Genomic DNA, 70,175 nt, shown 5'->3' with positions numbered 1-70,175 from the left:
TCTGAAAAAGCACAGCTATCCTCCACCGGGATAGTGGTACGCTTAGCTAAAGTAGAAACTGCTCCCTCCACCTTAGGGACCGTTTGCCATAAGTCCCGAGTGGTGGCGTCTATTGGAAACATCTTTCTAAATATTGGAGGGGGTGAGAACGGCACACCGGGTCTATCCCACTCCTTAGTAACAATTTCAGTTAGTCTCTTAGGTATAGGAAAAACGTCAGTACTCGCCGGTACCGCAAAGTATTTATCCAACCTACACAGTTTCTCTGGTATTGCAACGGTGTTGCAATCATTGAGAGCTGCTAAAACCTCCCCTAGTAATACACGGAGGTTCTCCAATTTAAATTTAAAATTTGAAATATCTGAATCCAATCTGTTTGGATCAGAACCGTCACCCACAGAATGAAGCTCTCCGTCCTCATGCTCTGCAAGCTGTGACGCAGTATCAGACATGGCCCTAGTATTGTCAGCGCACTCTGTTCTCACCCCAGAGTGATCACGCTTGCCTCTTAGTTCTGGTAATTTAGACAAAACTTCAGTCATAACAGTAGCCATATCTTGTAATGTTATCTGTAATGGCCGCCCAGATGTACTAGGCGCCATAATATCACGCACCTCCCGGGCGGGAGATGCAGGTACTGCCGCGTGAGGCGAGTTAGTCGGCATAACTCTCCCCTCGCTGTTTGGTGAAATTTGTTCAAATTGTACAGTTTGACTTTTATTTAAAGTAGCATCAATACAGTTAGTACATAAATTTCTATTGGGCTCCACCTTGGCATTGGAACAAATGACACAGATATCTTCCTCTGAGTCAGACATGTTTAACACACTAGCAATAAACTTGCAACTTGGTTATAATCTTTTTTAGCAAAAACGTACTGTGCCTCAAAGAGGTACTAAACGATTAAATGACAGTTGAAATAATGAACTGAAAAACAGTTATAGCATCAAACTTTAAAACAACACAACTTTTAGCAAAGGTTTGTTCCCATTAGTAAAATAACAATAATTAAATTTGACATAAAAATTACAGAGCAACGGAGGGGCGGAGCCTGGCCAAGCAGGGTAATGGCCGCACTCTAATTAGGCTCCGTAGCAGACTTTCTACCTAGGGGACTATAACAGCCAGTTCCCGGTAATTTTTTTACAACTTTCAAGCCAGCCTAACAATCCCTGACCATTCTGGACTGCTCCATGCTAATACCGGACAGGACGGAGTGAGTTTTTCAAAGAGGAAGCCTCTGTGGCGGCCCAGATCAGACCGCGTACTCGCAACACTCAAAGGCACCGCTGACCTCACTGCTTACACAGTGCTATCGATTCTCTGCGATACAGTCTGCTTAGCAACCGGGTGACTCCGGAGGTCATCAAACAACAGCCGGACCTAATACACACGGCAGAGATCACCCGGTGTAACGAAACGCACGACACGGCACAAGTCACAGGTATGGGAAAGAGACCATCTCCCCTGGTGGAGCTAGCCCATAATTAGTGACATTTGCTAAAATATACAGGGTGGAATACACACAGAACGGCTATTCAAGTTTTTGCTCTTTACACTTTTATAACAGTTCCGATCACATCACGAGATATGCTGAAGAGCAGGAGAGTGGCCTAGTAATAGTATTAAGCCTGTTGCGCACTTTGATTATTTACAAGCATAGACTGCAGGCATTGTAGATAACGCTCCCACAGTGCATTGGAAACACTGGCAACTCTACCTATATTATTTTCACCAGGAACCTTGGTTTAAAATAAGGGTGCTTTGGAATGCCCTGCAAAAAAGCAACTAAAATGGAAAAACCATTAAGAAATGCCACTCTCAACCAATACCTTAAGGCTGCAGAGCCTCAGACAGATAATGGGTCTGACCCTGATGGGAGCCATTCTCCTGTTTTACTAAATGACGCTGCACCAGAAACTAGCCCCTACATAACAAGAGAAGACTTAAAGAACTTATCATCTAAAGATGACATTAAGGAGGTTCTCAGAGAGGTCAAGGACTTATTTGGAGAACTGCGGAAAGACATTTCCCAGGTCAAACAAAAAGTGGCCAAACTAGAAAACATACAGACCATGCTGTGTGATGATGTACAGCATTCTACTAAACAATTACATGCTCACGAAGAAACTATTAACTTTTTAATGGACAAAGTCGAAGACCTCGACAACCGCAACAGACGAAATAACTTGAGGATCAGGGGGATCCCCGAATCTATTATACCATCTGCGTTACTAGGCTGCTTGCAAGATATGTTTAGATCAATTAAAGGCACTCCAACGGCACCAGAGGTGATATTGGAGAGAGCTCACAGGGCCCTCAGGCCGAAACCAGCTATGAAAGCACCCCCACGGGACGTAATTGTTCGTTTCCTGAATTTTCTAGACAAAGAAGAAGTGCTAAAAAATGCAAGAGCAAAGTCACCTATCACTCATGCTGGCGTCAACATCCAAATCTTTTCGGATATAAGCCCAGCCACCCTTCAAAAGCGGCGAGAGTTAAGATTTATTACTGAAGCGCTCCGAAATGCAGGGATCCAATACCGCTGGGGATTTCCAGTAAGTATAATTACTACAAAGAATGGAGAAGCAGTGGTGTACCGCAGCCCTGATGATCTCCATAAATTCAACGAGAAGCTGGGCCTAAAAATTGCCTTCCCAGACACAGAGTCAGAAAACATGAGACCTCCCTTTCCATCACAGCCGGATAGCAATCAACACCTAAGTTCCACGCCAAGATGAGGTATCGTATAATAATTAATTGACTGTGTTGTCGCCCGGGGCCACCCTTGGGTGATATATCCTAGCTATATGTGTCATATGAGATGCCACAGATATTGAGACTAAACTACTGAATACTGGGCTGATCCCAGGGACAAATAACATATGTTTATGATGCACCAAGAACTGTATCTATCCGCCATATATAAGAGAATCACTGCAGACAAAGGGTGAAGAACCTTATGCTACATAAAGAGCGATAAAACTTTACTGATTAAAATCAGCCAATTATAAAATTATGTTTACAAGGTTAGAATAAACTGTAATGTTCTTCATGTTATGTTGTGGCACCTTGGAGTTTGCCACAGTTACGTTTGCTAATAATTGACTGTTATAATGTTACGTTAACATGTTTGTTTTGAAGTTATATTTAAAAGAATGCTCAGTTGTTATATATGTACATGGCATCATAGAGCTTATCTCCTCCTTCGTGGACCGAAGGACCACTCATATTCATCAGGGACCTGAGACACATTAGGATGTAGGCAGGACTCTCTTTGATAACATTTAGCTTGTGACATGGACATACATTATAACAATGGAATTAGCGGGACATGCAATAATCCGCAGGTTTTATTTCCACATTCAGGGGTGGTAGTTTTAATCTTAATGCTGTTACATCATTACGCAGAGTTACCACAGGTCATAACCCTAACCATATAGTTTATATATACCGGGATCAAAAACTTTATATAGAAAGTGAAGTACACACTTAAATGACCCTTAGGAGAAAGGGCTCTTTCCTCTTTCTCTTAGACAGTAACTGTATACCCTCAGTAGCCGATAGGTTACGAAACCTTTAACTGACTGCTGAACACTCACTATTCCTATTCCCCTTTCTTGTCTCTTCAATTTACAACTCCTTTCTTCTACTCTGATTACATCTATTCTTCCCCACTCTTCTTACTACTCCCTCTAACTCTACGCCTTTTTTTTTTTTTTTTTTTTTTTTTTTCTTTCACCTCACCCCCCTCAACCTTAGATATGCCTATGGCAAGTAAAACACTCACATGTATAACTATTAATGTTAAGGGCTTGAATAGCCCTATGAAACGCAAAATTGTTATGAAAGATCTTATCAGGATGGGAGGAGATATTGTCCTTATCCAAGAATCCCATTTTAAAAAAGGGCATGAACCAAAGTGGTACAACAGAGAATACCCCACTGCCTTCTTTGCCTCAGGACCAAATAAAAAGAACGGAGTAGGAATCTTATTCAAACACTCAATCCCATTCCAAGTGACCCAAACAGATAAAGACCAAGAGGGTAGATTTCTCATTGTCCATGGGTTACTGTATGGGCGCCCTCTCACTATTGTTAACACCTACTTTCCTAACACAGGCCAGAAAACATTCTTGAGACACCTCTCTAACCACATTATAGACCACATGAAAGGCCCTCTTATTATAGGAGGAGACTTTAACATCCCCATGGACCCCAGATTAGACACATCGGGGGGCACTTCCACGCTACCAAAAAGAGACATTAAAAGCATCAACCATCTCCTTAGAGATTTAGCTGTTCACGATGTCTGGAGAGTGTCAAACCCGACCAAGAGAGATTACACCTTTTTTTCCCACCCTCATAAAATCTACTCTCGCTTGGACTACTTTTTTGTAGATCCCCTAATCCTATCTATAATAAAAACGTCTAAAATACTACCTATCACTTGGTCAGACCATGCACCAGTACTGTGCACACTAGACTGGCCAGAGACACCCCTTGCCCCATTCCAGTGGCGACTGGATGACCATTTATTAGATGACCCCCTGGTTAGGGCAGAGCTGGATAGAGCCATCCCAGAATACTTTCAAATTAACACAGTAAAAGAGACTTCAGAAATGACAAGATGGGAAGCACACAAGTGCGTGATTAGGGGAATTCTGATCAAACATAAGGCTAGACTACGCACACTACACAGGAGAAAGTATAACGACCTACTACAAACATTGACTGAGGCAGAAAAAGCTCATAAACAACAACCGGATGACACAACCCTCTCAGATCTATTAACACAAGCACGTACAAAAGTAAGGGACTTCCTTCATTTAGATCAACAAAAACAGACACTAGCACTTAAACAATATTACTATACCCATGGGAATAAAGCAGGCCGTTTACTGGCCCGATCAATCAAGCGTAAACATTTAAAATCATACATTCTTACAATGAAAGATAAAGAGGGGCATATTAAAACGGATAGCGTCCATATTGCAGAAACGTTTAGAAAATACTACGATACCCTTTATAACATCAAACAATCAACTGACGATACTAACCCAAGACAGAGCCCTCCAACTTTGGCCGACATACACAAATATACCTCCAGCCTTGACCTCCCCCACTTAGATGCAACAGACTCAACCACACTTGATCGCCCCATCTCTTGTGAGGAGGTCTCACTAGCTATCAAACATACACCCCTGGGAAAGAGCCCGGGCCCAGACGGCTTTGGAAGCAAATATTACAGACTGTTTTCTTCTGCTCTGACTCTCCACCTTACACAACTCTTTAATGTAGTGGAAGAGGTAGGTGGCTTCTCCAAGCAAATGTTAGAGGCATATATCACGGTTCTCCCCAAGCCAGGTAAACCCCCTACAAAACCCGAAAATTTCAGGCCCATATCATTACTCAATGTGGACGTGAAAATATATGCCAAAATCCTTTCGGATAGACTTAATAAAATTTTACTTAAATTGGTGAACCCAGACCAGGTGGGATTTATGCCAGGAAGAGAGGCAAAGGACAATACGCTTCGAATACTCCAACTAATTTCCTATACCCGTAATAACCAAATACCTATGATATTGGTCTCCACAGACGCCGAGAAGGCCTTTGACAGGGTCAATTGGGGCTTTCTCGGCTCTGTTTTAAAACAGATGAACATCAGTAGCTCCTTTATTTCCAAAATTTTTGCCTTATACTCTACTCCATCCGCTAAAGTTAGGGTTAACGATATCTTGTCAGAACCGTTTAATATCACCAATGGTACGAGACAGGGATGTCCCCTATCCCCAATCTTATTCGCCTTATCGGTAGAGGCACTGGCTCATAAAATAAGGCAGAATCCCCTGGTCTGTGGCATCAAAATTAATAACTCAGAACATAAATTGGCATTATATGCCGATGACATCTTGTTTACATTAACTAACCCAGAGAATTCTTTAACAACACTATTAGACGAATTCGAAGAATACGGTAGATTCTCTTATTTTCACCTGAACGCATCTAAATCGGAAATCCTAAATATTACGACACCCCCTGACACTATGCTTAGAATAAAATCCACAAGTCCTTTAATTGTCCAACCTCACAAAATGAAATATTTGGGTATTTTCCTAACGACAGACCCCAAAGACCTGTTCTTGACTAACTATAAACACCTACAAGACCAAATCATGGCTGACCTCTCGAGCTGGAGTAACAAACAGATTTCATGGCTAGGTAGAGTCCAAGTTATAAAGATGAATATACTACCACGTATCTTATATATACTACAAACGTTACCTATCCCTTTACCTAGACAGTACATTGCGAACCTTCAAAATACCATAGGACAGTATATTTGGCAAAAAATTAGACCACGCATCCCAAAATCCACAATGTTCCTTCCTAGATTTAGGGGAGGACTGGGAGTACCAAATATAGAAGTATACAGACACGCAGTCTTTTTACAACGCCTTGTGGAGTGGTGTCACAACTCAGCAGATAAAAAGTGGATCCAGCTTGATAGGGCAATCTTAAATTCAGACAATATGGGAATTTGGGCCTGGATTTCTCCAAAATCGAGGCCTAATGAGATCTCCCGCTACCCGTTGTGGAACGAATTGTTTATAATATGGGATAAAATCCTTAAAACTTCTACTCACCTCTCCTCCATGCTCTCCCCAATGACACCATACAAATGCAACCCTGACCTACCGACTGTAAACTTCCCCTCATTGACTTGTACCTCCCCACACATACAGGAATTCACCTTGAAAAACGTACTAGAGGGGGGCAGACTGAAACAGAGAGAGACCATGGCTGGGGGCGACGGAGGGCTTCCGCCTCCGTGGTTCGCATATACACAATTAGCGCACTTTGTCCAGACACACAAGAAAAGGGATGAATTTAACCGCCCAATGACCAGATTTGAAGTCCTATGTACACAACAATCCCATCCTAGGCACCTCATATCCAAAATCTACAACATATTACTGACTAATAGTGGTACAGAATATCCCTCTTATACTCTCAAATGGGCTAAAGACTTAGAAAGGGAGATCAGTCAGGAAGAATGGGACCGGGCCCTCGCGAGCCATAGGGAGGCCACGGTTTCTTCCAGCATTATGGAAATGAACTTTAAGCTACTGGCGAGGTGGTACCTCACGCCAACCAGACTACGTTACATCTATAGGAAAAGTAGTGGAAAATGCTGGAGGGGATGTGGGGAAGAAGCAGATCTGATACATATATGGTGGTCATGTAGAGACATGGACAATTTTTGGTCAGAGGTGATCTCTGAAATGAATACCAAACTTAACATACACATACAAAAAGACCCAAGTATCCTTCTCTTTTTGGACTTACCTAAAATCCGAAACAAACCTAATAGACTCTTGTTGTATATCATGTTAAACAGCGCCAAACTTCTTATACCGCAAAGATGGAAATCATGTGAGATCCCCACATTAGCTACATGGCAAAGGCAGGTTACTTCACTGCTCCAAATAGAAAGATACCAATACATGAAAAATGGCAACATGGAAATATATGAGGCGATGTTAGAGTTGTGGAACCCTTCCGAGGCCAATATAGGTTAACTAAATGATACCCTTAATATATATATATATCTATAATACATAGAAGTTCACATGCCACATTAATTGGACATATCTACTCACCTCCTACCCCCCCCTTTTTTTTTTTTTTTTTTTCTCTCCTCTTTCTTTCTTTTCCCTTCTCTTATTCTCTTTCCTCCTAGTCTTTCCCCTTCTACCTTCCTGACTATGCTATTATATATATCTAAAACTGACACTGACAGAAGTACATTGTAGGCTTGGTAAGTAGACTAATCCTACGTACTGAATTACACAAATAGACCTTTATATGTTTGCTAGGTTATTGTTTATTGTTTTATTAATGTTTGCAACAGAAAAATTAAAAAACAGAGCCATAACAGTTTGAAAAAGAGAAAAGAATATGGACTCCTAGGCTCCCGGCCTGGGAGTTCGGGGATTATACTCTACCTCCAGATTATCAAAGGACTCTAGTTTGTTGTTTTTTTTGCATGGAAATCTGATCTACGCTACATTTATGTATGTTCTCTTATCTTTTTGCTTATTGTAATTTCTTTATGCTCAATAAAAAATTTCTTTAAAAAAAAAAAAAAATTACAGAGCAACGTTTTTATTCACAGTCAATATAAAATTCTCACAGCTCTGCTAAGAGAATCTACCTCCCTCTAAAGAAGTTTGAAGACCCCTGAGATCTGTCGGAGATAAACCGGATCATGCAGGAAATATAAGAGTAACTGACTGGAAATTTTTGATGCGTAGCAAAGAGCGCCAAAACGGCCCCTCCCCCTCACACACAGCAGTGAAGAGAAACGAAACTGTCACAATTAAAACCAAACAACTGCCAAGTGGAAAATAATGCCCAAATATTTATTCACTCAGTACCTCAGAAATGTAAACGATTCTACATTCCAGCAAAAACGTTTAACATGAAAATACTTATTAAAAGGATTAGTGACTTTTAACAGAGTAGTTCCGGTGAAATACCATCCCCAGAATACTGAAGTGTATACATACATGTCATTATAACGGTATGGCAGGATTTTCTCATCAATTCCATTCAGAAAATAAAAACTGCTACATACCTCAATGCAGATTCATCTGCCCGCTGTCCCCTAATCTGAAGCTTTTACCTCCCTCAGATGGCCGAGAACAGCAATATGATCTTAACTACTCCGGTTAAAATCATAGTAAAAAACTCTGGTAGATTCTTCCTCAAACTCTGCCAGAGAAGTAATAACACGCTCCGGTGCTATTGTAAAATAACAAACTTTTGATTGAAGTCATAAAAACTAAGTATAATCACCATAGTCCTCTCACACATCCTATCTAGTCGTTGGGTGCAAGAGAATGACTGGGACTGACGTAGAGGGGAGGAGCTATATGCAGCTCTGCTGGGTGAATCCTCTTGCATTTCCTGTTGGGGAGGAGTTATATCCCAGAAGTAATGATGACCCGTGGACTGATCACACATAACAGAAGAAAAACTAGGCCCCAATACGTTTTATCACCAAATACATATAAAAACGATTAAACATGCCAGCAAACGTTTTATATTACATTTTTATAAGAGTATGCATCTCTATTAATAAGCCTGATACCAGTAGCTATCACTGCATTTAAGGCTTTACTTACATTAGTTCGGTATCAGCAGCATTTTCTAGCAAATTCCATCCCTAGAAAAATATTAACTGCACATACCTTATTGCAGGAAAACCTGCACGCCATTCCCTCTCTGAAGTTACCTCACTCCTCAGAATATGTGAGAACAGCCATGGATCTTAGTTACTTCTGCTAAGATCATAGAAAACGCAGGCAGATTCTTCTTCTAAATACTGCCTGAGATAAACAGTACACTCCGGCACTATTTAAAAATAACAAACTTTTGATTGAAGAATAAACTAAGTATAAAACACCACACTCCTCTTACGACCTCCATCTTGGTTGAGGCTTGCAAGAGAATGACTGGATATGACAGTTAGGGGAGGAGCTATATAGCAGCTCTGCTGTGGGTGATCCTCTTGCAACTTCCTGTTGGGAAGGAGAATATCCCATAAGTAATGGATGATCCATGGACTGGATACACTTAACAAGAGAAAAATGCTTTTGTACTTATCTTAATTATTAAATTCCTTAGCCTACTGGAAATTTCTATCATATCATCTCTCTCCCTTCTCTCTTCACAACTATACATATTAATTACATTTTTTTCTTGTAAGTTTTATTTTTTTAGACTATCATTTAGCATCTCACCTTTGAAATGTTTGTATAACTCTGGACAAAGTCTATAGAACTGTACATAGTAATCAAACTGAAGCCTAATTAATAATCGAAAAAGAGGTATAGAAACCTGACATTTTCAGCCGATGTTTCCTCTTCCTATACAACCCAGCATCAATGTGGCTTTGTGTGTTTTTTTTCCTTGCTATGTTCGCTAACCTTTAGGTCATCTGAAATAAATACTAAATCCTGTTCTTCATTTGCTTCTATCAGTAAAGTACTGTAGAGTGAGAGTCTATAATTAAACTATGTTTTTGCATTCTAATTGCATATTTTAGCACTTTGTGGTGTTGAATTTTAGATTTAACTAATTTGTTCAGTCCAACAGTTTTTCAATATCTCTTGTGAGTGGGTACAATTAAGTATCTGCCTTTCCACGTTAAGAAGAAAGATCTCGTCCCCATTTGGTGGTTTGCTACACAAGCCATGTACACCTGTTTTTCCCCACAGCAGCATACCAACCATGTATTCCTTACAGCGTGTATCTCATGCTGTTGCTGGGAGCCTGCATGTAAGGCTATCCAGCAACAGCAGAGTAGTCAAAAATTACAGCCATTTGTATACTGTGTATTTAATCAATTTGACAGCCAGTTGTGAAAGTCAAAATTAAAGTTTCATGATTCAGATAAAACAAGTGATTTAAAAAACAACAAAACAACTTTCCAATATATTTCCCCTATCAAAATGTCCACATTCTTTTTATATGCACACTTTCTGAGGCCCCAGCTCCTACTGAGCATGTGCAAAAGTGAACAGTGCCAGAGAATAAGCTACTGAACTGTTCTTTCCTGGAAGAATTCTTCTGTTTCTGTATGTATATACGTATATACATTCTGTGATTGGCTGATGGCTGTCAGATGACACAATTGGAGGGAAAATTGGATTAACTTTAAAATTTGCTATAAAATAGTCTACTGCTCATGTCAAATTCAATGTAAGTGCTATTGCATTGTCTTTTTATTGTGTATTTGTCAATTATTCAATTATACTGTATTAATTGGTCCTTTAAAGTGGAGCCTAGTTTCAGGCTCACTGAGCAATCATTGGATGCTTGAGAAGAGGGTATGTCAAGTAATGCCAAATAACTGCCCCATGGTCATATGATCAATGTGATGGCCAGTCATGTCAAACATGTTTTGGACCCTCCCCTTCTCTCACAGTAAACACATACAATAAAAGTGTTAAATGTATTTTAACAAAGTTTTTTAATACATTTTATTTGAATAAAGTGTATTGTTTTATAATTTTATTTTAATAAAGGGTTGTTTTTTGGTGATAAAAGGGTTAAAAATAAGTGTCAAAATACCTCTAGATAAATTCCCTTGGGTGTTAAAATTCTACAAATATATACTTTTATGTAGCAGTTTTGGATTGGGCAACGGCTATTTAGCTTACAGTCCAAGGATTTTATTGTGGTCAAACAAAGACACATTATCAAGCTCTATTATGAGGATTAAAACGCTCTTTTTGGAACTTTACTGCTATTTAGACAGAAAGATGTACCGTCAAACACGTTGGGCAATTAAAATACAGATAGAGCTTTTATTCTTCATAACACAGCTTGATCCTGTGTTTTTTTTCAACCACAATAAAATCCTCTCACTTCACATGTTCCCTAAATTGGAAGAGGTGAAGAACATAGTGGGACCACTGAAGAACTGGCCCCCTCAACATTCAATTATTCTTTATAACTATTTCTACAAAAAAGATTAATTATGTTACCCTGATGTGATCCTGTGCCTAGTTTTAAATAATGTTAACGGTCACAACACAGAAATAAGACAGAATGTTATTTAAAGAAGGCCAGTGACCCAATATAATTTTAAAACAGTAACCCTTAAAAAGGGATGTCAATGTTTAAAAACTATTTTACATCTTCCTACAGGTATTTATTGAATGTGCTGAAATTTTACCTGAAACTGCTCTTAATCCCTTAGTTAATTCCTATTTGACAATTTTTTTAGCTGATATCTTAAATGCATTTTTTCTAATTGTTGTCATTGTTAAACTGCTTGATATGAAAAAGCTTTCTAGACACGTAATAACACTAGAGTAATTTGTAAAAAATAAGCAGATTCTAGAAAAAACAACATTTTGTACACACTTCACTGAACTTCTCTTTTACATTTCTACAATGAAAGTTTTAAGCCTCAAATGTAACCCCCCCCCCACCGCCAAAACATATAAACCTTTTGCACAAAAACAAAATAAGAAGAGGTATATAAAGTCCTGCAAATGCTTATGAAAACATGAAGCTCCACCCAACCTTAAATGACAAATTGTTTCCAGATAATTTGGAATATGGAAATTTGACTGACATTATATGGTGGGGATATTTCTATTTCCACTTGAACTATGAGAAACAACAAGCATGTTCAGTAACTCAAATTTTAGGACATTTTTTGGCGTTGATTACTCACCAATATTTAACACTATGAACACAACAGTAAAAAACAAAAAATAACACAAATATACACGATAACACATTTGGCTATATTATAGAAGTGTTAAGAGAGAATCCGGATTACCTGCACAGAGTTTAATCTGCAATAACCATTTAGTGGAAATCTAATGACGTGGGTTGGGTCTTGGTTCCAGCCAGCATTAACTGAGTTGCACATAACATCTCCAGTTTCTGGGAAAATCTCTTCTATCAAAGCTTTCTCTCCACTGAGAGCAATTCTCTCTCCCAAGTCTGGGGTAACTCGCACAACCAGACAGTCACATGGCTGGAAATGTTTCCGGTGCTCTTTATCCTGCTTCCATCGCTCAAGTTCTTTAACCATGGGATGTAGCTGATAGTATTTTGCTTCTTCATATAACAAATTGAACTCCTAAAATAAATCAAATAAATTAATAAAACAGATGTAAGATACTAAATTTAAGTAACACAAGGTAAGAAATACTGATTTTTATTTGCATTGGGATTCTGAATAACTTTACCTTTGCATGAGAAAAATAAACGTTTTTGTTTTCACAGTGAGATTTATCTAAAATAATATTGAAATTTAAGTGGCTGTCAACCCCAACCGTTCTGTTCAAGCAGCTAGATTAAAGGGACAGCATACTCCAAAATGTTTGTTTTAAAAGATAGATAACACCTTTACTACCCATTACCCAGCTTTGCACAACTAACATTGTTATATTAATATACTTTATAATCTTTTAAACCTCTATATTTCTGCCTGTTTATCTCATGTTTTTTTATTAGCTTTTCACATAACAGACTGCTAATTCATGTGTGCCATATAGATAACATTGTGCTCATTCCCGTGGAGTTGTGCAGCAACCAACACTAATTGGCTAAAATGCAAATCTGTAAAAAGCACTGAGATAAGGGTGAAATCTGCAGAGGCTTAGATACAAGTTAATCACAGAGGTAAAAGTATATTAATATAACTGTGTTGGTTATGCAAACTGAGGAATGGGTAATAAAGGGATTATCTGTATTTTTTAAAAAAATGCTAATTTTGGAGTAAACTGTCCCTTTTTAAAGGACAAACGTGCAAAAACCAAAATGTTCTGATATATTAAAGCATTTTATGTTTGCACTATTGCTTGCATATAACCAACTCTTTTGCAGAAGTTAAACAAATAAACACATAATGCACTACTGGAGATTAAACACATCTGATGAGCCAATGACAAGAGGCATATGTCTGTAGCCACCAATCACCAGCTAGTTACCAGTAGTGCACTGCTGCTCCTGAGCCTATCTAGGTATGTTTTTCAAACAAAGGATGCCATGAGAGTGAGGAAAATTTCATAACAGAAGTAAAAGTGAAGGCTCTTAAAATTGCATGTCCCTTTATTTGTACTGCTCTATATCAGAACAAAATCCACTACATGCAACATAAGCTTACATTCTCCTGCTAACCTTGTGTTATGTGCCATTTCATCATTCCTCACATTTCCCAATGCTGTATTAAAATAAAATAACTAAAATAAAGATTACATTGCCTCGAGAAAAACAGAAGACTCGTGTGTAACTAGGGCAAAATTAGGGCTGTACATATACAATTTAGGATCAGTTCAGGATATGATCAGTCTTTTCTTTATAGGTGTGGATAGCTGTTAAATATTCTGAGATTTCCTATAAATTCAAACCCTTAATTATATGAGTCATTATATCAGTAACCAAAGTTTAAAAGATATTACTTCAGCATGGTCCTATAAATTATTACACAACTGGCAGCAGGTCAGAAATACATAAATCATAGCATTATTTGAAAATAACTGAAAATAAATAAGTCAAACATCTGTATTAACTACACTGAAATGTGGCCATATGGAAACTGAAACTACATACACACACAAAAAAAGCGCAATTTAAAGAAATTAGACATGGTAGAGATGGGGAATGAACTTTAAATTGTAATTTTCCATTTTCCAAGGCTCCCAAGGCTAATTAGCCAACTGCAAAGCACTGCCTCTAGAAAACGTAATCACAGATCCCCAGAAGCAAAACTAGCTCCTTGTCTGCTTTCAGAAGACAGGCTGAGTATTAATTACCACAGTGATCAATAAGTGTCTTTTGCGGTTTCTGTTGATTAAACAGGTGATGAGTGGTAATCATTAAAGGGGCATTCTAGTGTAAAAAAAACAGAACAAAGCTTTTTTTTTTTTTAAACTAATATGTCTGTGTAACCCCCACAATGGTGTTACATAGAAGGCCAAAGTTGTGCCATTGTGCCACTCCAGATGAGGCTATAGCTGTTGATCAAATGAAAAGCAGGCTTACATACTGTAAGTATTCACCAATAAGGATGGGCGAATGTTTCTTAAAATGTAAAATTTAAAACAAATTTTGATACATTTGTTCGAATTGAATGTTTATATAACATTCTAATATTCTATTTTTGAAATTTCATTTTTGAATTTTTCAATAAAATTCGAAAATATTTGTTCGAATAATAGAATGTTTAGCTATGTATTCATTCAATTTTAAAATGTGACATTCGAATTCAAATGTAACATTCAAAATCGAAATAGTATGTCTAGTCTACAACTGTGTTTAATAAATGTAATATTCGAATTCAAATGCTTCATTCGAGTGTCACATTTGAATTCAAAATAGTATTTCTAGTCTATTACTGTTTTTTAAATGTAATATTCGAATTCGAAATAGTATTTCTAGTCGACAACTGTGTTTAATAAATGTAATATTCCAATACTACATTCAAATTCAAAATAGTATTTCTAGTCTAATACTGTGTTTTATAAATGTAATATTCAAATTCGAATGTGACATTCGAATTCAAATGGAACATTCAAATTCAAAATAGTATTTCTAGTCTAATACTGTGTTTTATAAATGTGACATTCGAATTTGAATATGACGTTCAAATTCAAAATAGTATTTCTAGCCCACAACTGTGTGTTATAAATGTAATATTCAAATTTGAATGTCACATTCGAAAACTGTAAGTAACATTTGATAATAGAATTTTTAAGAATATTCGTTTTTATTAACATTCTATTATGTAAATCAAATTTCTACAATAACATTCGTTAAACACATTCGCCCATCCCTACTTATCCTCAACGGTTCTAGAAGTGTAACTTTGACTAAGTGTTTAAACACTTTGAAACAGTTAAGCACATACTAAATAAGGAAATGTGTTTAAAAATAAAACAAAATAAAGTATTTTATTTTTACACCAGCTATTTGGTCCTTAGGTTCAAGATGAATGGCATGATTCATTTCCCAAGTTTACCATATAGCAGAAATGAAAGAGTAAGTAAAAAAAACATGCTTTTCTTTTAGAATTCTATTTAGAAATAAAATAGAGACGTTCTCAAAACACCTGTTACACTAACGTTAAATAATACTAAGAATAATACAAGTATTATCCTCTCTTAAACTTCTCCTTTCAGTATGTGAATATACCCATGTAGATCTTCATTAAATTACCAGCCCTTAGGTGCCATTTTGAAGGCAGACAATTTCAGGAGGTGTCTTTCTGCCAGTCCTCCTATATGTGACACATCAAAGGTTAAGAAAAGCCCAGGGTTATTATCAGAGATCATAGGAAAATCCTGCTATAATACAGACTCTTGGGCGTGAAAGGGATGAACAGAGTCAAAAGTGGAGGCTAACTATAAGAGCAATCTGCAGCCAGATGTAAGAGGCTATGCAATGAGTTGTACAGAGTTGTCTGTGAAAGGATGGTCTATAGTTAGGGTGACCATATTGCCGCTTTAAAAAGGGACACATATGAAAAATACATATGTCAGGATTCTTATAAAAAAACATTTATTTGAATAGCCCTGAAAACAGCCCTGGCATATGTATTTTTCATATGTATCCCTTTTTAAAGGGGCAATATGGTCACCCTATGGATGTTATGAGCTGCATTACATTACATCATAGACTAAACAGTCACCATTTACAACAAGTGAGGCATAAAAGCATTACACAGAAGAATATATAGTGACACAATAACTGGCTTTAATATATGCATTTTGTAATTTAGGCGATTCTGTTCTCTGTCTTCCAATACCACATTGAGGCCTAGATTTAGAGTTCGGCGGTAGCCGTCAAAACCAGCGTTAGAGGCTCCTAACGCTGGTTTTGGGCGCCCGCTGGTATTTGGAGTCAGTGATTAAAGGGTCTAACGCTCACTTTACAGCCGCGACTTTTCCATACCGCAGATCCCCCTACGCCATTTGCGTAGCCTATCTTTTCAATGGGATCTTCCTAACGCCGGTATTTAGAGTCGTTTCTGCAGTGAGCGTTAGAGCTCTAACGACAAGATTCCAGCCGCCTGAAAATAGCAGGAGTTAAGAGCTTTCTGGCTAACGCCGGTTTATAAAGCTCTTAACTACTGTACCCTAAAGTACACTAACACCCATAAACTACCTATGTACCCCTAAACCGAGCTCCCCCCACATCGCCGCCACTCGATTAAAATTTTTAACCCCTAATCTGCCGACCGCCACCTACGTTATACTTATGTACCCCTAATCTGCTGCCCCTAACACCGCCGACCCCTGTATTATATCTATTAACCCCTAACTTGCCCCCCACAACGTCGCCGCAAGCTACTTAAAATAATTAACCCCTAATCTTCCGACCGCAAATCGCCGCCACCTACGTTATCCCTATGTACCCCTAATCTGCTACCCCTAACATCGCCGACCCCTATGTTATATTTATTAACCCCTAATCTGCCCCCCACAACGTCGCCGACACCTACCTACACTTATTAACCCCTAATCTGCCGACCGGAGCTCACCGCTATTCTAATAAATGGATTAACCCCTAAAGCTAAGTCTAACCCTAACACTAACACCCCCCTAAGTTAAATATAATTTTTATCTAACGAAATAAATTAACTCTTATTAAATAAATGATTCCTATTTAAAGCTAAATACTTACCTGTAAAATAAATCCTAATATAGCTACAATATAAATTATAATTATATTATAGCTATTTTAGGATTAATATTTATTTTACAGGCAACTTTGTAATTATTTTAACCAGGTACAATAGCTATTAAATAGTTAAGAACTATTTAATAGTTACCTAGTTAAAATAATTACAAATTTACCTGTAAAATAAATCATAACCTAAGATATAATTAAACCTAACACTACCCTATCAATAAAATAATTAAATAAACTACCTACAATTACCTACAATTAACCTAACACTACACTATCAATAAATTAATTAAACACAATTGCTACAAATAAATAAAATTAAATAAACTATCTAAAGTACAAAAAATAAAAAAGAACTAAGTTACAGAAAATAATAAAATATTTACAAACATAATAAAAATATTACAACAATTTTAAACTAATTACACCTACTCTAAGCCCCCTAATAAAATAACAAAGCCCCCCAAAATAAAAAATTCCCTACCCTATTCTAAAATACAAATATTACAAGCTCTTTTACCTTACCAGCCCTGAACAGGGCCCTTTGCGGGGCATGCCCCAAGAATTTCAGCTCTTTTGCCTGTAAAAAAAAACATACAATACCCCCCCCCAACATTACAACCCACCACCCACATACCCCTAATCTAACCCAAACCCCCCTTAAATAAACCTAACACTACCCCCCTGATGATCTTCCTACCTTGTCTTCACCATGCCAGGTTCACCGATCCGTCCTGGCTCCAAGATCTTCATCCAACCCAAGCGTGGGCTAGACATCCACTGAAGAAGTCCAGAAGAGGGTCCAAAGTCTTCCTCCTATCCGGCAAGAAGAGGACATCCGGACCGGCAAACATCTTCTCCAAGCGGCATCTTCTATCTTCTTCCATCCGATGACGACCGGCTCCATCTTGAAGACCTCCAGCGCGGATCCATCCTCTTCTTCCGACGACTAGACGACGAATGACGGTTCCTTTAAGGGACGTCATCCAAGATGGCGTCCCTCGAATTCCGATTGGCTGATAGGATTCTATCAGCCAATCGGAATTAAGGTAGGAATTTTCTGATTGGCTGATGGAATCAGCCAATCAGAATATAGTTCAATCCGATTGGCTGATCCAATCAGCCAATCAGATTGAGCTCGCATTCTATTGGCTGTTCCGATCAGCCAATAGAATGCGAGCTCAATCTGATTGGCTGATTGGATCAGCCAATCGGATTGAACTATATTCTGATTGGCTGATTCCATCAGCCAATCAGAAAATTCCTACCTTAATTCCGATTGGCTGATAGAATCCTATCAGCCAATCGGAATTCGAGGGACGCCATCTTGGATGACGTCCCTTAAAGGAACCGTCATTCGTCGTCTAGTCGTCGGAAGAAGAGGATGGATCCGCGCTGGAGGTCTTCAAGATGGAGCCGGTCGTCATCGGATGGAAGAAGATAGAAGATGCCGCTTGGAGAAGATGTTTGCCGGTCCGGATGTCCTCTTGTTGCCGGATAGGAGGAAGACTTTGGACCCTCTTCTGGACTTCTTCAGTGGATGTCTAGCCCACGCTTGGGTTGGATGAAGATCTTGGAGCCAGGACGGATCGGTGAACCTGGCATGGTGAAGACAAGGTAGGAAGATCATCAGGGGGGTAGTGTTAGGTTTATTTAAGGGGGGTTTGGGTTAGATTAGGGGTATGTGGGTGGTGGGTTGTAATGTTGGGGGGGGGGTATTGTATGTTTTTTTTTACAGGCAAAAGAGCTGAAATTCTTGGGGCATGCCCCGCAAAGGGCCCTGTTCAGGGCTGGTAAGGTAAAAGAGCTTGTAATATTTGTATTTTAGAATAGGGTAGGGAATTTTTTATTTTGGGGGGCTTTGTTATTTTATTAGGGGGCTTAGAGTAGGTGTAATTAGTTTAAAATTGTTGTAATATTTTTATTATGTTTGTAAATATTTTATTATTTTCTGTAACTTAGTTCTTTTTTATTTTTTGTACTTTAGATAGTTTATTTAATTTTATTTATTTGTAGCAATTGTGTTTAATTAATTTATTGATAGTGTAGTGTTAGGTTAATTGTAGGTAATTGTAGGTAGTTTATTTAATTATTTTATTGATAGGGTAGTGTTAGGTTTAATTATATCTTAGGTTATGATTTATTTTACAGGTAAATTTGTAATTATTTTAACTAGGTAACTATTAAATAGTTCTTAACTATTTAATAGCTATTGTACCTGGTTAAAATAATTACAAAGTTGCCTGTAAAATAAATATTAATCCTAAAATAGCTATAATATAATTATAATTTATATTGTAGCTATATTAGGATTTATTTTACAGGTAAGTATTTAGCTTTAAATAGGAATCATTTATTTAATAAGAGTTAATTTATTTTGTTAGATAAAAATTATATTTAACTTAGGGGGGTGTTAGTGTTAGGGTTAGACTTAGCTTTAGGGGTTAATCCATTTATTAGAATAGCGGTGAGCTCCGGTCGGCAGATTAGGGGTTAATAATTGAAGGTAGGTGTCGGCGATGTTAGGGAGGGCAGATTAGGGGTTAATACTATTTATGATAGGGTTAGTGAGGCGGATTAGGGGTTAATAACTTTATTATAGTAGCGGTGCGGTCCGCTCGGCAGATTAGGGGTTAATAAGTGTAGGCAGGTGTCGGCGACGATGTGGGGGGCAGATTAGGGGTTAATAAATATAACATAGGGGTCGGCGATGTTAGGGCAGCAGATTAGGGGTACATAGGGATAACGTAGGTGGCGGCGGTTTACGGAGCGGCAGATTAGGGGTTAAAAGTGTAATGCAGGGGTCAGCGATAGCGGGGGCGGCAGATTAGGAGTTAATAAGTGTAAGGTTAGGGGTGTTTAGACTCGGGGTACATGTTAGGGTGTTAGGTGCAGACTTAGGAGGTGTTTCCCCATAGGAAACAATGGGGCTGCGTTAGGAGCTGAACGCTGCTTTTTTGCAGGTGTTAGGTTTTTTTTCAGCTCAAACAGCCCCATTGTTTCCTATGGGAGAATCGTGCACGAGCACGTTTTTGATGCCGGCCGCGTCCGTAAGCAACTCTGGTATCGAGAGTTGCATTTGCGGTATAAATGCTCTACGCTCCTTTTTTGGAGCCTAACGCAGCATTTGTTTGAACTCTCGATACCAGAGTTAAATTTATGGTGCGGCCAGAAAAAAACCCGCGGAGCGTTAACAGCCCTTTTACCGCCGAACTCTAAATCTAGGCCTGAGTGTTTTTACTCCTTCACTCAGTGCACCACCTTCTCACCCTAATCATGATACTAATCATACTATGGAATTACATTAATACAATGGTATTATTTACAACTATAAGACATATTAAAAGAGGAATGGGATAGTCCTAAGGCAAATTGCGCTTGCAGCCTAAATGTTATTTTAAAAAACACTTCATTTATACATAAGGGAACAGATTATGCAATAAGACTAACAATGTAGGAGCAGCCACAGAAGTCAGTCATTTTTCAAATTAGATAGCAACTACCATATTACTAAATATGAGGAGTCTGCCAAAAATGTAACTGAGGCTAAAACATTGACAGCAAAATTAAAATCTGACCTCTCACTGAGAACGTGCTAAATGCAGTGAATCAGAATGTGCATTCCCTGACTTGGGGAAAAAAAAAAGAGGAGAGATAAAAAGGTGCCACACTGCCCCGGCCGCAGGCAGCTGACATAATGTGATTAAGAGACAAAAAAGTATAACAAACATTAAAGTGATAGTAAATCCTAGCATTTTTTAAAAGCTAAGATTTAGCAGTGCAACAAATAAAGGGGACTTTCAGTCATGAAGTATAAAATACTTCATGCTGAAAGTTCCTTTGCTGGTTGAGTGCCTCAGGCAGCCCACGGAAGAACGTTATTTTATCACTGAGGTGATTTTAGGCAATAGCGTGCTAGCTATACGGCATAATGCCAGGTGGTCACCTCACTGAAAAATAGCGCTCTGCCGTGGGCTGCCTAAGGAGCACAGCACGGCGAACGCTTCAGACAAACAATGGAACTTTCAGCATGAAGTATTTTATACGTCATGACTGAAAGTCCCTTTTATTTGTTCCAGTGGTAAATCCTAGCATTTCAAAAACACTAGGATTTACTATCACTTTAAGTAACATGAAAATGTTTCTACTACAAATTGAATATTTGTTGTACAAAAACTGTAAAATTACTGTTTTATTAGCACTTTTTAATGTGCCGATAAAGGCATTAAATTATACAACATATAAATGTTTTAGAGGCCAGAAGAAAATATTTAGGATGACCAAATAATGCAATGATTTATTCTTGCTGTATGATTTATTAGCACCTAGTAACAAATCCAGTAATGCTTGATAACAAACACCTTTGTAAAATGATCAACAAAGAACCATTGATACAGTGGCAAGAAAAAGTATTGAAACCCTTAAGAAACGACTGCATTTATGTATACATTTTTCTTAAAAACATAAATTATGCTTACCTGATAATTTAATTTCCATCTGTGAGAGGAGAGTCAACTGCTTCATTCATTACTTGTGGGAATTAAGAGCCTAGTCACCAGGAGGAGGCAAATACACCCCAGCCAAAGACTTAAATACCTCCCCCACCCCCAGTCATTCTGCCAAGGGAACAAGGAACAGTAGGAGAAATATCATGGTATAAAAAGGTGCTAGAAGAATAAAATGAAATATAGGTCCGCCCACCGGAGAAACGGGCGGGAGCAGTGGACTCTCCTCCCACAGATGGAAATGAAATGATCAGGTGGGCATAATTTATGTTTTCCATCTTAATGGGAGGAGAGTCCACTGCTTCTCATTCATTACTTGTGAGAACAAAATACCCAAGCTCTAGAGGACACAATGAAAACAACAGCAGGGTAAAAGGAGGCAGAACCTGTCTCCCAAAAGCTGCTTCCGCCGAAGCAAAAACATTGAATTTGTAAAATTTTGCAAAAGTATATAAATCTGCTCCATAGAAGCCTCGTTCTTAAAGGCCCAAGAAGAGGCCACAGCGCTAGTTGAGTGAGCCGTTATCCTCTGAGGAGGCTTATGTCCCGCTGTCTCATAGGCCAGACGGATAATGCTCCTTAACCAAAAAGACAGTGAAGTGGAAGAGGCCCTCTGCCCCCTGCACTTCCCTGAATACACAACAAAGAAAGACGAAGTCTGTCCGAATTCCTTCATGGCCTGAAGATAAAACTTCAATGCCCAAACCACGTCCAAATTATGAAGCAACTTTTCCTTTGACGAAGAAGGGTTAGGACACAAGGAAGGAACTACTATTTCCTGATTGATGTTACGATTCAACACTACCTTGGGAAGAAATCCCAATCCAGTGCAAAGAACAGCCTTATCAGCGTGAAAAAACAGGCAAGGAGGCTCACATTGCAAGGCCGCTAACTCAGAGACTCTGCGAGCTGATGCAATAGCCTGTAGGAATAGGTCTTTCCAGGAAAGAAGTTTAATGTCAAGCTCATGCATAGGCTTAAATGGAGCCCTCTTCAAAATCTTAAGAACCAAATTTAAGCTCCAAAGTGGAGCAGAATTTCTAAAGACAGGTCTGATCCTAGACAGAGCTTGAACAAAGGACTGAATATCAGGAAGCTCAGCTAGCTTCTTGTGTAAAACTACAGATAAAGCCGAAATCTGACCCTTTAAAGGAACTGTCAGCAAGACCCTTATCCAGTCCATCCTGGAGAAAGGCCAGAATCCTGGATACCCTAAGCTTGTGCCAGGGATATCCACGTTCCTCACACCAGGTGAAGTAGGTCCTCCACACCTGGCCTGAATAAGAGTATCAATCACTCTCTCCGAAAATCCTCTCTTGGCTAAGAATAGGCGTTTAATCTCCACGCAGTCAGCCTCAGGGAATCGAGATTTTGGCGTAGAAATGGACCCTGAACCAGCAGATCTCTGTGACAGGGTAATCTCCATGGAGGAGATGACGTCCCCACCAGATCCTCAAACCACATCCTCCACAGCCACGACGGATAAATTAGAATAACCGAAGCTTGCTCCTGCTTGATGCAGGCCACTACACGAGGTATAAGTGGCAATGGTGAAAAAATGTAAAGTGGTTTGTACTCCCAGGGCACCACTAAAGCATCTATCAGCTCTGCCTGTGGATCCCTGGACCGCGACCCATATCCGAGTAGCTTGGAGTTGAGTCTTAAGGCCATGAGGTCTATCGCTGGCGTCCCCCATGTGTTGCAGATCTCTGCGAACACTTGAAACTATTGTCTGCTGAGAAAATCCACTTCCCAGTTGTCCACACCCGGAATGTGGATCGCTGAGAGCGAACAATTGTGGTTCTCTGCCCATTCCAGAATCCGAGGTACTTCCCTCATAGCTAGGGAGCTTCTCGTTCCCCCCCTGATAGTTTATGTAAGCCACGATTTAATGTTGTCCGACTGGAACCTGAAAAATCGGGACGACCCCAGGGGGGCCAAGCCCTCAGAGCATTGAATATCGGAGTTCCAGAATATTTAATCGGTAGACTCGACTCCTCTCGAGTCCACCTGCCCTGTGCCTTTCTGGCACCCCAAACACCTCCCCATCCTGATAGACTTGTGTCCGTGGTCACAATCTCCCAGGATGGTCTCAGGAAGGATGTCCCCTGGGACAGTTGTCCCGGACAGATCCACCAAGAGAGCAATTCCCTCGATCGGATGTCCAGAGATATCTGTTGGGCTAGATCTGAGTGATCACCGTTACATTGTCTCCACATGCACAAATGAAGAGGCTCGAGATGGATCCTGGTGAATGGAATGACATCTATGCTGGATACCATGAGCCCAATCACCTCAATACACCTGGCCACAGATGTCCCTGAGGTCTGAAGGGCAAGACAGCTGGTCGCAATCTTGCAACGTCTCTGATCTGTCAAGAATAACTTCATGGATAAGGAATCTATTATCGTACCCAGGAATTCCACCCTGTTGCTGGGAACCAGAGTACTCTTTCCTTTGTTTATCTTCCATCCGTGGGATCGAAGGAGAAGAGCCCTTGAGTGTTCCTCCGGTGAGACTGCAGGACGGAGCCTGAACCAGCAGTGCTCCCAGAACCTTTGTAAAGACTCTTGGAGCCGTTGCCAGACCGAACGGTAGGGCCACAAACTGGAAGTGTTGGTCCAGAAATGCGAATCTAAGGAACCTGAAGTGATCACTGTGTATTGGAACGTGAAGGTATCCTTCAAATCTATTGTCGTTATGAATTGTCCCTCTTGAACTAGGGGCAGAATCGACCCAATTGTCTCCATTTTGAACAATGGGACTGACAGAAACTAGTTTAGACACTTTAGGTCCATGGGTGAAACGTGTCCTCCTTCTTTGGGACCACGAAAAGGTTTAAATAATATCCCAGACTTTCTGCTAGAGGGACTGGGACGATTACTCAGGGAGAGGAGAGATCCCTCACGCATCCTAGGAAGGCGTCTCTTTTCACTGGATTTGAGGATAGGTTTGACAGGAGGAATATACCTCTGGGCGGATGACTACTGAATCATATCCTGTAACCCAGGGCTATGACCTCCAGAACCCAAGGGTCCTGAACATCTCTTATCTAGGCCTCAACAAAAAGATAGTCTGCCCCCTACGCAATCCAGAAACGGATCGGTGGCTGCCCCTTCATGACAATTTTTTAACTACTGGCTTCCTGCTCTGCTTGGATTTGTTCCAAGAGTGAGCTGATTTCCAAGATCCCTTGAACTGCTCTGTTTTCGCAGCAGGCTGCTGGCGTTGAGACTTGTCCGAACTAAAAGAAGACCCCTTAGTCTTATTCTTCTTATCCTGCGGTAGGAAAGCACCCTTGCCACCCGTGACCGTGGATATGATAGAGTCCAGGCCTGGACCAAAAATAAAACAATCCCTTTAAAACGGGAGGTAAAGTAATCTAGACTTGGAAGTCATATCCGCGGACCATGACTTTAACCACAGAGCCCTACGGGCTAGAACAGAAAAACCTGATGTCTTGGCATTCAGGCGAATAATCTGCATATTTGCATCACAGATTAACGAATGAGCTACCCTTAAGGCCTTAATTCGTTCCTGTATCTCCTCGAGGGGAGTCTCCACCTCAACCATAGCAGACAGAGCGTCGCACCAATAGGTAGCCTCTCCAGCCACCTCAGCGACTGCCGCTGCTGGTTGAAAAATGAACCCCATGAGCTGGAACATCTTTTTCAACATGGACTTCGGAATTTTTTATCCATGGACTTCTTGAACAAAGAGCTATCTTCGAGCAGGATATTCGTTCTCTTAGCAAGCGGGGAGATAGCGCCATCCACCTTAGGAACGGCCCCCCACAGCTTTATAAAAGAAGAAGAGGGGGGCCATCTTAAATTTAAAAACTGGCTCCTCCGCAGACGGAGGTCTAGAAGTCGTCGATTCCGACCCAGAAAAAATGTCCTCCGAAGAGTCGAAGTCTTCATCAGCGGATAATCTGTCAGAGACATCCAACGGAGTAGATGACCCCTGGGACAGATAGTTATGTTTCAGCTTTTGCTTGCGCTTAGCAGGTCATGGTAAGGCATTAAAGGTCGCAGAAACCTCCGTTTGTAACTGATGAGCGAAATCTCGTCAATGCCGATTGCTTATGGAGCTGTTAATCTGAGACGAGATGGGTTTGCAGAAAGACTCTCCCCTGCATCACCGGACTCTAAAATTCATCCATGCTCTCACTGAGAGGCTGACAGAACTACTTAAAACTCCAGTCCCATTTCGAAGAGTACTACTCTCCATAACAGACTACTCTGAATCTTCTGACACTTTTCTGCCAACCTCCTGTGACAAAGGCAAAGAATGACTGGGGGATGAGGAAAGTGGGGGAGGTATTTAAGCCTTTGGCTGGGGTGTCTTTGCCTCCTCCTGGTGGCCAAGTTCTTAATTCCCATAAATAATGAAGCAGTGGACTCTCCTTTCCTTAAGATGGAAATCTGGTTACAGTAATCAACAAACACAATATGTTTAAACAGATAATATATCATTCAAACATTTACAGTATAGGTTCGAAAAAGTATGTGAAAACTTTGTCTAATGACTTCAACAAAATCAAATTTGATTTGGAAATTGGCAAATTGAAGGTGTGGGTTAGAGCTACTTTGACTTATAAAAATCACTCAAACATTTTGCTATTCACAAAATGCATCTGTTGATGTAAACCATGTCTCACAAAAATCTGCCTTTTGGAGCGGCCCAGTCAGTCAGAGCCCAGACCTTAACCCCATAGAAATGCTGTGGAAAGACCTCAGGAGAGCAGTTAACACCAGACATCCTAAAGATATTGCTGAGCTGAAGCATTTCTGTAAGGAAGAGTGGTTCAAAAATCGTCCTGAATGTTGTGCAGGTCTAAAAAGCAGCTAACGGAAATGCTTGTTTGAGGTTATTGCTGCCGAAAGAGGATCAACTACCTATTAAATCCAAGTGTTCACTTACTTTTTCCACAGTACTGTGAATGTTTAATGGGATGTGTTCAATAAAGACATGAAAGATTATAAATGTGTGTGTGTGTGTTGTTCGTTTAAGGACTTGAGATGAGATGACATTTTATGACTAATTCATGCAGAAAACCAACTAATTCTAAAATGGTTCACTTTCTCGTGCCACTGTATGTGATTGTGCCTTTCACATGACTATGCTGGCAAATGTCCAGTAATTAAAGGGAATAGGAGGGAAAGGAATGACATAAGGAGTAGTAAGCATGCTACTGTAGTTGTACCCAGCAGTTTAATGTCCCTTTAAGAGAAAACAAATTCCTTTAAATGGTTGTACAAGAAATGTGTTTAGTAATGTATGTGTTAAAGGGACACTAAAGTAAACATTACATTTTCATGATTCATATAGAGCATGCAATGTTAAGTAACTTTCAAATATACTCATATAATCAATTTTTCTTCCTTATTATTATTATTATCGGTTATTTGTAGAGCGCCAACAGATTCCGCAGCGCTAACCTTCTCTTGGTATCTTTATTTGAAAGGCAGGAATGTATACTTAAGAGCCGGTCCATTTTTGGTTCAGAACCTGGGTTGCACTAAATGTAGCCACCAATCAACAAGCGCTAGCCAGTGTTCTGAACCAAAAATGGGGCGGATCCTTAGCTTACATTCCCACTTTTTCAAATAAAGATACCAAGATAAAAAAAAATTGATAATAGGAGTAAATTAGAAAGTTGCTTAAAACTGAATGCTCTGCCTGAATCACAAAATAAAAAATTGGGGTTACTATCCCTTTAAATACAACTGTTCACTTTCTACTATATAATAAACATGTTACATAATTAATTAGCATTCCAAGGCAACAAATACAGTTGATTATGACTAAATATTAGTATTGGACCAGAGACCTCAACATATTTCAATCAGACTGCATTTGATCTCCATGTCCTTATTGAGAATTTAATTTAAATTTATTTTCATTGTTAAATATAATATAAAGCAAAATGTATAGCATTGTATAAGATATTTATTTCCTGATTTCATTATAGTATACAGATGATTCTTTAGTATTAATTAGTGAACAAACAAGAATTTTCTTTTACATTGAATAAGTATATAAACCACTTTATTAGTCTTTTCATAAACAAATTACACACAAGTTCATTGGACCATTTAATGCTAAACATTGTTTTCAAGGTGCTTGTAATTTAGAATTGAATTACATTTTCTTCTTGTGGGCACCATTAATGACTGGAAATGCTAACATTTTAAAATAAAATTTGTTGAATATTTCTGGAGTGAAGTGTTAAATTTTTTTATTTTCAATGTAAAAGATGAGGAAAATGATTAGCCTACCCTGCAGTAAAATGGCGGCACCTTTTTATGAAATTGGCATGTAGATAGACTTTGTTGTCTAGGATGTACTTTTTATTGCTAGGTTACAAATGAGCAGTGGTTGTTGATATATTAAGGTTTAAAGTCACCTAAGCAAATTAGCAATTTAACAGTAGATGTCTATAGTCCTAAATATTGGTTTGTAAGGTGGTATTGGCTTGAGAGCAGTGAATGCCTACAAAGCTGTCCCGTGACACATATATTTAAGTGGAAGTCGGTAATCGCACTGCCCACCAAGGTGGATACAAAAATCAATTATTTTTGAAGAAAAATCTATCTAAAGATAGTTTCTATTGAAGATACTTTATAATCTAATGGTTATTCATCCTGAAATATAAATTTGATTTTAATTATACAGCAAAATGCTGTATATTTATGGCTGTAATTTGTTTATTATTTTGGTAAATGAATTCACAATGTCATGCTCTACCAGAGGTTTCTGTATGATTATTTTGGGCAATTTTCTGGAAAATATTTACATATCAAAGTAACATATTACTGGTTTTCTAGTTCTCAAAACTGTTAATTTGTGTCTGCAGAAATAACATGCCCCTTCTTCTCAGCACAAAAATGATAACACACATACAGAGTTGAAAAATAGACCTTAAAACGACATAATCATCATGAAAGAAAAAAATTGTGGTTTCAGATAGAGCAAAACAAAAAAAAGGCGAACACTGAAATATTGTGTACACTTAAAAACCCAAAATAAACCCAAAAATTTAAATGTATACAATCCAAAATAAGGATATGTAGGAAGTCTGATATAAATCAGCAGCAGTAGTCCATAAGAGATTCACAGAAAAGAATCTACCAAAGATTTGATTGCAGTGATGTTCATATACCTCACAGGGAAAAGAGGAGAAACAGACAATAGTGAAGTCTGTATAGAGGAATCTAAATGTAGCCACCATTCAGCAAGCGCTACCCAGGTGTTGAACCAAAAATGCGCCGGCTCCTAAGCTTATATTCCTGCTTTTTCAAATAATGATAGCAAGAGAACAAATACAAATTTAAAATAGGAGTAAATTAGAAAGTTGCTTAACATTGCATGCTCTATCTGAATCATGAAAGAAACAGGAATCATTAAAGAACAGGAAAAGGGGGAAATAATGGAAGTATATTGGAAAGTTATTTTACAATGCATAAATATACATATTATATTACATATTATTATATTACAAATCGCAAAGTATTTACTGTCCATTTAAGTAGAAAAAAACTAGTGAAGATATTTTGCAGGATAAAATATAAAAACGTGTTCTGAATCTAAAAAATTAGGTGCCTGGCTTACTGTAGAACAGTCTTAAAGGGACATGAAACCTACATTTTTTCTTTCATGATTTAGAAAGAGAATGCAATTTTAAACGTCTTTCTAATTTACTTCTATTATCTAATTTGTTTTATTCTCTTGATATTCTTTGCTGAAAAGCATATCTAGATATGCTCAGTAGCTGCTGATTGGTTGCTGCACATAGAAGCCACGTGTGATTGGCTCACCCATGTGCATTGTTTTTTCTTCAACTAAGGATATGTAAAAAATGAAGCAAAATAAATAATATAAGTAAATTGTAATGCTGTTTAAATTTGTATTCTCTATCTGAATCATGAAAGAAAGATTTTGAGTTTAGTGGCCCTTTAAAGGGCGACGAGGGGGCGTGGCCTGACCAAGCTAAGAAATGGCCGCATAATTTGTGAGCTCTGTTCAGCTCATCGAATAAATGTTTAATTTGGAGCCCTAAACATTAGCCAAACATGCTAAAACAAAGAACAATAATCTAAATCCTGACCTAGCCGATCTAACCACCTCAAGAACGATAGCTGAGCACAGAGGAAGGCGGGAGACAAGTTATGAGGAAAACCCCATGACATGAAATAGCAGCGGAGACTAAGCGACTACACCGAGTGGCACCGGACTACTACAAACTACTTGCCCTGCAGCATCGGAGGTCCTCGGGAGCGATAGGGGACGGCAGTGCAACGGTGGGAACCTCCGGAGAATAAGAGCAGCAGAGAAAGTTAGAAGGAGCTGCGCAACACCGCACGCACAACAATGCAGCATGGGGAAATCCAAGATGGCGCAGAGGATCGCAACGATCTGAGACTGTGAGCGGAGCTCCCGGACAGGTAAACAAGGTCTCCTGCACTAAAGGGCACAAGAGGGGAGGCTGAGGGTCACCCAAAAAAAGAATAAACGCTGTTGCCAGAGGACAGTATCCCCACATAAACCGTCACACTATATGATAACCAGTGGTCAGGAGTAAGCCATAGAGGGAGCCTAAGAAGGGGAGAAAATAGAATTGATAGCCTCAGAAAGACAAAACAGAGACACCAAATAAAGTATCACACTCCCTAAGAAAAGTCTCTGAGACCCACATACTTTTCATGGAATAAGGGACTGCCCAGCTGTACAACTAAGACACAAACATAAACCTACTCCAGCTTTCCTGATAAACTAGAGAAGCTGACAAGGACTCTTATCATTAAAACCAAAACTGCAAAAGACATTAAACTACTAATCTGCGGCCTCTATATTGCACCACTAACACCAGGTGCCAGAAAATGCCCCTTTTTGTTTTACAATGTCAGCCAGAAGATTAATAAAGGGTGACAAAACAACTAAATCATCTACAGTTAATGCCTACTTTAAAACAACTGTAAACCCCAAATTAAACATAGCGGAGGATATGGAAGAGGGGGACCAAGAAACATCAGATATGGAACACCCTGACTCCAATGAAGACACCACCCCAGTGACCAAAGCTGATTTGAAAGGCTTAGTCTCAAAACAGGACATTGCAGCCAATTTTGAAAAGCTCTGGAATAAAATAGATAACATGCATACAGCAATGACCAATAGCTTATCCGAAATCAAATCAGAGATTGCTTAAAGGGACATAATACTCATATGCTAAATCACTTGAAATTGATGCAGTATAGCTGTAAAAAGCTGACAGGAAAATATCACCTGAGCATCTCTATGTAAAAAAGGAAGATATTTTACCTCACAATCTCCTCAGCTCAGCAGAGTAAGTGTAAGTGTAAAAAGTTATACTCAGCTGCTCCCAGCTGCAGGTAAAAATAAAAAAAAATGAAGAAATGAACAGCAGCCAATCAGCATCAGCATTGCTGAGGTCATGAACTCTTACTGTGATCTCATGAGATTTTACATAACTCTCATGAGATTTCATAGTAAGCTTCCTTTACCTGATTGGTGAAATAATATGAGAGTGCACAATGCTAGTCCCTTCAGATGTCCCAGGACAGACATACTAAAATGCTGCTTAGAAATCCTTTACAATGGGAGGTGGCTACTGAGGAACTTTTGAGGTAAAATATCTTTCTTTTTTACATAGAGATGTTCAGGTGATATTTTCTAGTCAGCTTTTTACAGCTATGCTGCATCACTTTCAAGTGTTTAAACATTTGGGTATTATGGCCCTTTAACTTGGAGGGCGGATGGACACACTGGAGGAACAAACAGACACCTTAGTTGAAGATATCACTAATGTCAACCAAACCGTGGCCACCCACCACCAGGAGCTAAGACTTAGAAAACAGGAGTAGGAGGAACAATATTAGGCTGAAAGGAGTTCCAGAGAGCATCCTTAACAAAGACCTCCTCTCCTATGTAGCACAACTGTTTCACCAGGTGACAGAGGGATCAGAAAACTTCAACATGGGTATTGAAAGAGCCCATAGAGCCCTCAAACCCAAACCCAAGGAGGGTATGCCCCCCAGAGATATAAATTATCAAAATGGCGCTATTCCAAGATAAAGATAAAATCCTACAGGGTGCACGTAAGAACCCCACCTTGAAATTCCAAGGGAACGTAATACAGTTCTATCAAGACCTCAGCGTCAGAACCCTCCAGCGAAGAGGTGCCCTCAGACCGCTAACACAGCTGCTCAGAAAACATCAAATATTATACAAGTGGGGCTTCCCCTTTGCCCTGTATATCACCAAAGACTCCAGAACAATTACTCTCAGGGACCCATCAGACATTCCGGAGGTTTGTCAAATCCTCGACCTAGAAGCCCCAAAATTAACATCTCCTGCTCCCCTGCAACGACTAATAAAACCAGCGGACCAGATTTCGAAAGCTCAATGGACAAGATCGACTAGGAAGAAACAAAAAACTTAAACATACCTCTTTGGGACTTATTAGGGGTTATAAAGACCCCATATGCCACTCTTTGTCACAGATACCACAAGTTAAAATAGTGATAGCCAAAGAATTGCAAGTTCTTAAAGGACACTTTCTCTACCAGCGCCACAACGTGCGAACACACAAGCACATAAAGAGACTGGCTTACTTTCTACAGAGAGAACAGTTCTGTAGATACAGAGATATTAGATAACTTGAAATGAGACTTTGCTCACAAACACTACCCTATTGATAGGGGCCCCTTTTCTAAATTACCAGTATTCAACTCGGTGCAGCTGAACTGACACCCCCAGTTAATTAAGACTCACTGTTATTGCACTTTAAACGTTTTCTTAACATGTTTTTCCCTGTTCTTCTTGTTCTTTTTCTATCTTTCCCCCTATTCTCCCCTGCAGAAACGAGAGAGGCAGATCCAAACTGTTGGGCCCATTGCTTAGCGTTGCAGTATTGCTGCTGCTGGTGCTTATTTCTGTTTTCAGATGTCGAAAGGGAGAGGTCTTTACAGTTAAGGTTCACCATGAAGGTAGATATGATGCCCTCACCAGTAAGGTCTACAACACTAGAGAGTAGGAAACCTAGAGAGGTCTCATGCGGACCAGGTAAGCTAACAACCCACAAACAACACATAAATGGAAGGTGATTTGACTATAGCCACACATAACGTACGTGGCCTCAACACTGACACTAAGAGAAGATTAGCTTTTAAACAATACACTTTGCTTAAAGCCAAGGTACTGTTTCTACAAGAAACACATTTTGTAAAACCCCAACTCCCCTACTACTGGACTAAAAACTACCCCACACATTTTCATGCGACTACCAAGTCGAAAAAGAGGGGAGTCTCGATTCTCATCCACTCCTCAGTCAACTACATACACGAATCCACCACTGCAGACACTGAAGGCAGATACCTAATCTTAAAGGGACAGTTGGATAATGTAGATGTTGTTCTGTGCAAAGTTTACGCGCCCAATGAACAACAACACATTTTTTTCGCCAACATATCGCAACTCATTACACAGTGGTCACAAGTCAGGATTATTATGGCGGGCGATTTTAACATACCCATCCCACCACAGAACACACAGAGACCAAAGACAACTTCGAACAAACTGTTAAGACGAGACAGTATAATACGGAACATTCAGAGCTCACTTAACTCACACTCACTAATAGACTCTTGGTACATCTTAAATGGCGACACCAGAGACACAACTTTTTATTCGGCAGCACATAACACCTACTCCCAACTAGACTATGTCTTTACAAGTCAAATCATGCAGCCGATCCTCAAATCCTCCAGCATTTGTCCCTGTCTATGGTCGGATCACTCTGTGGTGGTTCTTAAGATGACTGGTCTGGTTGACCCAAATAGATCTAGATCCTGGACTTACGACCCAAACTTGCACAAAAACCCACTGGTTTATTCCTCCACCTTGCAACATCTAACTGAATTTTGGGACATTAATACAGACTCTACTGACAATCCGACGTGCGTATGGGCAGCACATAAATTGGTACTAAGGGGCATCCTCATAAAGGAAAAAACTATACATAATAAAAAGACAAGGCGTGACTTGTTGCAAACACATGAGGACATAGCACATTTGGAGAGACAACACAGACTAACGGGGAACCCCACCATACTGAATACCCTGCAAAACAAAAGGGACTCACTGGCTAAATTACTGAACTCCCAGGCCAATAGAGCTATAATGAAACTAAAATCACAGTACTTTATATACGCTAACAAGCCAGACAAATTTTTAGCCCACAAACTTAGAGAAAAATATAAAACAGCTAATATCCCAATCATAGAAAGGCCAGACGGCACAAACACTACCCATCCCCAAGAAATAGTCTACGCCTTTGGAGATTTCTACGCTCAGCTTTACGACGGTCATAAAGTAACACATAGTCCACAGACAGAGAACCTCACACAGAGCTTTTTAGCATCCCCCTCATTAGCTAAACTAACAGAAGACGACAAAAAGACGTTGAATGAACCCATTTCGATGTTAGAGGTCGCATTAGCGATAAAAGCTTTAAAATCAGGGAAAGCCGCGGAACCAGATGGATTCCCGGGGGAATATTACAAGCTGTTTAGAAAAGAACTTATTCCTCATCTGACCAAATTCTGCAACAACATTATGCAAGGATACCCAATCCCAACTGAATTGCTACAAGCCAAAATTATAGTCATACCCAAACCAGGCAAAGACCCAAAAAAATGCTCTAGCTATCACCCTATCTCCCTGATTAACCAAGATATAAAAATTTTACTAAGATCCTGGCAAACAGGTTAGCAAACATACTGCCCAAACTAATACATAAAGACCAAGTGGGATTTATTAGAGACAGAGAAGCCCCAGACAACGTTAGACGAATTGTGGACACGGTCCACCACCTCTGTGACACAAAAACGCCTTCTCTGCTTCTCGCGTTGGATGTGGAGAAGGCGTTCGATAGGGTGGACTGGAGGTACATGACTACAACCTTGACACATATGAACTTTGGGGGCCCTTTTATGGACGCCATCAAAACCATATACACTAACCCGTCGGCCCTGGTGTCCTCCAATGGCTATAGATCTACACTATTTCCAATTTTAAACGGGACCAGGCAGGGATGCCCCTTGTCCTCCTTGCTATTCGCGTTATGTATCGAGCCCCTAGCAGCTAAGATATGGGCGAATCCCGACATAGTAGGAGTTAAAGTAGGCAACTCGAATTACAAGATCAGCCTTTTCGCGGACGACATTCTACTCACTTTGACCAGACCCATGCACTCACTACCCAACCTATTTGAAACACTAGGAGAGTTCTCTTTAATTTCTGGCTATCGCATCAACACCGATAAATGCGAAATGTTACCAATAGCACTCCCCCCACACACAACGAAATTAATCCAAATAAACTTTGAGCTAAAGGAATCTAAAGGTCCCATGAAATACTTAGGGGTGGGAATAACGGCACAGACCCAACAATTATACAAAGCCAATTATATCCCTCTGTACAAAGCTATCAGAAAAGACCTGCAGACATGGAAGAAGCATAACTTCTCCTGGATGGGGAGAATATCGGCGGTGAAGATGACCGTGTTGCCCCGTCTGCTCTATCTTTTCAGAGCTCTCCCCATACGCATTTTATACCCTGACTTAGAGAAACTTCAATCAGAGATTTTGTCATTTATCCAAGGTAAAAAGCTTGCCAGAATAGCAGGGAGAACCTTGACAAATCATAGAAGCCTGGGCTGTTTGGGAGTTCCTAACTTAATAGAATACCATAAGGCAGCTAGAGTGGCCCAAGATACATTAATACTTAGAGTCAGAGAGGAAGCCCTTTGGCTACAGCTAGAATCAGATCTGAGGGGGGGGGGACAAGACAGACGCAATACTATGGGATCGCAGAGACAACACACGCGAGACAAAGCAACACCAACCAATCACAACTGAGACCACTCAGGTCCTATGGTCAGAATTAGCTCACAAAAGGGAGTTGTGCCCATTAGACTCAACATTGAGACCCATTAGATACCTTCTTCACAAAGACCTGCAAAGAACAATTAATAAATGGGAAAACAAGGGACTGTACCGGGTGGCAGACTTTTTACTACAGAATAAAGTGATGACTTATGCCCAATTAAAGGACAAACTAACCCCAGACCCTTTGCACTGGTACTTATACCTCCAAATATCATCAGCAATACACACCTACATACAGTCAATCCAAACCAAAGGAAGACTTACCCTGGAGCACATATGTAGCTCTACAGGCAGACCAAAACAATCCATCTCTAAAATATACCTCGATATACAGAAACTAAAGACCACAGCTAAGACACCTCTCATGCCGAGGTGGGAAGCAGACCTAGACATTAGACTAGAGCCAGAACAATGGCATATGACCCTGGCGACAGCCACTAAAGGTCTATTGAGTGCTAACCTTAGAGAAAACACCCTGAAGACGATATTCAGATGGTACCTAACACCCCTAAGAACGACACATATGACTCGAACTAACTCTAGACTATGCTATAGAGGATGCGGAGAAGTTGGCACATATCGCCACATGCTCTGGGACTGTCCTGAGGTTCAGACTATATGGCAGTCACTATCCAACCAAGTCAGCTATCTATTAGACGAACGGGTGCAGATTAGTATAGCTCATGCTTTAATCCACGAACGTTTACCTCACCTCAATAGACCAATAAACACTTTCATTAGAATTCTATGCACAGTAGTGAGAACCTGCATAGCTAAATATTGGAAAGTAGGTATACCGTCATGGCAAGAGATTAAGAATAAAATTCAGCACACATATAACATGTACGACCTAGCAGCATGGTCCCTAGACACTAAAAACTCGAATGACGAAATCTGGTTTTACTGGAACTATAGAAATGGCTTTAATCACCCACCCCTGCCGACAACAACTTAATCCCAGACCTCTAATTGCTAGTCGGATGCATCTGAACTATTAGTGGCAGCTGGCCTGCTTCCCCCTATATCTAAGGTTACTAATAGCACTCACTATCCTCTTTGTTTTCTTGTTTCCCCTCCTTTGTACTTTCCCTTATTTCCTCCCTTTCAATTACTGGAAGATCTACTCACCCTTAGAAAATACCATGTTTGATTTTAAGTTATATATAAATAAAGGAGGATGAGAGTGATAGGAACTTCTCTACTATACCTCCTGTTATGAGGTACTATACACTGAAAATGTATAGCCTTTGTAATACCTTGTCATTTATATTGTTGTAATTTGCGGCTAGATTTGACGCCGTATGTTCCGGTAAGCTTTTTCTTTCTCTGTTACCAATAAAAAATGATTTAAACATAAAGGGCGACGAGGCCCCAGTAGTTTACATTGAAATCATTATCTCTTTTGCTCAGTTACTGCATATATCACAAAGACGTCTCCTACTATTTTTGGTCAGATCATCAATCTTTGTCCTCCAAATTAAATGTCTATAAAGGAACTGCCGGACTTTAGAAACCACAAGACTATAAAAAATGTAACTAAAAGATGGGCATTAACAGAAGGCAACAGCCCACAATTAACACAAAAGCAGTTTGTAGAAAGTGCCTCAATATAACATACCACTGCAAAGCTATGTGTAACACAAAAAGCCTACCGTAAATTCACACCGTTAGCTTAGGTGATACTGTAGCACTTCTACATGACAAAGATAGACAGACACCTATATCAATTACACATGAAGCCTTCATGTAAGGTTTTCGGAAATTAGCAAGATCCTACTCAATATTAAAAACTGCTACATGACAAAGATAGACAGACACCTATATCAATTACACATGAAGCCTTCATGTAAGGTTTTCGGAAATTAGCAAGATCCTACTCAATATTCAAAACTTTTAACAACATTCACAACTCTATACATGAAATGCAACCCGATTTAACCTTAAGGCTCCTATTTTATTTGATTAAACAAAGGTGAAAACTAATAAATATTCAGGAACCCTTTGTAATTTCTTTAACATAAAAACACTTAATACACCACACAACAAAAATCATGCCTGTGAGTATTGCTCGCCACAGTGTTTGACAATTAGAAAAACAAACACTATATTTAACTTGTTTATGCAATTATACATCTTCCTACTGCTGGAAACACATTTTCTTTTTACACTGCTGATCTTATGCCTTGATTTTTTATCTTATAATGTAAATATGACAAAGACCAGCATGTTTGCAAACATAAAACCTGTTTTATGACCATTGCATTTTCTGGCAATGATGTAGATTTTGGTGCATTTAAAGCCTCTCACAGCTGTTTCTTTGCATCAAAAATGAGAACAGAAAATATGCCGAGCTGTCACATACAAAACGACAATTCTTTTTAAACCACAGAAAGTGTCCAAATAAGACACAAATGAGGCAGAATGCTGAATTTTATTTTCAAATCAAAGCATGTCAGAGTTAGGTTCTATCAATACACATAAGCACTTTTTTCATATTCAGCTGACTTTATTCATCAAGTAGCAAACCTAAAAGAGATCACTTTGGTGACCAAAAAAACTAAACCTACACAATAGCTGAGCCCTAGTAGATTAGGGAAAGACAAATTTATTTCACAATACGGAGGTAATACACTGATGCAGGAACCAACAAAAACAGAATTTATGCTTACCTGATAAATTACTTTCTCCAACGGTGTGTCCGGTCCACGGCGTCATCCTTACTTGTGGGATATTCTCTTCCCCAACAGGAAATGGCAAAGAGCCCAGCAAAGCTGGTCACATGATCCCTCCTAGGCTCCGCCTTCCCCAGTCATTCGACCGACGTAAAGGAGGAATATGCATAGGAGAAATCATATGATACCGTGGTGACTGTAGTTAGAGAAAATAATTCATCAGACCTGATTAAAAAACCAGGGCGGGCCGTGGACCGGACACACCGTTGGAGAAAGTAATTTATCAGGTAAGCATAAATTCTGTTTTCTCCAACATAGGTGTGTCCGGTCCACGGCGTCATCCTTACTTGTGGGAACCAATACCAAAGCTTTAGGACACGGATGATGGGAGGGAGCAAATCAGGTCACCTAGATGGAAGGCACCACGGTTTGCAAAACCTTTCTCCCAAAAATAGCCTCAGAAGAAGCAAAAGTATCAAATTTGTAAAACTTGGTAAAAGTGTGCAGTGAAGACCAAGTCGCTGCTCTACATATCTGATCAACAGAAGCCTCGTTCTTGAAGGCCCATGTGGAAGCCACAGCCCTAGTGGAGTGAGCTGTGATTCTTTCAGGAGGCTGCCGTCCGGCAGTCTCATAAGCCAATCGGATGATGCTTTTAAGCCAAAAGGAGAGAGAGGTAGAAGTTGCTTTTTGACCTCTCCTTTTACCAGAGTAAACAACAAACAAGGAAGATGTTTGTCTGAAATCCTTTGTAGCCTCTAAATAGAATTTTAGAGCACGAACTACATCCAAATTGTGCAACAAACGTTCCTTCTTTGAAACTGGCTTTGGACACAAAGAAGGCACAACTATCTCCTGGTTAATATTTTTGTTAGAAAAAAACTTTCGGAAGAAAACCAGGTTTAGTACGCAAAACCACCTTATTTGCATGGAACACCAGATAAGGAGGAGAACACTGCAGAGCAGATAACTCTGAAACTCTTCTAGCAGAAGAAATTGCAACCAAAAACAAAACTTTCCAAGATAACAACTTAATATCTACGGAATGTAAGGGTTCAAACAGAACCCCTTGAAGAACTGAAAGAACTAAATTGAGACTCCAAGGAGGAGTCAAAGGTTTGTAAACAGGCTTGATTCTAACCAGAGCCTGAACAAAAGCTTGAACATCTGGCACAGCCGCCAGCTTTTTGTGAAGTAAAACAGATAAAGCAGAAATCTGTCCCTTCAAAGAACTTGCAGATAATCCTTTCTCCAAACCCTCTTGTAGAAAGGATAGAATCTTAGGAATTTTTACCCTGTTTCATGGGAATCCTTTCGATTCGCACCAACAGATATATTTCTTCCATACTTTATGGTAAATTTTCCTAGTTACAGGCTTTCTAGCCTGAATAAGAGTATCAATGACAGAATCTGAGAACCCACGCTTTGATAAAATCAAGCGTTCAATCTCCAAGCAGTCAGTTGGAGCGAGGCCAGATTCGGATGTTCGAACGGACCTTGAACAAGAAGGTCCCGTCTCAAAGGTAGCTTCCATGGTGGAGCCGATGACATATTCACCAGGTCTGCATACCAAGTTCTGCGTGGCCACGCAGGAGCTATCAAGATCACCGAAGCCCTCTCCTGATTGATCCTGGCTACCAGCCTGGGAATGAGAGGAAACGGTGGGAATACATAGGCTAGGTTGAAGGTCCAAGGTGCTACTAGTGCATCTACTAGAGTCGCCTTGGGATCCCTGGATCTGGACCCGTAGCAAGGAACCTTGAAGTTCTGACGAGACGCCATCAGATCCATGTCTGGAATGCCCCATAATTGAGTTATGTGGGCAAAGATTTCCGGATGGAGTTCCCACTCCCCCGGATGAAAAGTCTGACGACTCAGAAAATCCGCTTCCCAATTTTCTACTCCTGGGATGTGGATTGCAGACAAGTGGCAGGAGTGAATCTCCGCCCATTGAATTACTTTGGTCACTTCTTCCATCGCCAGGGAACTCCTTGTTCCCCCCTGATGGTTGATATATGCAACAGTCGTCATGTTGTCTGATTGAAACCTTATGAATTTGGCCTTTGCTAGTTGAGGCCAAGCCTTGAGAGCATTGAATATCGCTCTCAGTTCCAGAATGTTTATCGGGAGAAGAGATTCTTCCCGAGACCATAGACCCTGAGCTTTCAGGGAGTTCCAGACCGCGCCCCAGCCCACCAGACTGGCGTCGGTCGTGACAATGACCCACTCTGGTCTGCGGAAGCTCATCCCTTGAGACAGGTTGTCCAGGGTCAGCCACCAACGGAGTGAATCTCTGGTCCTCTGATCTACTTGGATCGTCGGGGACAAGTCTGTATAATCCCCATTCCACTGTCTGAGCATGCACAGTTGTAATGGTCTTAGATGAATCCGCGCAAAAGGAACTATGTCCATTGCCGCAACCATCAAACCTATTACTTCCATGCACTGCGCTATGGAAGGAAGAAGAACAGAATGAAGTACTTGACAAGAGCTTAGAAGTTTTGATTTTCTGGCCTCTGTCAGAAAAATCTTCATTTCTAAGGAGTCTATTATTGTTCCCAAGAAGGGAACTCTTGTTGACGGGAATAGAAAACTTTTTTCTACGTTCACTTTCCACCCGTGAGATCTGAGAAAGGCTAGGACAATGTCCGTATGAGCCTTTGCTTGTGGCAGAGACGACGCTTGAATTAGAATGTCGTCCAAGTAAGGTACTACTGCAATGCCCCTTGGCCTTAGCACCGCTAGAAGGGACCCTAGTACCTTTGTGAAAATTCTTGGAGCAGTGGCTAATCCGAATGGAAGTGCCACAAACTGGTAATGCCTGTCCAGAAAGGCGAATCTTAGGAACCGATGATGTTCCTTGTGGATAGGAATATGTAGATACGCATCCTTTAAATCCACCGTGGTCATGAATTGACCTTCCTGGATGGTAGGAAGAATTGTCCGAATGGTTTCCATTTTGAACGATGGAACCCTGAGAAATTTGTTTAGGATCTTGAGATCCAAAATTGGCCTGAATGTTCCCTCTTTTTTGGGAACTATGAACAGATTGGAGTAAAACCCCATCCCTTGTTCTCCTAATGGAACAGGATGAATCACTCCCATTTTTAACAGGTCTTCTACACAATGTAAGAATGCCTGTCTTTTTATTTGGTCTGAAGACAATTGAGACCTGTGGAACCTTCCCCTTGGGGGTAGTTCCTTGAATTCCAGGAGATAACCTTGAGAAACTATTTCTAGCGCCCAAGGATCCTGAACATCTCTTGCCCAAGCCTGAGCGAAGAGAGAGAGTCTGCCCCCCACCAGATCCGGTCCCGGATCGGGAGCCAGCATCTCATGCTGTCTTGGTAGCGGTAGCAGGCTTCTTGGCCTGCTTACCCTTGTTCCAGCCTTGCATCGGTCTCCAGGCTGGCTTGGTTTGAGAAGAATTACCCTCTTGCTTAGAGGATGTAGAGCTTGAGGCTGGTCCGTTTCTGCGAAAAGGACGAAAATTTGTTTTATTTTTAGCCTTAAAAGACCTATCCTGAGGAAGGGCGTGGCCCTTTCCCCCAGTGATGTCTGAAATAATCTCTTTCAAGTCAGGGCCAAACAGCGTTTTCCCCTTGAAAGGGATGTTAAGCAATTTGTTCTTGGAGGACACGTCCGCTGACCAAGACTTTAGCCAAAGCGCTCTGCGCGCCACAATAGCAAAACCTGAATTTTTCGCCGCTAATCTAGCTAATTGCAAAGTGGCGTCTAAGGTAAAAGAGTTAGCCAATTTAAGTGCTTGAACTCTGTCCATAACCTCCTCATAAGAAGATGCTTTATTGAGCGACTTTTCTAGTTCTTCGAACCAGAAACACGCTGCTGTAGTGACAGGAACAATGCATGAAATTGGTTGTAGAAGGTAACCTTGCTGAACAAACATCTTTTTAAGCAAACCCTCTAATTTTTTATCCATAGGATCTTTGAAAGCACAACTATCTTCTATGGGGATAGTGGTGCGTTTGTTTAGAGTAGAAACCGCCCCCCTCGACCTTGGGGACTGTCTGCCATAAGTCCTTCCTGGGGTCGACCATAGGAAATAATTTCTTAAATATAGGGGGAGGGACAAAAGGTATGCCGGGCCTTTCCCATTCTTTATTTACAATGTCCGCCACCCGCTTGGGTATAGGAAAAGCTTCGGGGGGCACCGGGACCTCTAGGAACTTGTCCATCTTACATAATTTCTCTGGAATGACCAAATTGTCACAATCATCCAGAGTAGATAACACCTCCTTAAGCAGAGCGCGGAGATGTTCCAATTTAAATTTGAATGTAATAACGTCAGGTTCAGCTTGTTGAGAAATTTTTCCTGAATCTGAAATTTCTCCCTCAGACAAAACCTCCCTGGCCCCTTCAGACTGGTGTAAGGGCATGTCAGAACCATTATCATCAGCGTCCTCATGCTCTTCAGTATCTAAAACAGAGCAGTCACGCTTTCGCTGATAAGCGGGCATTTTGGCTAAAATGTTTTTAATAGAATTATCCATTACAGCCGTTAATTGTTGCATAGTAAGGAGGATTGGCGCACTAGATGAACTAGGGACCTCCTGAGTGGGCAAGACTGGTGTAGACATGGAAGGAGATGATGCAGTACCATGCTTACTCCCCTCACTTAAGGAATCAGTTTGGGCAACATTATTATCAGTGGCATCATTGTCCCTACTTTGTTTGTCACATTCATCACATATATTTAAATGGAGAGGAACCTTGGCTTCCGAACATACAGAACATCGTCTATCTGCTAGTTCAGACATGTTAATAGGCATAAACTTGATAACAAAGCACATAAAACGTTTTAAAATAAAACCGTTACTGTCTCTTTAAATTTTAAACTGAACACACTTTATTACTGAATATGCGAAAAAGTATGAAGGAATTGTTCAAAATTCACCAAAATTTCACCACAGTGTCTTAAAGCCTTAAAAGTATTGCACACCAAATTTGAAATCTTTAACTCTTAAAATAACGGAACCGGAGCCGTTTTTACATTTAACCCCTATACAGTCCCTGGTATCTGCTTTGCTGAGACCCAACCAAGCCCAGAGGGGAATACGATACCAAATGACGCCTTCAATAAGCTTTTTCAGTGGATCTGAGCTCCTCACACATGCATCTGCATGCCTTGCTTCTCAAAAACAACTGCGCATTAGTGGCGCGAAAATGAGGCTCTGCCTATGACTAGAAAAGGCCCCCAGTGAAAAAGGTGTCCAATACAGTGCCTGCCGTTTTTTTAACAGAATTCCCAAGATTAAAATAACTCTCCAAAGTTATAAACCATTAAATATGCTTATAAAGTAATCGTTTTAGCCCAGAAAAATGTCTACCAGTCTTTAAAGCCCTTGTGAAGCCCTTTATTCTTATATTAAAAATTAAGAAAATGGCTTACCGGATCCCATAGGGAAAATGACAGCTTCCAGCATTACCAAGTCTTGTTAGAAATGTGTCATACCTCAAGCAGCAAAAGTCTGCTCACTGTTTCCCCCAACTGAAGTTAATTCATCTCAACAGTCCTGTGTGGAAACAGCCATCGATTTTAGTAACGGTTGCTAAAATCATTTTCCTCTTACAAACAGAAATCTTCATCTCCTTTCTGTTTCAGAGTAAATAGTACATACCAGCACTATTTTAAAATAACAAACTCTTGATTGAAGAATACAAACTACATTTAAACACCAAAAAACTCTTAGCCATCTCCGTGGAGCTGTTGCCTGTGCAACGGCAAAGAGAATGACTGGGGAAGGCGGAGCCTAGGAGGGATCATGTGACCAGCTTTGCTGGGCTCTTTGCCATTTCCTGTTGGGGAAGAGAATATCCCACAAGTAAGGATGACGCCGTGGACCGGACACACCTATGTTGGAGAAAAGTTAGCAGCCAATAGTGTAATGCTTGGAGCCATTGCTCTCCGATTCCCAGGATTTGACAAGCCTTGGCACAAAGCAACTTGTTTGTTTATATTTTTTTTTTCTAAAGGTGTCTGTCTGGTTTGCTAATCCACTTCTATATACTACATGATCAGTCCCCCAAAGATCAGCTTGGATCCTTCTGTAGGATACATGTTGTGACATTTTAAGCTCACTAATACAGATAAAACAAAACAGGTTTGGTCATTATTTTTGTGATGTTCCTGTCAGTTCAACACAATTTAAAAAAACTTAGGCCCATGGAAATTAATATTCGCCATTGAGGACCCATGGTTCTGATCGCAAAACATGAAGTCTATTAAAACCCTCCCAAACCCAAGCTTTCAGTGAATAGCTAATAAATATAATTATCATTTCACACAACCAACAGGCCTGCATGTCTAAAGGGAATAATAGGTAAATGCCAAAACTCTATCCAAGCTTCACACACAGAAAAAAACATAGATGAGGACCTAATCTAATACTCTACTTGGGGAGAATAGACCTATAATACTTGAGTCACCCACAGTATGAAGTGATGAAAGGTAAAAATAATTTAGGCCAATCACTAGGATGTATGAAGATGTTACAGAATGGTTAAAGCACTATGAATCTGGAATAAAAATTAAATATTCTCCTTTTGAACACTTTAACATAAGATAATTGTGTTTTTGCAACACATTAAGGTAATCAAATGTTATTCCTTCCCAAAGAATCCAAACAAATTTTTTTTTTCATTACAAGAACAATATGCTTCAAATATGATACACCCAGTATTTCATGTCTTTTTTTCTGCATTTACTGCAGGTAAAATATTTGCAAACATTAGGAAAGTTAAGAAACTTTCTTCTTTTTGTCACATTATACATGTTCAACTTTGAATGTGGCTTTATATGGGGAAATAAGCTCAGTCCGGGTGGTTAGGACATGAGCTATTAAAAAGGATTTGTGAGCTGTTCTGAACAATAAATAATCAAGGATGCACATATCAAGAGATAGTTTATGAGGGGTTTAACACAGGACAAGGTTTGACATTTTTGCTTAAAACTTTGAAACCAGCCTATATGTATGTTTGTGTATGAGATTGAGAAAGGGGCAGAGAACACCAATACCTCCACTTATTTAACCCTTAACTGCATAAAGCAAACCCAAACACTAAGGGCTAGATTACAAGTGGAGTGCGATAATTAATCAGCCATTACAAGTGGCTTATAAAATTAACCAGAGATCAGATCTGTGCCCCAAATGCCCCCAAAATACTGTGTAGTCTATTTATTAAAAAATAAAGATAGCAGCATCTTTATTTTTTAATAAAATAACTGCACTAGGCAGTATTTTGGAGCTAAAGTTGGCGGAAGTGGGGAGTTCGAAAAAAAAATGGCACTGAAAAGTGAGTTTACATCGCGGTCTATGGGAACTGTGTGTTTCCAGTAAATATATATGTATATGCTGATATACATATATATTTATATGTATGTGTTACTATGTGTATATACACATATTAGCACACACACACATATATATAAATGTTTATCAGCATATACATATATATTTATAAATGCTGCAATCGCTGCGCTACTTACCACATTCGCTGCACTTAGGTTCTGATGCCGTCTCTGATGGTATCAGAACGAGGCTGCCATTGGAGCCTATGAAAGCGTGCTCTTGTGAGCGCAATGCTTCCCAGCATTGCTGTTAACTTGTAATACCAGTGCACATTAGCGTGCGCTGGTATTACAGTGGAGCGAGCACACTTGCAATCTGGCCCTAAGAGGGTTAACTCACAATTGCATAACACACCAACAGGGAATGTTATTATCCCCTTATTGCCAGAACATATGGAGCAGTGATATTATCCACAATCAAGAGTGGCTGGGCAGCCTTGACAGTACGTTGTATCTGTCAGAATGAAAAAGGAGGATGACTACTGTGCATCCCCACACATCAATGGTTGGAAAGTGATGGCTGTGCCATACTTGCAGTGAAGATGAGAGAGACAACTGACCTCTGCAACCCTACCCAGGTAGATGTCATTTTACTAGGTGATAGGGATGACTTTATAGACCCCATCGCACCTGCTATTGATAAACTTCTACAAAGAGGTCTGCAGAACTACCATTGCCGTACAATTGTAGCACATCAAAATATTAGTTAGATCAATGACAAAGCTAAACATAAAAATGTTGTTTGGTACAACTATTTTATGTTTTTTGTTTAGTTTTTGTTAAATATTTTCTACTATGCCGAGTTATTTTGGACAGGGATAGGAACATGCATACAGTTAAAAATGGGTTAAACCACCCATTTGGGAATTCAGAATTTGTGTAATATTTGTATTGTTAGATTTGAGTGGGTACCTCACAGAAATAAGTTAAAATGTATGCTTAAATTAAATTAAGGCCAAACAACTAAAAATACCTCTAGCACAGGGGTGTGAAACGGCCCAGCAGCGAAAGGGTTAAATTGTAAATTACGAATAGTACAAGTAGTTTGTCGGGCCACTAAATAATCACTAACCTGGATAGCAACACCCATTCAGATCAGTGGTCACCCAACAAAAATAAGGTAACAAATAAAACTGCTTATAACCTTTCAAGTTCTTCCTCGCTTAACAGCTTAAAACCTGTATAAAATCTTCTTTCACAGAAAAATTATAACATGAAGTTTTGTGGAAAGTGAGAAGTCTGCTGCTTTTCTCTTTTGAAAAATTGCATTGTGAATGGATTGCAGGTTTATTAAGGCAGAAAAACTTAAACTATATGAAGAGTTTTGTTGAGGATAAAAGCAAGAAACTCTAGTGATGAGAAGATACTTTCCATGTGATTTGAATTGCTTTGGAAATTTAGAGGTAAACAAAGAGGAAAAAACACAAACAAAATCTTATATGGGTTTGGATAAAAATACCAGCGCTGCGGAATCTGTTGGCGCTCTACAAATAACAGATAATAATACCAGCATCTTACAAAAAAGAGTTACAATGGGACAATAAGCACCTTGTAATTACAAGACATTTCTATTGTCTTACTATAGAACAAGACATCAGCCAAATCCAAATGTTTTTAAAACAAACATCCTTTTTACTGAAATTGTTTTTTTAATAACCGAACTCCACCCATTATTTGCCTTATTTGGAGGAGCCAATCTGGCCTTTAGTGTGCAAACAAGGCCATGGCTATAATGTTAGTTTACAGTACATTGTTTTGCAGTTGTTAGAAGTTCAAAATAAAAAGATATGTAGCAAGCTTAGCTTTGAGAAGTCAGCAGGGTACATTTCGAGTTCTGAGAATTAGACAATCCTCAATTTTCAGAGCTAAAGTACACAGATACTTTAGAGTGAACGGCCATTCCCTGAAGAAAGGCTGCCTATTTGAGTTCAGAACTTTGCTTCCTCATCAAAATCACATTCTGGGGAGCCTATGTGAATATTTCACTTTACAAGACATATATATATATATACATATACTATATATATATATATATATACTATATATATATATACTATATATATATACTATATATATATATATATACTATATATATATATATATATATATACTATATATATACTATATATATATATATATATATATATATATACTATCTATATATATATATATATATATATATATATATATATATATATATATATATATATATATATATATATATAATATATATATATATATATATATATATATATATATACACACACACACACACACACACTTATCCCTGTAGTCATTTTACCACTTTGCAGCTATATTATTACTTTGTTGTTTTTATCATATGTGTATGCCAACTTTATAGCACTATTTTCTAATAGGTGCACCTATTAACCTAACGGTTAGTACTTAACTGTAGGTTAATATATTAAATTACAGGAAAATGGTGGCAAAATAAATAATGAAAGCATACTGCAAAGTTATTTTATTACGTATAGCTAAACATTTTATATAAAAATCTCAAGGTGTTCACTGTCCCTTTAAGCTAAAATGCATTTTCTTTTTTTGTTTTGCTTCAAAACAAAAATATTTAATAAAGTCTGTAGAATTTCACCCTCAGGGAAGATTCTGATTTGCCTTTCACCTTCTTACCTTAAAGTCCTCGGGGAGAAGAAGCTTACAGGTCCGTAAAAAGCTTAAAATGTATCTGAAAATTTCCCCATCCCGATCAATGAAGTAATGCTGTTTTAAACTGTCCAACACAATAGTTTCTGTGCCATTAAACAGGCGGCTTATTCTGCAAAGAAAGAAAACAATTTTAACAAACAAACTCTATTGGCATCCAGTACAGTCTAACCCATTGGTTTTTTTTAACCCCTTAGTGACCACAGCACTTTTCAATATTCTTACCGTTTGGGACCAGGGCTATTTTTACATTTCTGTGGCGAATGTGTTTAGCTGTCATTTTCCTCTTACTCATTTACTGTACCCACACACATTATATACCGTTTTTCTCGCAATTAAATGGACTTTCTAAAGATACCATTATTTTCAACATATCTTATAATTTACTATAAAAAAAAATATAAAATATGATGAAAAAAATGGAAAACACACACTTTTTCTAACTTTTACCCCCAAAATCTACAACCACCAAAAAACACCCATGCTAAATAGTTTCTAAATGTTGTCCTGAGTTTAGAAATACCCAATGTTTACATGTTCTTTGCTTTTTTTGGAAGTTATAGTGCAATAAGTACAAGTAGCACTTTGCAATTTCCAAACCATTTTTTTTCTTCTCAAAATTAGCAAGTTACATTGTAACACTGCTATATGTCAGGAATCCCTGAAAAACCCTTCACATGTATATATATTTTTTAGTAGAGAACCTAAAGTATTGATCTAGGCCCATCTTGGTATATTTCATGCCACCATTTCACCGACAAATGTGATCAAATAAAAAAATTGTTCCCTTTTTCACAAACTTTAGGTTTCTCGCTGAAATTATTTACAAACAGCTTGTGCAATTATGGCACAAATGGTTGTAAATGCTTCTCTGGGATCCCTTTTGTTCAGAAATAGCAGACGTATATGGCTTTGGCATTGCTTTCTGGTAATTAGAAGGACCCTAAATGCCGCTGTGCACCACACTTGTATTATGCTCAGCAGTTAAGGGGTTAATTAGGTAGCTTGTAGAGTTAATTTTAGCTTTAGTGTAGAGATCAGCCTCCCACCTGACACATCCCACCCTCTGATCCTTCCCTGACCCCCTCAAACAGATCTCTTCCCCTCCCCCATCTCACAATTGTCACCGCTATCTTAAGTACTGGCAGAAAGTCTGCCAGTATAAAAAATAAAGGTGTTTTTTTTATTTAAATTTTTATATATATATATATATATATATATATATATATATATATAATATATATATATATATATATATATCTATATATATATATTTTATATGAAGTATAGGATCCCCCATTACCCCCAACCTCCCTGATCCCCCCAAACAGCTCTCTAAGCCTCCCCTATTGGCCGCCATCTTAGGTACTGGCAGCTGTCTGCCAGTACACAGTTTACCAACAAATTTGGCATTTTATTCTAAAAAAAATATATATATATATATAAGACACCCTATTTTCTGTAGTGTAGCTTCCCCCCCCCTCAATACCCTACCCCCTCCTGGATTCCTTTCCAAACAATTGTTTCCCCCTCTCCCGGACTTAACATTGATGTCCATACGAGCGAGCGCTCTCAAGCCCCCGCCCCCTGCCTTCTCGTGCGCTAACGAACAGGTAACAAGGATCGGGAACTCGCACCGGTGATGGGGCCGCCCACCTGCCTCCCTTGCTATTGCTCCAACCCACCCACGATCGGTACCATCGCTGGCTGATGCAGAAAGGGCCACAAAGTGGCTCTCTCTTCATAAGATGCTTAAAAAAGGTTATTGCAGGATGCCTCAATATAGAGGCATCACTGCAATAACCTGAAAGCGGCTGAAAGCGGCCAGGATCGCTTCCAGCGATTGAAAACCTCTGAGGACGTACAGGGTACGTCCTTGGTCATTAAGTGACAGTTTTTATAGGACGTAATCTGTACGTCCTTAGTCCCTTAAGGGGTTAAATACATATAGTGAAACTTATTACTTTGCTACATTTATTCAAAAAGTCAATTTAAAGTGAATGTAAACTTCAGTGCCTGGTTTTTAGAAATATTATTAAAAACAGGGGCACTTTAATTCATGAAACTTTACATTGCAGCGTTTTTTCTTAGCTTTTTCTTCAGCCAAGCCAGACCAGCGATCCCCTGCCTGCTTCACATGCATATACTGCACAGAAATGACGAAACCGGCTTCAACCAATCACGTTGGCCTCACAAGATAGACACCTCTGGGGTGCACTCCCTGATTGGAGGAAGCCGGGTTTTATCATTGCTGATGTAAGTACAAAGGAGCTGGGAGATCGGATAAGGTTTGCGGTTGCTCTAAGGTGGTCTTTATAATTATTAATATATATATATTATATATATATATATATATATATATTTCACACTTTACAGTATACTTTCGTTATATATCTTTTGTTTCCTTTTCGTGTAATTCCATTCTGAAATTGTGAGCATTTCAGGTCCTCTTAGAAATGGAAAGTGCAGAACACTGTTATACTCCACACAGCCATTGGCTGCACACTCTAGTGACATGATTATGACTTTCCCTACTGGCCAAGCAGAGAAGGTAACCCTAAATTACAACACGGCAGCTCCCATTGTTTTATAGACATTAAAACTTTACAATTATTTTTTTCAATGAACTAATGGAAACTTTAAAAAAAAAAAAAAAACATACATTTGGTTTTCTCAGAATAATCTTTATATTTGAATGCATCATTCTATCTAAGAAGTGAAGACAAAAACAAGGAAAGCGCCTTTTTTGTCTTCACTTCTTAGATTCACTGGACTCACCATCGGCCTCAAGAAAAGCTTGCCCACATTTTGAACTCTTTTCCTTCCAGTGGAATTTCACGTAATCACCTTTGAACTTTTTTGTATGGAACACTTTTGTACACTTTAGGTTTACTATAAACCCCCCCCCCCCCTTTTATTACAATAATATTGTGTTTATATATATGTATATTTTATTTTGAAAGCACAGTTTTTATCTTTTACGTTCTTTCAATATGAATTGTCATATTGTATGTTTTATTATTTTTGATATCTAGATCCACACAATTTTTTCCCCAATATTTTTTCTATATACAGTTTTTTAATCAAATATTATTCAGGCGCCACCATATTTTTATATGCTCTTTGCATATTTATTTTAATCCATTTCTATCTAGCATTTATTTAGTGTTTAATATCCCTTTAAAACAGTCATCCCAAGATCTACAAAAGACAAGTTTAAGTTCTTACCTTCACCCAAACTATTTCACCTATTCTTTCTTTTAATTTTTTTCCTCTTGGTGGCTCCATTTATCATTGTAATTCTCCTACATTTACGCACTATAAATACACGGTCGTAATTTTTCTCCTATTTATCAATGCAAATACGAGCACAAAATTCTCCCCACTCTATTCTCTCTCGACAAGGCGAACAATGTGCTCCAAAATAAAGCTTAAAAATTTGCTTTTTCGGTCGTATTTTTAGAAATACGCCTCACTAAATCGCCGAAATTCAGATTTATCTTTATTTGCGCCTTAGGAGAACCTAAAATTCTCCTACAAAATAACGACCATGAAAGATCCATAACCACTGTGGAGAACATTGAATTCCCTACACTTTTTTCGTGAGAGTAGATGGAATGTTTCTTAATTTTGGCTGCTATTTCAATTATAGAACAATTATTAATTTATGGAAATTTACCATTAACTTGTCACTTAGGGACACTGTACCATTTTTTTTTTAGGATTAAGATAGAGCATGCAATTTTAATAAACTTTCTAATTTACTACTATTATGAATTTTTCTTACATTCTCTTGCTACCTTTATTTTAAAATCAATAATGTAAGTTTAGAAGCTGGCCCATTTTTTGGTAGGAGAGCCCCAGATAAAGAAGTGCTGTCCAGGGTCTGAACCACAAATTTGCTGTCTCCCTTAGCTTAGATAATTTATTTTTCAAATAAAGATAGCAATACAACATAGAAAAATTATAATAGGGTTAAATCAGAAAGTTGCTTGAAATTGAATGATCTTACTGAATCATGAAAAGAAAAATAGTGTGTTGTGTTTCCATTTAGATCTTCAAATTACAACCATTTTTTTTTTTTTTTTATAAAATATGTCATTTACATTTTTATTTTTTTTTAGTTCCTGAGGGTCAAAAAAATTTTGGTCAACAAAAAAAGAACTTTTAAAAGAAACTGGACTTATAACGAAACTACTCTGTAGTGTGGAAAATGCGAATGAGATATGAAAAGATGTAAATTTCTTATGTATAATATATTTTAACAATGATGTATGTGAAGATAACATTTTTTTTTTTTTTTTTAGAATAAATATATGATTTCAAATAAAACAATTGGGTGTCCTATTCATTACTATCTGTAAAGTAAGACTAGCTCATCAGAATAAAGCTAACAATATTACATCAATGTAAGACGTGTCACCAGTGACCATTTTTGAATATCTACAGGAGTTAAAGTTCTTCAGGGGGTGTGGAAGGAGATAAAGGTATTATTGTTTAAAAACTGAGTGTTTGTATTATTATTATTGTAGTATGTGTAAAAAAAACTATAAATCTTTCTTACACATGATTAAAAAAATGCAAATGCATTTAATGATTAGATTACATGTTTTTTTTTTTTAATAATTTTAAAACAAATAGTTATTTTTTTAATCTATTACATTAAAATTACAAACGTTTTGTATTTAAATACAGGTAGCCCTCAGTTTACGCCGGGGTTAGGTTCACGAAGGAACGGTTGTAAATCGAACCGTTGTAAATTGAAACCCAGTTTATAATGTAAGTCAATGGGAAGTGAGGGAGATAGGTTCCAGGCCCCCCTCTCAAAATTTACATAAGTAACACCTAATATAATATATTTAAAGCTTTGAAATGAAGACTTTAAATGCTAATAGCATTATAAAACTTAATAAAAAAATCACACAACACAGAATATATAATTAAACAAAGTTAAATGAACAAAAACATTTGCTAAACAGCATTATAAACCTAATAAAATAATCACACAACACAGACTTCACTTGCATTTCTCTGCAAAACAGTTCTTTCTATGCATTCCAATCTGGACTGGGTTATAGACAGGAAGATCTTGTTCCTTTTGAAATCTGCTCTATAGCTCAGATCTGGTTAAACTGATTCATTTCAGCTTGCTTGGCTTTACTGCAACACAAGCGGACAGCTCCACCTACTGGCTATTTTAATAAATGCAACTGCTTCTCAATGCTTTTCAATAGCAGTCACATGACTGGAAAAAAAAGGTTGTTATTCTAAAACAGTTGTAAATTGAAACGTTGTAAAACGAGGGCCACCTGTATTGTAACACACGGTCAAGGGCAGTTTCAATTGTATTTAAATAAAAAAAATAAAGCAAGACAATTTTATATACAAAAAACAAGTGAATTTGGGAGTATTTTCTAATGATAAATAAGGTGCATATGTAATACTAATGGCGAGATTTATCATTAATCCGCACATCTCGACTTTGGAATTGGCGGTTAAAATATTACCGGTTTTATGATAAATATTGGCGCACATGTGCGCCTCTCCAAAGGCGAGCTGTGAGAGACTGATAGGACCAACTGAAAGTTGTATTTCAAAAAATAATGATAAATGGAGCCCTTGGAGTGTCAGTACACACATTTTAGAATTACTAATAAATGAAAGAAAACATAAATTATTAATTACATACGTGGGAGGAGAGTCCACTGCTTCATTCATTACTTGTGGGGAACAAATACCCAAGCTCCAGAGGACACTGGAATGAAAAAAAAAAACCGGGAGGGTAGAGAGAGGCGGACCCTATAATGAGGGCACCACAGCCTGCAGAACCCTTCTCCCAAAGCTGCTTCTGCCGAAGCAAAAAACATAAAATTTGTAAACAGTTGCAAAAGTATGTACAGAGGACCAAGTAGCCGCCCTTACAAATCTGCTCCATAGAAGCCTGTCTCTTAAAGGCCCAAGAAGAGGGCCACAGCTCTAGTTGAAGGAGCCGTAATCCTCAGAGGAAATGGAGGACACTCCTCAGCCAAAAGATAAAGAAGTCGAAGAGGCCCTCTGACCCCCACACTTCCCGGAAAGAGATGAAGTTTGTCTAAATTCCTACGTGGTCTAAAGATAGGGACTTCAAGGCACAAACCACCTCCATAACTACGTTAAAAGGAACCACAATCTCAAGATTGATGTTGCGAATGACACAACCTTAGGAAGAAAACCTAACTTGAAAGCCAGATAAGGTGGGACGCATTGCAAGGCAGTTATCACAGATACTCTGGCCGCAGAAGCAATAGCCCATAGAAAAAGGAACCTTCCAAGATAATAATTTAAGGCTCTACTACACTGCATAGGCTCCAACAGAGCCCGTGCACAACCTAAAGAACAAGATTTAAACTCCAAGGAGGAGCAATAGATCTAAATACAGGTCTGATCCTAGCAGAGCCTTAACAGTGACTGCACATCAGGAAGCTCAGCAAACCTCTTGTGCAGTAACTCAGACAGGGCGAAATCTGTCCCCTCAGGGGACTTGCAGAAAGCCTTTCTCCAGTTCATCCTGGAGAACAGCATAAATAGTCCTCCACACTTATGATTGATGGGACGAGCAACAGCCTACGAGCTTGAATGAGAGTAAGAATAACCACTCTCAGAAACCCTTCTCTTGGCTAGGACTAAGTGTCCAATCTCACGCAGTCTGCCTCAGAGATCTAGACATAGATGAGCAAAGAGACCTTGGACAGCAGATCCCCTGCGACAAGGTAACTTTGACCATCCCCACTAGTCTGCAAACTTTATCCTTTGCGTGTCAAGACGGAGCAATCAGTATCCACTGACGCCTACTTGATTCGAGCCACCACACTAGGAAGTAGTGGTAAACAGCCATAGAAGACTAACTAATATTCAACCTCCAAGGCCCGGCTATTTCATCTTTTAGCTCGCCAGAGGATCCATACTTACCTCGACCCCATATCTGGGTCACCTTGGTAATGAGACGTCATACGATCTCTCCTCTTGCAAATATCATGCAAACACTCGGGATGGACGAGACCAATCCCTCGGATTTAAAGTATTGTCTGCTGAGAAAATCTTATACCCAGTTGTCCACACCCGGATCACTGACAGCGAACAAATTGTGGGTCTCCGCCCACTCCAGAATCGAAGATACTTCCGTCATAGCTAGGAAGCTTCTCGTTCTCCCCTGATGGTAGATGTGAGCCACCAAGGATATATTGTCTGATGGAATTTGAATAAACTGGGACGAACCCAGCTAGAGGCAATACTTCAGAGCATGTGTATATTGCGCGAAGACTCCAAATGCCATCGGGAAGGAGCTTTTCTCCTCCTGCAGTCCATAGGCCCCTGTGCCTTCCTGGCAACCAAAACAGCTCCCTCTTCAGACAGACTCGCACCCGTAGTCACAATCACCAGGATGGTCTTGAGATGGAATATCCCTTGGACAATGTGATCCAGGTAAAAAACACCAGAGAGCAATTCTCTCTATCTGCTGTCCAGAGACTCTGTTGAGACCCAGATCCGAAAGGTCGCCCATTCCACTGTCATCTCCAGCTTGCGCCAGTTGCAATGGTCTGAGGTGAAACTGGCAAAGGAAATTATGTCCATGCTAGCACACCATGAGACCAATCACCCTCCATACACCAAGCCACAGACTGGCTTAAGGAGGTACTGGAGGGCAACGACATGTTGTAGCTCGCCTGCAACTGTCTCTGGTCTGTTAGAAAATACATGTCTATAGAGACTACTATAGTACCGGGAAATTCCACCCTAGTACTCTAATACAAGAAAACTCTCTCTAGATTTATCTTCCACTCCATGGTGCGTCGAAGAAGACAGAGGAGAAATCTCTGAATACGTCCACTCTTCCGAATGCCGCATTGGCCGAGAATCAAAACCCGGGCCAACTACTTGGAAGCGAGTTATACTCACCCACTATACAGTGATACCAAACAGAAGATCAATAAACTGGAAGTGATGGTCCCAGGAACGCCAACCCTAGGAACCTGGAAATGGCTCCTTGAGGATTGGTACGTGACGGTAGCATCCTTTAGGTCTATCGTGGTCATAAACTGACCTTCTCGAACAAGGGGAAGAATGGGACCTATTGTCTCCCTCCTTGAATGAGGGGGACATTTAAAAAATTTGTTTAAGCAATTCAGGTCCAAAATTGGATGGAAAGAGCTGCGCTTAGCAGGGTAGAGTGTAAAGCATTAAAGCGACTGAGCTGCGCAGTAACGTCTGGTGAAAAAAATTTCCCCTCCAGATGGAGGATCAGCAATGCTACGGGAAACCTGCCATGTGTACGAGAGATAAGTATGTAGGGTACTCACACCTCACTGGACGACAACACCTCAGAGTTGGACGGCTCAGTGGTAATCAAACATGTTTGATATCACATTATGAAGGCATATGGAAAATAATTTCAATGCTGTGAAATTCACAATAAACACAGTGAATTTCATAAGCTCACAGACACAATGTTGGTGATTATTAAACCACTCATATATTTTGACAAAGGCTTTCTATGAGCCAAAACGCGTAGAATCACCGATTTCAGTAAACACGTAAGGCCAGTGCAGTGGCTACCAGATACGAGTCCAGGACCACAGAATCGGATAAGAAGTAACTCCAAAAAATACAGAGGAGGCAGATCGACTTAGCGGTAGGAGCCTGGAGCATCTGGCTTTTTTCAGTGGATCATTCAAATCAGTACGCACAACTTGGACACACATGATGATTGGTTACTGAGCCCCCATGTGAGCATTCAAAACCACATACACAGAAATCCAGCTACACGGACATACAGAGAGAAGGTGAGCTAAAAGCTATGCGTTTGTGCCAGAAAAATATTGTGAGACTCTTTAACTGGAATTTTCACTTTTAAGAAATATACAGGCGAAACATTGTCCCAAATCCGTTCAGATAACGGTGCAGAATATTCCCATAACGATTTATGAACTCATTAGCCGGCACTGAATACTTTGTGAGCTTGTGAGCCTTTAAGCCGACATATAAGAATGTTTAATAATCACACATTGTGTCTTTATGTGAGTTTATGAATTACTATGGTTTTTATGTGAATTTCACAGCATTGTATTTTGTTATATGTGAGTTGTTCTTCTCATATGCAATTTCACCTGTTTCACAGACGACACCCATATGAGTGCATAATGTTTTAAACTGAATATAATTTTTTACTATATGAGTATTGATGATTAATAATTGATTTCCGACACCGGTGTGTCCTCAGTTTTGTTAATATACAGTTTTATTTACTATTGTTCTTGACTATAATCAATTTATTAAATTATTTTTATTGTATGAATTTGCAATGAGTAATAGAATGTATTTATAATCTATTGATTCTATCTGTATGCATCAGATGCCGTAGGCGCCCACCTCCATCAGTTTCCTTTTCCTAGCACACCCAATTTTGTTGCACTTTTGTGAGAAGTTTAGCCAGAGAGGTTAGGCGTTCTTTTGCCTTTGCAACCAGTCCAAAAAACAATCTACCTTTGAATTTAGTCTCCCTGGATACTGGATAAGGGAGAGTTGAGCATGCTGCTATTGACATCAAAAAAGTAATTTTGCCAAACTGGTCTTTAAATATATTTAACATGTTTCTAAGCAATTTTTTTTTAAACTATTATTTTTACAAATGTTATTCCGTTATTAGTACCCTTCTGTAATATGGCCCGAAGCCACAATGTTGTATGCGTACTCTAATGCTGTGTGTCAAGAAAGTTTAGTGGTCAAACTCTATGTATATGGGAAGGAGTAAATGGTCATTGTTACGTGCTCTAAAAAAGGGTTAATGGTCACTGATCGTGTATCAGGAAACAGTAGTGGTCACCTGCTATGTGCATTAAAAGGACTTTAGTGGTTGTTGATAAAGTTCTATCATCTGAAACCTCCCCTTATTATGTTGTTTTCTTTTTAGACAAAAGCAGTTAATTAGCTCAGACAGTGGTAAGGACTTTTCTTTCTTAAAAAAAACAACAACAAAAAACGACCTCAGTATTCAGGTTTAAATCTGCAGTGGTGACACTCTGAGATAAGTTGCTTTTTTTGTTGCAGTTTTGTCTACTCAGACTCAAAAGATTCGCCCATCACTGCATTAGACCTATGCGAACTGAAAACAGAACTCACAAACCAGTTCCTTGTTCGCCAAGCTCGGTGTACAAAGGATAACCACCTTCTGCTTGTCTTGATTGATTTTATTAATCAATTCAAGTAAACACAGAAATTGGGAGAAAATAAATATGCTAATAATAACTTCCAAGGAATCAGTATTACATAATTGTAAATGCTTGAGGACTGCCCTGATCCGACACAAAATCGTGGTTCAGTTTGCAATTTTTCTCTTTACATTATAAGACTCTATTTCTAGACTTACCCATAAAAAATACCCCTATAAATATCCATTCTTCTGGGAAATACGCCTGGCAGCTCCAGATCAGCATTTCAATTTTCCTTAAGCATACCAATGTGATTGGGCTGGAGATTAACCCTAACGTAGACTCATTCAACAAAGTGTAAACCTCCCATATTATAGACCTGCCTACAAAACTACCCCACCAAATCAACTAACATTAGGAAAAGAAATACATAAACTCTGCAATTGTCATGAATTACTAAGGTCTATACCTTTTAATTCATGATCTCCGCCAATCCTTTGGCCCCTATTTAAGTCACACCTTATCCTCACTGCATTGCTTGATTATTGCAGTCTGAGGAAAGCCTTTATCATTGTCTTCCTTAAAACTCTGCAGTTAAACTGAAGCTCTCTCCCTAATCTCTAAGTACCTAAGTTGTATGAAACCTTATTTAACTTTGACCTTTTATTCAAGAACTTATTTAACCTTGTCCGCTATCTCTACAATCAATTTGAGGAGTATTTTCAATTTCCACCTTTTAACTCAAGCCGGAACTTGTTCTTCACTACAGCGAGACTTTCGTTACGGTGACGTCACCCACGCAACCCTCTCAACCTGAGCACGCAACAGCGCGCCAGACTCCCAACAGATGCTTACTGCTCAACACGGAACTGCACGGACAAAACAAACAGCTGATAAGGGTAACATAAGATATAAACATATAAGGTATGATACATATCTGTATTTCAAAACAGCATGCTTGGAATGAGATCTCCAACTTTAGTCAAAAGTAATACCTTCTCCCACCTCGTAACTCTATCTTCCTGAAGGTGTATTGCCGCACAAAAACTGACACTCTTATAAGTTTCTTACAGCCTCATTTAGCAGCAATATCAATCCTTTGTTTTCATCATATATCCTTCCAATAATATCTCAGCTTTGTGACAGTTATCAGTTCAATTGCCCTCATTACTTTACTGTGACACAGTGTTCATCTTTTACCTCGTTTTGTCTTTATCATTCAATATCAACTTATTATTTTGCAAGCTCCTCCTATTTAATTTGAGTCCCCCTGACTGTAAGTTATTCAGTTCAGAGGTCTTAAGTTTTACATATCCATCAGCCAAACTACGCTTTCATACAGGTTCCCTTTAACCAAGAAATGATTTCAGGGAGATAATGAAGAAGCAAACACTCTGATACATAGTGATAAATTACTTTATTATAAAAATGATAAAATTAAGTATCACAGCCAATTAACAAACAGGTTAAAAAGATGTTGTGCATTACAATGGAAAATATAAACAAATACTGCATAGACTAAGGGGCCTATTTATCAACCCTCTGTCGGACATGATCCGATCAGCGGATCCATGTCCGACAGACATCGACTGAATGCGTATGGCGCAACACGCTCTTCCGCATTCAGCCATTACACCACGCAGCGCTTGTGAATGGCTGGTGCAAACGCCGCCCCCTGCAGATTCGCTGGGTGTATTTTGATGGGGTTTGATTTCCCGCACATGTCTGTCAGCCTCCTCAGAGCAGTCCGGACAGGTTATGGCAGCAGCAGTCTTTAGGACCGCTGCTTCATAACTGGTGTTTCTGGCGATCCTGAAGGCTCGCCAGAAACACGGGCCTTCAAACTCCATAAGTAGCTTGATAGATAGACCCCCTAATGATGCACTAACATGACAACTGAAGCACACAAGTCCCAAACAAAGACTTTCCTAAACAAATGCTTTCACAAGGGGGTAACCACGAATGGGATATGAAAAAAAAAAGGAAATTCACAGACCCCATTATGGTCTGGTGGTGACTGTGGTGTTCAAATTATGCAGAACTGATGTATGGCTAATAAAATACTGTTTGGCAAAAAAAGTATTTTACTTTAAAAAAAAAAAAAAAAAAAAAAAAAAAAGCACGGTTCTTATAAATATGACTGTTGAAAATGTTAGCTTACTCCTTACTTATGAATTGTTACATCAGATGAATGAAAGTTGATCTATTTTGAGATACACATATTGCTGACAGGATTTTCAGTCGGATATAATTTCACTGTCTCGTCCCTAGTTTAGAAAGATCCTCTGCAGTCTCAACAGAAGCTTTATAGCAAATTAGTATATCCTTCATATAAAGCTGACAGCGAGCCTTATGTTGTCCTCTGTTTTCCTACAGTTTTGCTGAGCCTAAAAGGAGTCATTTATAGTTTTTCTGCTCTTGAGGGGGGGAGGGACGGACTTCTTTTTATCACAGGTTTTGCATGACAACATCACCAATATTACCTTGTCATCTAATGCTTAACAAATCCAAGGACTAGTTATGGTTCCTAATCTATCTTTAAGTCCTTCTAAATTATATATATATATATATATATATAGTATCTATATATATATATATATATGTAGGGAGTGCAGAATTATTAGGCAAGTTGTATTTTTGAGGATTTTTATGAACAATCAACCATGTTCTCAATGAACCCAAAAAACTCATTAATATCAAAGCTGAATAGTTTTGGAAGTAGTTTTTAGTTTGTGTTTTAGTTATAGCTATTTTAGGGGGATATCTGTGTGTGCATGGTGACTATTACTGTGGAATAATTATTAGGCAACTTAACAAAAAAACAAATATATACCCATTTCAATTATTTATTCTTTACCAGTGGAAACCAATATAAATCTCAACCATTCACAAATACTACACAATATAGCCACCCTTTCTTTGCATAGGACACTCAAAAGCCTGCCATCCATGGATTCTGTCAGAGTTTTGATCTGTTCACCATCAACATTGTGTGCAGCAGCAACCACAGCCTCCCAGACACTGTTCAGAGAGGTGTACTGTTTTCCCTCCTTGAAAATCTCACATTTGATGATGGACCACAGGTTCTCAATGGGGTTCAGATCAGGTGAACAAGGAGGCCATGTCATTAGATTTTCTTCTTTTATACCCTTTCTTGCCAGCCACGCTGTGGAGTACTTGGACGCGTGTGATGGAGCATTGTCCTGCATGAAAATCATGTTTTTCTTGAAGGATGCAGACATCTTCCTGTACCACTGCTTGAAGAAGGTGTCTTCCAGAAACTGGCAGTAGGACTGGGAGTTGAGCTTGACTCCATCCTCAACCCGAAAAGGCCCCACAAGCTCATCTTTGATGATACCAGCCCAAACCAGTACTCCACCTCCACCTTGCTGGCGTCTGAGTCGGACTGGAGCTCTCTGCCCTTTACCAATCCAGCCACGGGCCCATCCATCTGGCCCATCAAGACTCACTCTCATTTATCAGTCCCATTAAAACCTTTAGAAAAATCAGTCTAGAGATAATTTCTTGGCCCAGTCTTGACGTTTCAGCTTGTGTGACTCTTGTTCAGTGGTGGTCGTCTTTCAGCCCTTTCTTACCTTGGCCATGTCTCTCGACGTACTTGCACACATTGTGCTTTTGGGCACTCCAGTGACTGTTGCACGCTCTGAAATATGGCCAAACTGGTGGCAAGTCGGATCTTGGCAGCTGCACCGCTTGACTTTTCTCAGTTCATGGGCAGTTATTGTGCGCCTTGGTTTTTCCACACGCTTCTTGCGACCCTTGTTGACTATTTTGAATGAACGCTTGATTGTTCGATGATCCAAACTCTCAGAAGCTTTGCAATTTTTAAGAGTGCTGCATCCCTCTGCACAGATATCCTCACTTATTTTTGACTTTTAGAGCCTGTCAAGTCCTTCTTTTGACCCATTATGCCAAAGGAAAGGAAGCTTGCCCTAATAATTATGCACACCTGCTATAGGGTGTTGATGTCATTAGACCAACCACCCCTTCTCATTACAGAGATGCAATCACCTAATATGCTTAATTGGTAGTAGGCTTTCGAGCCTATAATCAGCTTGGAAGTAAGACAACACTGCTCATAAAGAGGATGATGTGGTCAAAATACTCATTTGCCTAATAATTCTGCACTCCCTGTGTATATATATCTAATATATTATATAATCTATATACTATAATATATATATATATATATATATTAATATATATATATTTGTTACTTGCCCTAAATAGTATACAGGCTGTGTATCCAGCATTCTGAGTGTCTTCTAAGTTCTCAAGCAAATTCGTCAACCCCTACTCCTTAGTAGGCAGAGTTCCCTCATCATTCAAGCTGTTTAAAAAAAAAATCAAAACACACTTCTCCAAAACAAGGGGAAAAGGAGTTGGGAACTAATATTACTTTAAAAAGACTGGCACACGACTTTCCTGGCAACCAAAAAAATCATCATCCAATCTCCACAAGGGTGCTTGGAAACATTTCCTCCAAAACGGTGGTACCTCATCCCAAATAGGCTACACATGATATACAAAACCAGCAAATGACAAATGCTGGAGAGGATGCGGAGAAGTAGGAAAATCCAACACATATGGGTGGAGCATGCAAAAACCTAGATAGATTCTGGACAGAGGTGCTTAAAACAAATGCCGGTTATAATAGAGAAACAAATACCTAACAACCCACTAATTCTCTTATTTCTATCACTTCCCAAACTCAGCAACAACATAGTCAGCACGGGTACTGATACCGATGATCAATAGCGTTAAAACTCTAATACCGAAATATTGGAAATCAAAACAGTCCCACAGTAACGATTGGAGGGCGCAAGTAGAAAACCTCCTAGACATGTGGAAACATACACCCTTCTAATTCCAATGAGTATGTGGCGATCAAAATAAATAGATAGGCCCAAACACCTGCCCCGGTCACCTCACCACACAAACACATTGCTCACAATGTTGGTATTGTCTATTGTGACTGTGACTTGTTAGACATTATAATCAATGGATGTTTAATCCCTGAAAATTTCAAAACAGACTATTATGAACAGCACACTGGAATATCTTGACTTTATGTTATTTATGAATATATAATACTCTGTTAAAGTTTTGCTTAGATACCAAATAAAGATACCTTTTAAACAAAAAAACAAAAACAGCGTTTTAAAAAAAAAAAAACAAAAAAAAAAAAAAAAAAGGTATAGAATTGTCATAATTTGAAATGTGAATGGGTGCATTTCAATGTGAATTGAAACATATTTGCAATATACTTCATAAGCAAAACTTCTTTCAGTCAAAGTTATTATGATTTTCTGTGGTATACACATATATCCTGTGAGGGCCGTGCACCAGTATACAAGCTCAGAGAGCTGAATGTGTGTATTGCTTCTGTGAAGACCGTTAATTGTGCCATACAAGCCACCACTCGCGCCTCTGAAAAGGTGTGGTCTTTGAATACTTGGAAAGCATTTATGCTAAAGGAACACATATATTGAAAAAATACTTATATATCCCACTGAAAATGCACCCCATGCACATTTCAATCCATTTAACTTAAAGTGATGGTAAATTCTCCAGCATAAAATCACATATTATTAAAGCTCATGTGCTAACTAGCATTTCAATCTGCTTTTAGCATTAAAAAGTCCAATCTACCTTAAATAATTAAGGTTTTTGTCCGGCTCCGTTTACTGCTGTAATGCAGCTTCTGTCACATAATTTCTCTTTGGCTTGTTTGACTGGCAGTTGTTTTAGCCAATCAGAGCCTCACCATGTGCCCCACGTAAAGTATTGACAGAACGCTCCCGTGCTTGTAACTGATGCTGTTTGCCCAACAGAAACAGTAGATTGGACTTTTAATGCTAAAATCAGATTGATAGGCTAGTTAGCACAGAAGCTTTCATAATATGTGACTTTATGCTGGAGAATTAACCATCACTTTAACCTTTTAATGCCATCATTAATACTGCCAATAAAAAATGTTTAATTTTCCATTTGTTAAAACTGTGAACACAGTTTATTTCAATAATGCTTTAATCTACTGTACATGACAACAAATGTAGTATTTTTGTTCCTTTGGACTTGTATTATGTTTTGGATATAAATAAACTGCTTTTTTTTATTAAAAAAAAAAAACTTTTTTTATTGAGGTGGTAGACATTGTGACAACAAATAACCAGCTTTACATAAAAAAAACCGTTAGGTAATCATATCAGTTATCGAACGATGACAACATATATAACATTTCTGTTTAATGTTCAATGTTGTTTAAAACAAAAATGAGCCATAGATAACTCTAGATCAATCTGCTATATAGTATTTGAAACCTCTTTTTCTCCTGCAAAACCCCCTATGACTACTGAGGATAAAGGTTCATACGTATGGTGTTCGGTGCTTGTATTTGTAGAGCTATGAGAGGGTCTATGTCATGCAGAGGGCTCCTATGGCTTAGATAGTTAGTCAAAGAGTAGAGGCAAAGAGTAGATGGTGAGATGAGATAGTAAGCACACCTTCATGTATGAGTGGGTAGTGATATGGTTTGAATGGTAATTGGGAGGAGCAGCGGGCAAGAGCCGCTTTATGTAATTGTGGGGGGGGGGGACATGTCCGGATAATTAATAGTATAAGAGCATTTATTATTATGCGGCTTAACAGGAGAGGGGTTACACTTGGACTTATAAGAGGGAAAATATGTGGGCTAATAGATATTTAGTAGACTTGCCGCATTTAAATCTAGGGTAATAGGTAAAGTAAAGATCCCATAATTATATAACAAGAATATGTTTTCAGGTTGTTGGAGTGTAGAAGAGGAGGCCTGAATACAAATTGAGGTGCTATATGGTGGAATCTCAGTTTTATGTAAGAGTGGGGGGTAAGCTACTGTGTGCTGTTCAGTGTTGCTATATCTAGATGGATGATGAAGGATAGTTTGTAAACTACTTAGGTACCGTGTTATTAAGAGGGGGACAGAGCTAGTCTCTTGTCGTTGGAGTTGTAGTATGATTCCTGTGAAATCTAAAGCAGGGGGAAATGTTATTAAGGTAGGGTGGATGATGCCTATGTGTGAAAAGATGTATGAGGAACCTAGGTAATAAACTAAGTTCAAGCTAAATTTACAGCTAAATCATGTCTACGGCTTCAACCCTGATAACTGTAGCATAACATTTAACACCAGCAAGGTACTTTTCTAACTGATATAAGAACAGCAGCAGTATGAAAATCAGTAAAGTACGACTAAACCCCTAATAACTTTAGTGTAGCAGTTAACACCAGCAAGGTGCTCTTCCGACTGATATAAGAACAGCAACAGTATGAAAATCAGTAAGGTAAGGCTAAACCCTTAAGAACTTTAGCGTAACATTTATCACCAGCAAGGTATTCTTCTAACTAATATAAGAACAGCAACAGTATAAAAATCAGTAAGGTACGACTAAACCCCTAATAACTTTAGCGTAGCGGTTAACACCAGCAAGGTGCTCTTCCAACTGATATAAGAACAGCAATAGTATGAAAATCAGTAAGGTAAGGCTAAACCCCCTAAGAACTTAAGTGTTACATTTACCACCAGTAAGGTACTCTTCTAATTGATAAAAGAAGAGGAACAGTGTAAACATGGAGGAAACCTATTAGCACAATGTCATTGTCCCACACATAATCTTCTTCAATATTGGATCTTTAGTATAAATGTCCTAATAAAGAAAGTATTAACTATAAAGCTTAACTGTAGGTCCAAATGGATGGTCTCAGAGAGAGTGTCTAAACAGCCTGCTGACATATGTACTTGGCTAGAACGTCCCTCTGAATAAAACACCTAGTGCTGCTAGCCGACTCCTCTTCTGGAGCAGATGGGAGGCTTGTATTGGTAGGAATCGGCCCCTTGATGAGATACAGTGAACTGGGGGACCCTAAGCCCCTTGAGCCATAGATAAACTGCGCAAGCTGTAGATGAAAGCCAAATTTCAGTATCTGATACTTGCGCTGGTCTTAGGTGCGGAGTAGGTGGTGTATGCTGTTGGGTAGTTTTGAGAAGGGGAGGCTTGCATTGTTTCCCGCTAAGCAATCTGCTACCGATATCATCCTGCCAGCCCGAGTGAATACCATACGTTTTTGAGGTTTTCCGGTAGTGACATTTGTTGTAATTACAGGCTGGAGCCTGCTTTTCCATGTCGCCTTTGAAAGAGTACTTTTTAGTGATCAACGATCTACTCTCCCCTCCTCCCCAAGGCCGGCCGCATCCTCCGGGCCAGAAAAAGCAGAGCCAACAGAAGATTTTTGTGATTGTAACAGATCATGAGTAGGGGTACTATTCTTAGGCTGTGCATGTCTTTCAGCTGACTTCTCTGTCTCCGCCATGTTTGGAGTAAGTATATCCTCGTGCTCAGAGTGTAACACAGTATAGTATGTAGGCTATGAAATTAATGTGACATCTGTTTTCAAAAGGCTAATACTGCGTTATCAAAGTCCTCCATAGTTGTGGTAAGTAGCGTGTCTGGAGATAGTAGAATGATCTCTAAGTGCTTAATTGCCGGGAGGGGTGTTAGGAAGTAGCCTTCTAGCGGTGCATGGAGAGGTCTAACCGCCCGGCTCAGAAGCTCCTAGAAATACTATATGAGCGTTGTTTGGAGCAGAAAAATTATCCAAGTAAAATGCAGTATGAATCGGCACTGGATGGTGTGTAATAAGTTAGATTTTTTGACGGATTGTAGCCCTTAAGTGTAGAGCTCTCATGAAAGTGGCCATCTTAGACGCTGGTCCGGACACGCCCCGCCATGTGGTTTAATATGTTTAAATATTACTCTTACTAAAACATATTAATCTTCCTTTAACTGTTTTTGTAGAGTTACAAGATTTACTAAATGTATAAATATTGCACAATATAGTAAGTCACCAGACATTATATTATGATTAGGCATGTGAATAAAACTTAAGCTATCAGAGGCATTACACATAAAATGTACTCACATTTATTGATAATACAATATAGACTAAATGAAAAAACTGATTTATGAACTTATTTAGATAATGTTAACCATTCTACTTTCTGTCAGAATGCATGGCATCGTAACGGTTTGTTGAAGTGGTTTTAAAAGTGGCACTAAAGATGTATTATAAAATGGTACAGTACACATTTACCAGACATAGCAACAACATTTGGTATATATGCAATTATTAAAATTAGATATAAAGTAGCCGCTTGAACAAAAGTATACTAGTAATAGCAAAATGAAATTCACGTAAGGAACCAACAGGGTCAAGGAATATAATTAAAAGGGAAACTCAAGGTGAAATTGAACTTTGAAATTTGTCAGAAAAAAAAAATCTAATACTCATTTAAAGTTCAGACTTGGGGGCATATTTATTAAAGGCCTGTCAGCGGATCATGTCCGACAGACCTCGCTAAATGCGGACAGCAATACGCTCTCCGTATTCATCATTGCACCAGCAGCTCTTGTGAGCTGCTGGTGCAACGCCGCCCCCTGCAGATTCGCGGCCAATCACCTGCCAGCAGGGGGTTTTCAATCAACCTGATCGTACTCAATTGGGTTGATTTGTGGCGATGCCTGTCCGCCTCCTCAGAGCAGGCGGACAGGTTATGGAGCAGCGGTCTTTAGACCGCTGCTCTATAACTTGTGTTTCTGGCGAGTCTGATGGCTCGCCAGAAACACGGGGCTTCAAGCTCCATACAGAGCTTAATAGATATGCCCCTAAGTGCTATAGCATTGTCTTTTTATCATGTACTTGATGATTACACAAATCTACTGTATTTACCGGTCCTTTAAATGGATAAAAAAAAAGCTGATTTTAGAATGATATTGATGTGTTTTAATCCCTTGTCTGCAGATGGGGATGCAATGTAGCAATTGGCTGCAGCATTTGGATATTCATGGAGTTAAAGATGATTGTCCTAAAATGTCATAAATAGGAATCACACTATTACAACCAATATGCTTAGGTTTGTATTACAACAGCTTCCCATTACAAACTGCAAAAAGTGATATTTTCCCTAGATCACTAAGGGCTGACCAATAGATTGTGATTATACTGTTATTTCCCATTTGCTTGCATCCAGTAGACATACCATACAGTCATTTTAATGAAATGTCTATTTGTCTTGTTCATTTGCATGTTGTGCATCAATACAGTGGCTAAAAGTAACACACATTGACAACATTGATAAAAGATATATCTCAAATCAATAATGTCTGGAATCCATGTTATAGATTCGATATACCCCTCTTTATTTCAATTGTTGCAATAATGCAAAGTGTAGATATGATTTCTGATCATGAATATAGGAATGGGAGGAGGGGAAATCCCAGCAGACCCCCCCCTTCTCAATGTAGCTCCTTTCCAATGAAATCAGCACATGCTACAGCTGCATCACTAGGTCAATAGCCCCAGGCTTATAATCCATTCTGCCTTGGGCACAGTGCTTCTGTTGTTCTCAAAGTGTTCCTCACTTCTTCTCTTCTGTGCAATCCACAAGGACAGGCTTGCTCCCTTACAACCAAATGCCCTTATTTCTCAGCATCGTCATAAGTAATATGATTACTCTAGTTCAGTGTTCTTTAATTCCAGTCCTCAAGACCCTCTAGATGGTCATAATATTAGGATCTCTTGAGCAGAGGTGGGTTTATCATAGTGACTAATTACTTCAATATATCTGTCCTGTTTTGGGTCCTGAATATTATAACTGAAAAACATTGCTCTAGTTCACTATATATAAGTGTGCTCTTCAGTGCACAATCACAATAAAATATTACAGATTTCTGAAGTATTTATAAACCAAAACATCTAAAACAGAAATAAATACAAACATGGCCCCCAATAAAGGGAATAATAGTCTTCATATTGCACATATAGCAGAAAAATTTGTTGCCAAGTTACCCAACAAATGATTTTACCCTAATATACTATAACTTAGTAAAGTCTTACCGAGAGGCACTTACCAATCATATGGTAACTATCTAAACAGTGTAATTGTGCTCCCGTTAAGCACAGAGTTTTATACATACAGTCAAACAGTAATACTTTTTTTTAAATGCATATAATATTGTATAAACAGTTTACCTTAAATGAAAATGAAACTCAAAAATGCATATAAACATTAAAAAATGTTTTGCTGCACAACTAATCCATTTAGATAGCTAGCTCCCAGGATCATATGGCGCTATACTGCTGGCCAGTGGCATGACCCACAAGTATAACATATAAATTAATATTTATTTATTTTTAGATGAGCTAAAGTAAATATCTTTAAGTTTGTAAGTAAGAATTTATTTATTGGCTGCACAATAAAATATATTGCTATATGCAAATGCTACTGTATGTGCCTTTACAGACCTTAGCAGCCCATAGTTTGATTCCAACAACCAAAAATAATTTACCATAAGGATTACTGCAATTACATAAAATATTAGTTACTGATTATTAAGTAGTATTTCAGGAAGGTGAGCGATTTTGGCTTAACAGAACAATTTTGCAAAAAACGTTATCTTCTTGGCGCAAAAATGTGTAATTACATATTTTTTGACAAGCAGACCTTG

At 39.0% G+C, this 70,175-nt stretch overlaps 1 protein-coding gene across 1 annotated transcript; it reads right to left on the bottom strand.

The window, feature by feature from the left end:
* Window positions 1-12,177: 12,177 nt before the first annotated feature.
* LOC128644007 (BTB/POZ domain-containing protein kctd15-like) lies at window positions 12,178-48,539 on the bottom strand (the record flags this gene model as incomplete). The annotated part of the gene is made up of 3 exons (XM_053696772.1): window positions 12,178-12,192; window positions 12,368-12,673; window positions 48,395-48,539. Coding segments are annotated over 3 exons (466 nt in total), but the record flags the coding sequence as incomplete, so codon positions are not given.
* Between the last annotated feature and the right edge of the window lie 21,636 nt (window positions 48,540-70,175).

This window comes from Bombina bombina, unplaced genomic scaffold (genome assembly GCF_027579735.1).
Source record: "Bombina bombina isolate aBomBom1 unplaced genomic scaffold, aBomBom1.pri scaffold_1340, whole genome shotgun sequence".
NCBI lineage: Eukaryota > Metazoa > Chordata > Amphibia > Anura > Bombinatoridae > Bombina > Bombina bombina.
The sequence above is the reverse complement of the archived record's forward strand: the minus strand, read 5'-3'. Positions and strand labels throughout refer to the sequence as shown.